Source organism: Cibotium barometz, chromosome 33 (genome assembly GCF_041138505.1).
Source record: "Cibotium barometz isolate CiBa-2024 chromosome 33, ASM4113850v1, whole genome shotgun sequence".
Lineage (NCBI taxonomy): Eukaryota > Viridiplantae > Streptophyta > Polypodiopsida > Cyatheales > Cibotiaceae > Cibotium > Cibotium barometz.
The window spans coordinates 46,146,434-46,218,522 of NC_141078.1; the positions used below are offsets into that span (position 1 = coordinate 46,146,434).

Here is a 72,089-nt window from a genome sequence, read left to right on the forward strand (position 1 = left end):
CAATGCAATTGGAACACATACTCCACAAATTGCTTTGCAACCATAGATGTCGTGTACTTAACCTTTGCAGGGATGAAATGTGTCACCTTTGTCAATCTATTCCCACAACTACATAATACAAGTTGTCCCATCCCTTCTTTGTGTGAGGAAGTCCCTATAAAATCCATAGTAATGTGAGTCCGAGAATAGGCAAGGGATGAAGTACAACCCCAGGCTTATGTGTTGGATCCTAAATAACTTATATACAAATGACTAGTTTTTACACTAAACCCACCGAACTTGTAAGTGAAACGGGCCTCTATTACTAGTATTAAGCAACTATGTACACTGAGTCCGTAGACTTTTCCTATTCGACGTTAAACGCATGGTAAAGCCACTTTATATGTCCCAACGTACAAATAAGTGCGCATTCACACGGGTAAAATGACAAAGAGCCTTATTGTAGATCAACCGAGTGAAACAATGTTAACCCACAAAGTAGTGAACATATATGAAAACATCAATGATTGTTTTTAATTGTTTATATGCTTGATGAGGCATGTTTGCTTTTGAAAAAAATCATCCCACCCTTGTACCAAGAATTGTTTCCTTGATTTCTTTCAAGTGTTTCAAGTAGTCGATATCACGTATCTCTTTTTGAAACTTCAAAATTTCATTTTAAGAGTTCAAGAGCGTGTACTGTAATCTCTCTACTAGAGTCATGGAAACACAAAAAAAAGAAACTCCAATCCCTCACTTGACAGCCAAGCTTTAGAATGACTGACTACCAGCATCTCATAGCACACCCAGCAACCACTATCTGCATCTAGGGCTACACTACCAAACGACCCATACCACACCCAAGAGGGTTCAACAATCCACTATACATCCAGACCAAACACTTTTGGCTCAACGAAAGTTACGCGCACCCACTCACTAATATATACCCCATGCGTTATTAATATCCCTGCTTTTTAAGGGATTACTAACTCCCTCCACAATGACCAACTGCTTATGCCTTGCATGACCCATAGAGTATTACCTATAAACCCTGGCCAATACATGCTAACAAGGATGTAACAGAAAGCTGAAGAAAAATAAGCTTGTTGAGTATGGTCACCAAAAATGGGTGTTCGAGGTGGAGAATACAAAGGCTTTTAAAAGAGGAGACAGCAATTGCCTTGACCCAATAGTTCTAGGAGGATGTAAAGCAAGAGAAAAGGGTTCTCATTGGTGTAAAAATAGATTTACTGTACAGACTGATATAAAAGAATACAGTACTTTCAACACCTGGCCAAAGATGAAACAAGTTTTCGAGCACGACCTTGAAACACAAAACATCCAACTGTTTCGTGTTGATAAGAACAAAAAATGAGTATTTCCTTAAAAAAAGCAAGTTCGCATTCATGCTGCGAACTGAAGAGCATATAACAGTGCAGAAACCTTGTCACTCACTTCAAGAGTGACTGCATACATTAGCAAGCCATGGCAGAAGCTCTTTGTGGACAAGCTCAGGCCTGTCATCATGTGGGCAATGACCCACATCTTGCAACATGCTCAACTGGACATTAGGTTGAGAGGCAGGAAGGCCACGAAAGAACTTTCCCACAGGACCATCAATTGGGGTAAAGGGGTCTTTGTCTCCCCACAACACCAGAACAGGAACAGAGATCCTAGAGAACAATTCTATTGGGGATGGCCCTGGAGGCCCCGTGATGACCGAAACAAAGGCATCCAGCGCTCCCGGGTCCTGTGCAGGTCTTGCAATCACCTACGAGAGAAAAAGAAAAAAGAGTCAGTTCTATAGATGAGAGCTACTCATAAACTAGGTGGGTGGTTCACAAACGTTTTGGCAAATGAGTCAAAGTACCTCAATAAGCTCATCATCCACTGCTTCTTTGTTGCAATACACAGACTGCAGCACATTTCTCAGGTTTTCCCTGTAAACATTAAGGACAAGTGATGGTTTGCATTCAGTTTGCAAGCTCCCCTCTCACCAGAAGCAATCAAGGGTAAACAAGAAACGACCTTGACTGAAAGCGCTGAAACAGCCTTGATGCAATCTGTTGTTGGAGGAGCAGAAAATCTATCAACCACAGAAAAGGAAGGAAGAGCCTAATACGCCAATCATCCACCACCGCCTTATTATTCATCCCTCCTGAGCAGTTCAACAGAACCATGCCTTGAACCAACCCTCGTGGAGCTTCTGCTAAACGAATGGAAGGTTGAATCAGACTTCAACCATCCTTCCTGGAGAAAAAATTTGTGTGAAATCCTCTCAGATGCTTGAAATGGTAAGGAAATGCTGGAACAGCACAGCCAATGAATTTTGGGAGAGTAGAAAAGACATCAGATAAAAAGCTTTCCTGCTGCCACAATAGTGCATGCCTAACTAAGTACAGCAATGAGTTCAACAAGGCATTAAATAAAGAACTTTCCTGCTGCCACAATAGTACATGCCAAACTCCCAATAGAATTGCCTATCAGAACAGTCCGCTCGCCAATCACTTCCCTTATGAAGTCCAATAGCATCTATCAAGCATGAACAGAGGCAACATTCACAAGATTGACAAAAATTGTTATCTTTTAGAAGGGAAAAAAGCATCTTACCTCAGCCCATGTCTCCATTGTGTATTTAAACTTGGGAGGCTTTTCTGAAGCACCAAGCCCAAGCAAGTCGATAGCGTAAACTCTATTGCTCTCCGCTAGAATTCCAATATTTCTGGAGACGGTCAATACTTAAATTAAAAAATGATTCCTCATATTCCAGCCAATGAGAAACAGAAAAAAACAAATATGTGCTTGCATCTCAACTTTCAAGTATATTGTCTCCTATATGATAGACTAAGCTAAGCCCTCAACTACATCCACATGGTTATCTACACCAAAAAAAAAAGGTAAAGTCATCGGATGCAGTTAGTTGCACATGACAAGTTCTATCCCTTAGTGTATAAAATTGGATCACAAACTCAATAATAAGTCTTTCATGGAGACATAACTACGTATGCTATATACCATCATAAGACCAGATGAATCTGAACTTACAAATAATTTTAAAAGAAAGAAAAGAATCACTAAAAACATGCACAATCAAAAATAGGAAAGCTTAATATAGACACCCAAGAAGAAATCATAATAACAACTTGCAAAACTAGACAAATACATAACTAAATCACACACACCCGCATACACACACACACACACACAAATTCTTTATTGAACCACAACAAAAGAATTTCCAACAAACAAGCTAAACAAATTTTGAATGACTAATTAGCAACGACAAAACAAACTTTAAATGACTAATTCACTAAAACAAAACAAGGAAAGACAAGAATACAAAAAAGTGCGTACTTTACCTCAAAGATTGTCCAATCATGAAGTATAAGATCATCAACTCCATCATGCATAGCAAGGACTAGGTCCTACGACATCCCTACTCACATCATCAGCGCCCAAGAGTAGGTGCAGGTTTACATATAAAAAAATTTGTCCTAACCAAGAGGACACAATTTTTATATAGAGACCAATGAGATGACTTCTCCGGAGGTGAAGGGCAGACTCAGTCATTATGAAGGCTAGCACTTGCAACTAGACTAGCAAAACAATCACTTCCCTATTAAAGCAATGATTAAGCAAGACTAGAACGAATGATAAGTAACAAACTAAGAGATAAAATGATCTAGATAGAAAATGGGCTTTTAACCTCCCCATTTTTTGAAACTTATTACTTATAATCTTAAACATTCCAAAAGCCGAAACCTCAAAGATATATTTACTTTAATTCAAAAAACAACGAGCTTTGCTTAAAACGTTCTTAAAGCAATAATACTTTTGCATAAGCAAATTGGTGAGTTGAAAAACTTGAGTAATAAAAGCAAACTTGTTTGAACAAATACGAGAGAATTTGAATAACTGGGAAGAGAACACCATATTTAGTTATTTTAGAAATGTTAGAAGTGAAGTGAGGCATTCTTATGATATTTAAGTTAAAATACTTGGGTTGTAAACGTTTATCATATATATCCACATCTACACCAACACAAGATTGAGAAATCTTGAGGTCCAAAAAAGAACAATGGTCATTATTTGCAATGCAATTAAGTTCACAAAACTCTTTGGGATAAATTCCTCCAGCTAGAGAGGTAGGGTTCAAATACATAAAGTCTTGGAAATCAGGAATATTGGGAAAAAAAAAAGATCATCAACAAAACATCTCACTTGATAAAGTTTGTGAAGGAAGATAGGACGTGTATCAACTGAAACTAGGGGTTCCATAAAATCAAATTCATATCTAAAAAGATAAAAGTTGACAAGAAAAACGGCAAAGTTAGTACCCATAGGAATACCAATGGTTTGTTTAAATAAGGAATCGCCTAAGGTTATATAGAGGTTATCTAGGAGAAAACCTAACCAAGACATAATATCATCTTGGTCTACAATCTTAGTATATCTTTTTTTATTCTTGGCTATGTCTTGGTTTTTGTTTTTCAACCAACAAAAAAACAAAATGAAGAGCTGATTTTTTTTATCAACAAAGCTTTGTATCTATTGTGCTCTAGTTCGTAATAAAAGACTTGACAAAACAGAGATTTAATTCTACCACGCAAATCGTTTAAGTCCAATTTAGTATACAGAGTACACATGCTAGCTAATAAGGCAAAGCCTTCTTCCAAATCCATGTGTGAATCAATTATCAAGACTAGGTTATTTTCTCTTCAAAAAGGAGCCAAGCTTGACCATGTGCCAGTCCATTCACAAATATTTTGCACAATCAAAGCTAGTCTCTAACACACCACAATCAAGTTTAGAGCCATCCACAAAAGTGTAGAAGAATCTACCACCTCAAATACAAAAGAGTTTCAATCACACAAACCTTTCAAATAAAGACGAGAGAGCCTCAATCACACTGGTCCTAAATAGAAAAGGGCACTATGACTACGTTCTTGAAAAAAAATTGCAATCTAACAGTCGAGTAGCAGAAGACTAATCTTGTCATTATAGTAACAATATTCACTGAGAACGTTTAAGATAGCAATAAACACCACGCCCACAAGTTTTGTGCTTGAGATAAGTAAAAAGATCCTCATTAGGTTTCCCCTTGCTGGCATGAACCATGGGTAGAAAAAGTTATCAGCTGTGATTGCTGGTGAAATTTCACTATACAGACTGGAGACAAAAGCAACTTTAGCTACTGCTGACAGCTGCTCAAAATGAACTGAGCATGCATATACAGGCTGATAGGTCTCCTGCAGAAGTAGAGGCCAAGAAAGTCTTGGCCTCTACTTTATCCAGGGTTTTGCTGGCTCCCTAGCTGCTGGCGTCTCCAAAAGTGGGGCAAGCAACTCCCTAGGGTAGGTTGGTAGGTGAGCGGCTGTGCCTGAGATTTGAAAAATTTCTCCAACTCCTACCAAGCTCAAAAGGCCCTACCTCAGTTTAAACTATTTCTTGATACTTCAACTTTCTTTGTGCTGGTCCGGCTAAGCGGTCAGGCCATCCATACATGCTCTGCTCTATTTTGTCTCTTGCCCCTGGTCCTCAGCCACCTTTCCATGTGAGCAACCTTTGAAATCTAATATATGCCCATTGTTCTCTCATTGCCATCTTTCCTCCCTTTTAGCAGGGCCTGTTTATCTTCACTTGTCCCAGCAAAGATGAGTAAGTAGTGCAATTACTTTGGCAAGTTAGCTAAAGAGAAGAGAAAAGAAAGTAGTGCAATTACTTTGGCATGTTAACTAAAGAGAAGAGAAAAGAGAGAATTCAGCAGACACAGCATTGGGTCCCAAAACCCACTGGCCTTTTGGTGTATTTGCTTATTATGAAGTTATAATAGGTACGATGTAGATGTTAATCCTTGAGTCTTGACCTCCCCGTTTAGCTGAGCACAGAACTGTGTACCAATACTGAACAATCAGCTGGAACTTGCTTCTCCAAACGGGTCTTTTCCGGAACAACTTTTTACTAAGCAGCACTCTGGAATACCCTGTAGGCTGTGACGCAAGGTCTGCAACAGAATGCTTGATTGAGCTCATCTACCTTCAAGAAAAGTGTTGATTGTCTTGGATTGATGCCATGTTGGAAGCTCCTTATGATGCTTTGCTGACCTGTCCCTGATTTGGGCAACATGTGTGAAGCTCCCTCCATAAGATCACCAATACACAAGCTAGATACAAGGTTAGAATACATAGAAGGGTGCATGCAAACTCACCTTCCAACCGTACATTCCATCCCGGACTCTCCCCCGAGGCAGGGGCTAAGGTCCCATTCCCCATAGGCCAAGCCAGTCGGCCTTGGCGTCCCATACCACTAGAGCCTGTCCTAAGGGACCCTCGGCAAGACCACCTATGGAATGCCAAGTCCATGGCAGGAGTAAGACTACTCTAGCCCAGGCACAAACAAATAGATATTAGGGTTTAATCACTAGGTTCACAAGAGTGATTAGCAAGAAGGAGCATGAGATGAACTCAAAGACTAGGCATGCTTAATCATTATGCAAATGGTCCTTTTATAGGAGAGACCCCCCTTTACGAGGTGCATACATATGCTGCCGCCACACATGCCACATGTCAAGGCATGATGAGAGATGTCACCTTTACACATCATTGCTTCCATAAGATCCTTCTAAGGGGTTGTTCCCACACATGAATGAACCTACACACTAGCAGCTGTTCACACAAACCTGCTTATTTAAAGCTAAGTTTACACACACTAGACTGCTAGTTTACACAACCACCTAGCACTGGTTTATTCCCACATTAATCACTACTAATATTTACCATTCTTGCCAGAGTGAAAATGTGGCTAGAAAGCCCAGTCATCATTGATTAGGTTTGCTTTTTCTTCTGGCTGCTGCTTTTTGTTGTCAAAGGTAGAAGTGGTAGAGTTTGCAAAGTCTTCATCCACTTTCTACTTTGTAAGTCTCTTCCTACACTCTTCATTGTAGTGCCTTGGCTTGTGTAGTAATGACACTTTCCTTTCTTCTTCTTGGTGTCACCCTGTGACGACTCCACTTTGCCTTTGTTCATAGATAAGAAGGCTAGGTTTCATAGATAAGAAGGCTAGGTTGCATCAACCCTCAATCTATTCTTCCTTGTCTGCTCCTCATGGAAAAGTAATCCAACCAACTCAAAGGATATAGGATTGCCTCCTCCTCTCATAGAGAGATTTAGAGAAGTATGTGAACTTTAATAGGACTCAAGTAAGGAATTAAGAATGGTGGTGACCGATTTCCTGGGATCAACTACCTCATCTATATTCGTTTTAGGTATGTGTCCTGCTTCCACATCAGGTACATGTCATGTGCTTCATTACAGGACTGAAACATGGTCTTGAGAACCACGCAAGAAGCTGCAAGATTGAACAAGAGGTATGATGGACTGCTTGACTGAGAAAGTGATCATGGACATTGCCTCGGCATCACGAGAACCCCACCTACGTTGTTCTTCCGTAGGAGGACCCTTTGCAACCAGAGCAACTCTTCTGGTCCCACCTACCATGGATACTGCTACCAAGGAAGGACAAGGCATTGAAAATCTCCCATAACCCTTGGCTATCAACAAGCTTTTCATCATAAAGCCCCACAATGAATAATTAGATCCATCAAGTCTATCCTCAATGGTCATATATCCAAAAATATCCCATCTCTCTTCACAATGCTGGATTTCTCAAAGCAAACTATGTGCACTCAAAACAAAAAATTCCCCATGTGCAAGCACATGGACATGCTCATCCCAGAGCTCATCCCTGAAGGGCAATAGATAAAACATAGGAATTAGGGCTTGCGCAAGGCGTTTTTGCTGTTGGCCGACAGCAGTTGGCCAACATAAGAGTTGTCCCAAGTGCCTATAAAAAGGCTCAGCCAAGCATTCATTCACTCATTCACTCCTGTAGGGATTGGATCCATAGCATAGGACTCTTTAGAGTCAAGATCACCTTTTATGGGCAGCCTTGGGCTTGCCAAGATATGTACCCTTTTTGTACAATATGAGAATATACTGAAAACACGGCTAGCTCTCTCTTCAAATGAAGGTGCACAGTCGAAGGAGAGTAACGCAGCATGTGTCAAGACCCCCCAAAGCTGGTTGGTGTCAGGCAAACTCAAGGGGAGCATTTCATGAGAGTTGGTACCCATTTGGGGCTGCTCGAGAGGCTCTTATGAAGTACTCCAAGGGATGAGATTCATCCAAGGGTTGGAGCCAAGGATGCCTGGGCCCAGTCTTCAAGAAGAAGGGATTCATGTTTGTGTTCAAGGATAGGGCAAGAAGGAAAGGGGACAACATGGAACAGATGCACAAATCTGCATCATATTTGGAGTGGCAAGGTTTTCAGTGAAAAGGTTGCCCTTCTGTTAGCGTTTTGCACCTATGTGTTCCTAGAAAGGTGTTTAGGGCTGAAAGAAGACACAGAGCTTCCGCGCATGTGACAAAAAGAGAACCCTTGATGCACCCTATATGCTTGTAAGAAAATATTGAATGATGCACTATACACAAGACATAGGGATTTGTCAGGATTTAGGATGCGATTGAAGAAGTATACCAGGAACAAGATGTATACTTGAGTGAGCAAAACTAGGCTCTGAGAAACATGCACAAGAGCAAGAGTGCCTAGAGTGTGCACTTGTATTGGAGTGCCTATGGATGCCTAAAGATATCTCTGAGAGAGAACCCCAAAACAAGAAACCAGCCACTGATGACAACTGATTGCGATGGCGAAGTGGAGCTGTAGAGAATGGAAGAGTGAGCAGCTCTAACGACCAGGAGGACCAAACTCGGGCTGCCAACTCTAGACGTGAAGTGGCAGAGGCGAGTAGCCCGATCTAGCGAAGCTAATAACGAGGTCAGCCATTTGTGAGCAGAAAGAGGCTAAGCACCAGCGGGGAAACTTGGGAGCTAGGTGGCAGAGGTCTACACTGCAGTGGAGCCACTGGGGAGTTGGGCAGCGGTGGAGCTCTATCCAGTAGCTCTGCCCAGAATGGCCGACAACCGACTTTGGACTAGCAGGCGGTGCAGGGGGGCGTTGGGCTGGCGACGAGTAGCGTTGGGCTTTGGGCTGGTAGCAACCGGCGGGAGTGGCTCTAGGTTGGCAGTGCGTGGCTTTGGGGCAGCAACGGAGATGAGGTAGAGGACAAGTTGTATGCGTGTGCGCAAAGAAAACTCTGATACCATAGATATTAGGGTTTAATCACTACGTTCACAAGAGTGATTAGCGAGAGGGGACACGTGAAACCAGCCTTCAGAAAACTTGACAGGCCGTGAACACACTTAATCACGCTTTAACCACTTTATGAACTCGAATAAATTTGGAAGAATAGAAAAATATTTAAATGGAGCTAGAGTGCTCCTGCACAAGAGACCAATTGGCCCCAAAGCGTGGCGCCCCCGCAGGTATTTATTTATACTTCAAAGTCGGCGTAGCCCTTGTACAACTCCTGAGAAGATTCCTGCTTGATCCACGGGGAGGAGTTCTCCTTCAAACTTTCACCCAGGATGTGTGTTGTTGAATACAAGGGCCTTGGTCTCTTATTCATACAAATTTGGGGAAAAGTATAGCTTTTCCTCCCTTCGAAAAATCTACTAGAGGGGCTTTTACCCAAAAGCCATCGAGTAGCTTTTCTTTTTTCTTTTTTCTTTTTCTTTTTTTTTTAAAAAAATAAAAAATAAAAAAAATACATGCGCTTTTGTCCGGCGCTTTCGCTCTTGCTTTTCGCTGCTCGGCACTTTCATTCTTGCGCATGTTTTGCTGCCGCCGGCTGCGCTGCTGCTGGCTGCCCACGCTATCCATGCTGCGCTGCTCACGCTGCCCATGCTGCACTGCTGCTGGTGGCTGCCCACGCTTCGCTGCTGGTGGTGGCTGCCCACGCTGGCCAAGTGCCATCGCCTGCATCCGTCCATAGCGCCTGCATCAGAAGCTGGCCAAGTGCCATCGCCTGCACCTGTCCATAACGCGTGCATCAGCCACGTGTCAACTACTCATTGGGCTTTCCCACAAGGTATCTCAGTTGCTTCTCCTGCATCAAGGTAAGAGAAACACACATATACATGCATATGTACATACAAATGATATGTCCTGCCAACTGAAACAGAACATCTGAATACCATAAATCAAGAGCATCGTCGTCATAATGCATATTAAACGAAAGTCTAGAATAGGCGTCCCCATTCTCTGAAGATATTCGTATATCCATGAATCAAAACCATGTGACTAGTACACACATATCATAGGAGACCCATAGGCAAATATATTGTCAGGTCAGTATCTCAAGTGTGCTGATAAGAACACCAAGCGACTTCCAGATCTCATCCAAATGAACTCTGTGACAAAGGAGCGGAGTCACCCCCCTCTTGAGTAACAGGTAATACTCCAGAATCCATAGCTGAACCAATTGAAGCACTTTGTAAGGTAGGCTCCAAACCAAAAGCCTCGAGGTAAAGTTGTAGTATCCTCGGTGAATCTGCCGAGTCACCCTCCTCCATCCACTTCGAATCTATAGGTGAATAGTTCACAAACTTCACCAGATATCGACATGAAACTTTCCCTCTGACTTTTCTTTCTTTATGTGCCAAAATTTGTTCTAGTTGAAGAATCTCATCAAGTTCTTCTACCGCTGGTTGTGGCTCATCAACCTACTCTATGGGCACCGCACCTCTGAAAGGTCTAAGAAGACTCACATGGAATGCATTATGAATCTTCCAAAGATCCGGTAACTGAAGACGATAGGAAACATCACTTATCTTCTCAACCACCTGAAAAGACCCATAGTACCGCATACTCAATTTAGGATATAAGCTCTGTTTACCCTTCATTTTCCTGAGTCTAGCCTTCTCAAATCTCAAGAGCACCCAATCACCCAAATCAAAAACCAATGATCGACGGTGAAGGTTTGCTGCTTTTCGCTGTTTCTCGAGTCCTTTGAAGAGCCACCTTGACCTTCTTGTAAGCCTCATCCATATTCTCCACAAAACAATCTGCCTCGAAGATCTTATCTTTTGTATGTAGGATTGGAGGTACTTTCTTCCCGCCTTCCACAATCTCGAAAGGTGCTTTACCTATCGAAGTGTGAATAGTGTTGTTGTAAGCAAACTCCACCAAAGGAAGATACTTTTCACATTGTTCCTTATGATCCGAAACATAACACTTTAGAAGATCCAATACAACAGAGTCGGCAATTTCCGATTGCCCATCTGTTTGTGAATGAAAAGATGATGAGAACTTCAATGAAGTCTTCATATTCTCGAACAATGCTCTCCAAAATAAACTCGTCATTCGTGGATCTCGGTCACTGACAATAGATGTGGACATCCCATGGTATTTGAAGATATTCGTCAAGAATATTCTCACCATTTGCTCTGCATTAATCTTCTTCCTGACTAGAATGAAATGAGCTTGTTTGCTGAAACGATCTATAATAGTCCAGATGCCATCATTCCCACTCTTTGTCCTAGGAAGGTCGAAGATAATATCCATAGCAATACTCTCCCACGGTCTATCTGGAATAGGCAAAGGATCAAGTAACCCAGGTGTCTTTTGACGGTCGTACTTCACCTTCTGACAAATGATACAATCATGAACAAAAGTATCAACATCCCTGCGCATAGTAGGCCAATAAAAAAATGCCTCCAAAGCCTTCATCACTGTAGCCTCAATACCACGATGGCCTGTATAAGGCGGAGCATGGCATTCTATCAAAACCTTCTGCCTCAGCTGAGATGTGACACACAATTTGTCATGCATCATCAGGAATCCTTCCTTGAGAGAATAATGATCAACTCGCTCTCCTTTGGTCAAACGATCAAAAATCCGCTCAAAATCAAAGTCATTAGCGTACTGTTCTCGCATATCATCAAGTTCATGATGAAAGATAATGGAGACGGCGGCCACATGTGGTTTCCTAGACAAGGCATCCGCTACCACATTCTTTTTGCCATCTACATGAACAATCTGAAAGTGAAACATGGACAAAAAGTTTGCCCATCTCATATGCTTCTCTGAGAGCTTCGTTTGTGTAAGGAAATATCAAAGGGTCTGATGATCACTCTGAACAATGAAATCGGCCCCAAGAAGGTAATGCTTCCAAGTAGAAAGAGCATGAATAATCGCAAGAAGCTCCTTCTCATATACTTGTAGATTCCTTTCTGCTGGTGACAGAGTTCTACTCTCATAAGCAATGACATGTCCCTCCTGCACAAGAACAGCTCCAATGCTATTCCTGCATGCATCACACTGTACCACAAAAGGTTTATGAAGATCTAGTAAAACCAAAACTGGACCACTGGTTAGCTTTTCCTTAAGCTTGTTGAAAACTTCCACTTCTTTTACTGTCCATCGGAATTTTACATCTTTCTTGGTCAGGTGATGTAAAGGTGAAGCAATCTCTGCAAAGAATCGGATAAACCTCCTTTAATACGAACAAAGTCCTAAGAAACTTCTCACATCATGTATGGTCTGCAAATCCGGCCAATTCTTTATCGCTTCGACTTTTGCTGGATCCAGCCTGACTGTTGGGTTTTATGCTGTGTATGCACCCACAGGAGTGCTAGTGATCATCAGTAGGTTACTGGGGCACTTTTTACTTCAGTTAGTGGAGGTTTTTTCCCCCAGTTTAGTTCATTTTCACTTATATGCAGTTTATAAGTGTTTTGGTCCACCCGGCACATTTATGGCCGGTCATGTGAACACTTATCCTTTAGGGGTCACTATCATGTGGCTTGTACTTCACATTTTTCATTGATTGAGATATCAACATCAGTCGTGTTCACTCCCTGCTGGTTTTCTATGCTTGTTTTCTTTCTGTAAACCCTAACCCTAACCCTGATTAGGTCTTCAATTGGTATCAGAGCAATTGAAGTTTTGCCCTAGCCCATTGCTGTACACTGCCTGCGCTCAGCTCTACCCGTACATCAAACGTACAATTGGTTTTTGGTTGCTGCTGCCGTACAGCACCCGTACCTTCTGCCCGTACTTCTGAGCACCGTACAACTGTGCGCCTGCTGTCCGTACTCCCATTGTGCGCCGCCTTCAGCTTCAGCCGAGCGCACTAGCTGCCCGTACAACAGTCGCACGTCGCCTTCAATAAAGTACAAAACAGGCGTCGCCTACATTTACACACGTGTACTAGCCAATGTGCGCCTACGCCTTCAGCGCCAATAGTACTACAAGTCGCCGCCTGCTGGTATTCGTCTACAAGTCGACACTTGCTGCCCGTAAACGTGCATCCGTACCAGGCGACTGAACCAGGCGACTGTACCTGACGTGTCTTCATAAACCTGCTCGCCCGACTGTACCTGACGTGTACCTGCTGTGTATCTGGTCGTCCTGCTCCGTACAGTCTCCTGTACACACCTGCGCAGACAGCCGTACAACCGTCAGTACAAGCGACCAGCAGCATCTGGTGTTCCGTACTTGTTCTGTACCAGTCAACAATACCTGCAGTGCATTCGACTCCAAATTCACCTCCTGTTCCGTACTGTACCTGTTCGCCCAGTTTTAGCACTGCTTCCGTACAGTACCAGTCGACTGTACCTGCACAGTACAGTCAACAGTACTTGCTCTTTGGTGGACTGTACCTGCTAAGTACAACAATCAACTCATATTTCAGCTGGTAAGCATTACAGGCTTTGAGTTTTGGGCACTCTTATTTTTCTTTGTGAAAAATATACAGGCACAACAGGCAGAGTTTCTAGCAAGAAAATATACAGATTTTTGCGAAGTTTGGGTGCAGCAAATTTGGGCATTTTTGGGGCATTTTGGCATTGTGTACGCCATTTGCTGCCCTACTCAGTCATTGGTGCATTAAGCTGCACATTCAGAGGATTGAGAGTGCAGGCAGATTTGGGTAAACTGTATTCAGTGGAGTACAGTTGTTATCAGGGTTTTTTGCTTTTGGGTTTTTTGGTAAACAGGTACAACATTGTGCGTAAAGCATAATGGCAAATCAGCAGCAAAGTGATGTATTCACATATTTGTCTAAGGAAGACAAATTGGATGGCACGAACTACTCCTTATGGAGTTTTATGCTGAAGAATGTGCTTGTGGCAAAAGGTCTTTGGGATTTTGTTAGTGGTGATGAACCACGTCCAGGTCCATTGGCTCCAGAGACTCCTCCTCAAGGGGGTGCTCGTGGACGAGGACAACAGGTACAGGCTCCAGGACAGCCATTGCCTGTTCAGAGAACAAATGCTCAAAAGACATGGGATGCCAGGGATGCACAAGCATTGTCACTCATTGCATTGTCAGTTCAGAGGTCCATTATACCTCATATTCGGTCAGCTGGCTCTTCACAGAATGCATGGGTGACTTTGGAGCAAATGTATGCTGCTCGTAATGAGGCTAGGATCTCATTTTTGAAAAGAGAGCTGGAAAATCAGAAAATGAATGAAGGAGATGATATGTCTAGCCACTTGAACAAGCTGCAGGATTTGAGAGAGCAACTCATCAATGTGGATGAGATTATTCCTGAGACACAGCTTGTGTCCACCATCTTGCACTCTTTGCCAAGATCTTACTTGGCTTTCCATACCTCTTTGAACCTCAGCATGAGGAATGCTGTTGAACCCCTCAAGTATCAGGAACTTGTTGCTCTCTTATTACAAGAGGAGCAAATGAGAAAGAATATGAATATGAACACAAATGCTGAACAAGCATTTACTACAGGTCAAAAGGGGAAAGGGAAATCTCAACCAAAGAGTGCAAATCAAAATTCAGGTGATGGTGGTTCTTCACAGGATACCAAGAAAAGTAATGGACAGCCCAAGAAGAAGGGCAAATGTCATTACTGTAAAAAGCCAGGTCACTACATCACGGAATGTAGGAAGAGGATTGCCAAAGAGAAGGCAAAAGAAGCTGGGATGTCTGTTAATGATGCTCCTAAAGCTCCTCCCGAGACTGCTTCTTTTGTTGAGGACAGGGATTACTGTTTCTATACATGCAGCTATGATGCCTCTTGGTCTTCACAGGCACTCAGTATGACAGAGCATGCATGTACTTGGTATTTTGATAGTGGTGCCTCAAAGCATATCACATCTCGCAGGGATTTGTTTAGTCATGTTGGCCCTGCCCCTGTTGGCAAAACTGTTCAGTGTGCCAACAATGCTTCATATCCAGTGTGTGGCATTGGGGAGATTCAGCTTACAGCCATTGATGGCTCCATTCTCCGCCTTACAGATGCCTTATATGTACCAGGGATAAAGAAGAATTTGTTGTCCATTTCTTCTTTAGCACATTGTGGAATGCAAGTCCACTTTGATGATGATAAATGCATGGTCAGAGACAAAGCAAATGCCTTGACCTTGATGCTTACTGGTACATTATGTCATGGACTTTATGAGTTGGATGCATTTCAGCCAGTGGATCAGTCTGCTTATCATGCATTCACTCTTACTCCAGCTATGGTTGATGCGGAGTTATGGCATGCTCGCATGGGGCATGTAAATTTTGGTAGTCTTATGCTTATGCAGCGACATAATATGTTTACAGATCTACCTCTCATGGAGAAGCCTCCAGATCACATTTGTGAAGGATGTATTTTGGGAAAAATGCACAGGTTTTCCTTCCCACGTGATCAGGCTCTAAGAGCAACTGCAAAGTTGCAACTTATACACAGTGATCTTTGTGGTCCCATGCAGACGAAGTCATTAGGTGGTTGCTTTTATTTTGCAACATTTATTGATGACTTCTCACGTATATGCTGGGTCTATCCTTTGACACAGAAATCACAGGTATATGATGCATTTTTGGCCTTTGTGGCACTTGCTGAGACAGAGTCTGGATGCAAGGTGAAGACTCTCCGTTCTGACCGAGGGGGGGAATATATGTCACATGTGCTGAATTCTTTTCTTGGGAGTAGAGGTATAAAACATCAGTATACTACTCCTTACACTCCACAGCAGAATGGAGTTGCAGAAAGGAAAAATCGGTCACTCATGGAGATGGCCAGATGTATGCTAAAGGCAAAAAGACTACCACATATCTTTTGGGTGGAAGCAGTAATGTGTGCTTGTCATATTTTGAATCGATGTCCCACAAAGGCATTGGTTTCTATTACTCCTTTTGAGGCTTGGCATGGCCGCAAGCCTTCTGTATCGCATTTTCGTATCTTTGGGTGCCTTGCATATGCACACATACCCAAAGAGTTGAGGAGGAAGCTTGATGATAAAGCCACAAAATGCATTTTTGTTGGGTATAGCCGTGAGAGCAAGGGCTACAGGTTATATGACCCACTATCCAGGAAGATATTTATCAGCCGGGATGTGATTTTTGATGAAAAATCAGAATTATCCATGGCTGGTTATGAGGCAAATCAGGCTGAAAATGATGTATTTGAAGGTCTTCTACCCATGGAGTTTCATTCCACAGTTGGTGATCCAACTCATGAGGGTAATGGACAGCCAGCAAATGATGTAGGTGGTGCAGAAATTCAGCAGCCAAATGAGCCAGGAGCTGAACCAAATATGGGACAGCAGGCACCACAGGTCAGACATATACCTAGATGGTATTTGAGGACACTACAGGACAGCCATTTAGAGGGTCCTCTTGCTGGTCGTACTCGTAGGGAGACAAGGACCAATGAGCATGCACACATCATGGATTTGAATCTGGTTATGGCAGCCAGTTTACAGGATGATGATGAGCCTGATTCGTTTGTGGATGCACGAGATAATGTGCATTGGAACAAAGCCATGCAGGATGAGATTGATTCTATCAAAAAGAATCAAACATGGGATTTGGTTGATCTGCCCAAAGGCAAGAAAGCCATTGGTACTAAATGGGTCTACAAGTTGAAAAGACATTCAGATGGATCCATTGACAGGTACAAAGCCCGTCTAGTTGCAAAGGGCTATGCACAGAAGAAGGGCATTGATTATGAGGAGACATTTGCTCCTACATCCCGTATGTCGACACTTCGGTGTGTCATTGCATTGGCTGCACATCGTGGTTGGGTTGTTCACCAGTTGGACATAAAGACTGCATTCCTACATGGGGACCTCGAGGAGGAAGTTTATGTATTTCAGCCCATGGGATTTGCAGCACATGGTCATGAGGGGAAAGTATGCAGGCTGAAAAAGGCCTTGTATGGTTTGAAACAAGCTCCACGAGCTTGGTATGCAAAAATAGATGCTTTTCTACTCACTCAGGGATTTGTGAACAGTCCATCAGAGGCCACTTTGTATGTGAAGAAAGAAGAGACAGATCTGCTGGTCATCAGTCTTTATGTGGATGATCTCTTGCTCATGGGATCAAATGATGACAAAATTGCAGCATTTAAAGAGATACTGCAACAGACATTTGACATGTCTGACTTGGGCCTTGTACATTACTATTTGGGCATACAGTTTGTGCAGGATAACAGAGGCATTGGGTTATTGCAATCACGTTATGTTGCTAAACTTCTGGAAAAGTTTAAATTTCAGGATTGCAAGCCTATTAGTACTCCTATGGAGCCTGGGATGAAACTGTCACTACAAGATGACAGTGTTTCCTTTGATGCCACTACATATGCTCAGGCTGTTGGGTGCCTCATATACTTGTGTAATACAAGGCCAGATATTCAGTATGCAGTCTCTCAGTTGAGCAGATTCATGCACAGCCCACGGTTGTCACATTGGCAAGCTGTGAAGCGTGTATTCCGTTATTTGCAGGGTACCTTGTCTCTTGGGTTGCTTTATCCTGAGGGAGGTGACATGCAGTTACATGCTTACAGTGATTCAGATTGGGCTGGTGATTTTGATACCAGACATTCCACTAGTGGGAATTGTTTCTTTCTTGGCGCTTCATGCATTTCTTGGCTAAGCAAGAAACAGACCACAGTGGCCACTTCATCTTGTGAGGCAGAGTACAGAGCAGCCTACACTACTACTGTTGAGTGTGTTTGGCTGCGTCGTCTTATGACTGATATGGATATTTCAGTGGAGGAGCCTACACCTATCTATACTGATAGTCAGAGTGCCATTGCTGTGGCCAGGAATCCTGTGTTTCATGCTCGCACGAAACACATTGAGATTCACTATCATTTTGTTCGGGAGAGACTCCAGGCAGGAGATATCAGTCTGATCTACTGTCCTACAGATCAGAATGTGGCAGACATCTTCACCAAAGCATTACCACGTCCGAAATTTGAAGCATTCCGCAATGCTTTGAATTTGTTTCCTTTTGGTGGATGATGTACAGTGATCACATATCACTCCAGGGGGGTTTGTTGGGTTTTATGCTGTGTATGCACCCACAGGAGTGCTAGTGATCATCAGTAGGTTACTGGGGCACTTTTTACTTCAGTTAGTGGAGGTTTTTTCCCCCAGTTTAGTTCATTTTCACTTATATGCAGTTTATAAGTGTTTTGGTCCACCCGGCACATTTATGGCCGGTCATGTGAACACTTATCCTTTAGGGGTCACTATCATGTGGCTTGTACTTCACATTTTTCATTGATTGAGATATCAACATCAGTCGTGTTCACTCCCTGCTGGTTTTCTATGCTTGTTTTCTTTCTGTAAACCCTAACCCTAACCCTGATTAGGTCTTCACTGACGCCATCCTTAGACACTATGTGCCCAAGAAAGTGAATCTCCTGCATGAAGAATTCACTCTTCTTTCCGTTGACAACCAACCTATGCTTTCTGAGTTCCTCAAAGACTCTAGTCAAATGCTCCCGATGCTCCTTCTCTGAGTGAGAAAATACAATCATATCATCAAAGAAAGTGCCCACAAAAGCACGGTGGGGTCAAAAAATTCGATCCATCATCCTGTTAAAAGTCACTGGGGCATTCGTAAGACCAAAAGGCATGACCAAAAACTCATAGAGTCCAAAAGTTGTCCTGAAAGCTGTCTTGTGCACGTCTTCTGGCCTGATGCGAATTTGATGATATCCACTCTTCAGATTAATTCAACTGAAGTAAGCTGCTCCCTGTAACCGATCCAAAATATCATCGATTCGAGGTATAAGGAATCTGTTCTTGATGGTAATCTTGTTTAGTGCTCCGTAATCAATGCACATCTGCCAAGAACCATCTTTCTTTTGTACCAAAAGCACTTGTGAACAATAGGGTGAAGAACTTGGCTGAATCAACCCTTTGTCCAATAGATCACGCACTTGGCTCATAATCTCTTCTTGTTGGGCTGCACTCACCCTATAGGGTGGCTTATTCGGTGGTGAACTTCCAGGAATCAAATCAATCCCATGATACTCAGGCCTGGCAGGCGGTAATTCCCCTGGCAAAGCCTCTGAAAAACAATCTTGAAAACCTTTGAGAAAATCCAATCTTTCCTTATCCAACTCAGATAAGTTAAAATCCGTGGTATCCTGATTCTCTTTAACAAACAATAAGTGAATAGAAAGATGTTTCTTTATTAGACGAGAAATGGCCGAGGCCGATACAACAGGAATAGATTCCCCTTTAAGCTTATTAGTGAGAGAGATTTTCATGTTGAAAGTATCTACCACCGCTTTAACCTTATGGCACCAAGGCATACCCAACAAAACATCACAACCCTCCAAAGGCATAATGAAGAAGTTATCCTCTCTGTCCGTGTAAGTCTGCACACTGAGACGCAGTTTCCCAATGATTGGTGTAACCTCAACCAAATGTCCAAGACAAGCCAAAGCAGCCTCATGTAATACACCCATCTCCTCTGGTTTGATGCCCAACTTTGCTGCAAGCTCGGGGGTGATGAAGTTTGCACGAGCCCCAGGATCAAAAAAGATCAAAACCTCCTGATCTCAAAGTCTTCCCCATGCTCTACATAACTCTAAAGATGCATCCCCTTGCTTCATCCCTATCAAGTCACGTACTAGTCCAGCAGACGGTTTCTGTTTCTTTGCTTTAGACTCTTCCTGTGAATCATCTGCGTTTTTAGGTGCTCTCTTCGGACACCTATAATACCGATGCCCTGCTTCTCCACAGGAGAAACATTTGTTGCCAGCTATAAGCTCTTTCCTTTCTTCATCTGTCCTTTGAGGTAAGGGCTGAAATTTTCTCTTCTTGGATTGCCCCTTCTCTCGTGGTTCAGTGTTCTTGGTCTCTTTCAACTCCTTTGATGCTTTCTTGGAGAAGAGACGTTGATCCTTGAATCTTGACATCTGACCAGTAAGCATGGCATATCCAGTCTGAGCATTTTCTATCACCTGAGTCATATTAATGACCTTTGTTTTGATGAAATAATCTCGAAGCTCCTTGGGTAACCCACAGCAATAAGTCTCTATCTGCTCAACCAATGACACGGGCCTAAAGGATGTGACCGGTGGCAGAGCATCCCAAAATTTCTTGTTATATTCTTCCAGATTATTACAATCTCTGGAATCCAATCGATGCCAAGCTGTTATAACATCCACTTCAAAAGTCGGTGTCAACCATAAGGAAGAGAAGATTTGCTTGAACTCCACCCAAGTGCTAGGTGCTATCCCTTGATGAAGAAGTGTCGACCACCATTGAAGAGCATTACCCTTGAGGAAAGAAGCTACCTTTCGTACCTTAGATGCCTCTGTGAAATTACCACCAGAAAATGCCGCATCAAATTGTTGAATGAAGTTGAGAGCCTTCAAACGGTCCTTTGCACGACTAAAAGTATCAAACTTTACTGCAGCACCACTCTCTTTATAATCTTTTGGCTTCTTGCCTTGAACAAGATTATTATAGGGATGTGGTTTGAGAAAAGAATTGCCCACAGCATTAGATCCCATGCCCATCATACCACCTCCCATACCAGGCATACCAAAAGCACTTCCACCACCACCACCATAAGTTCCATACATACCTCCTAGCATACCTCCATGCATACCTGGTTGTATACCATAGCTCCCAGTCATGTCCATGTTGGGTACACCCGTCATGGAATGAAAAACAGAGCCTCCACCAAAGTAACCAGGATGAGAAGTATTGAAAGGGTTTCCAAGGTGGGGGAAAAGAGGAAGAAAAATCAGGGTATGGCTGAAAATTTGGGTGGATGGGAGTCGAATGTTAAGGCTTAACTTTCTTCTCAAACCCCTGCCTCCGTGGTTTGGAATCACTTTGAAGTTTCGTGGAAAACGTGAGTCCTTCGCGAGTTCCATTAATTCCTCCATCAAACTCTGCATCTTTGCTTCATAGGTGGCATCATCATCTTCAGGTTCTGGCATATCGGAAGGTATTTCTTGCTCACTTTCCTCGTCTTCATCAAAGTAGTAGTCATCCTCTTCCGAAGATAAATCCTTCATCTCTGCACTAGTTCCGGCCATAAGATTAAATGTGTTGACCATAGGCTCGCCCTCTTGAAAAAGTTGACGATGTAATCCCGGCAATGGAACCTTGAAACCGGCCTTCAGAAAACTTGACGGGCGGTGAACACAATCACACTTTAATCACTTTATAAACTGGAATAAATTTGTAAGAAAAGAAAAATATTTAAATGGAGCTAGAGTGCTCCTGCACAAGAGACCAATTGGCCCCAAAGCGTGGCGCCCCCGCAGGTATTTATTTATACTTCAAAGTCGGCGTAGCCCTTGTACAACTCCTGAGAAGATTCCTCCTTGATCCACGGGGAGGAGTTCTCCTTCAAACTTTCACCCAAGATGTGTGTTGTTGAATACAAGGGCCTTGGCCTCTTATTTATACAAATTTGGGGAAAAGTATAGCTTTTCCTCCCTTGGAAAAATCTACTAGAGGGGCTTTTACCCAAAAGCCATCGAGTAGCTTTTCTTTTTTCTTTTTTCTTTTTCTTTTTTTTAAAAAAATAAAAAATAAAAAAAATACATGCGCTTTTGTCCGGCGCTTTTGCTCTTGCTTGTCGCTGCTCGGCACTTTCATTCTTGCGCATGTTTTGCTGCCGCCGGCTGCGCTGCTGCTGGCTGCCCACGCTATCCATGCTGCTGGCTGCCCACGCTGTCCATGCTACGCTGCCCACGCTGCCCACGCTGCGCTGCTGGTGGTGGCTGCCCATGCTAGCCAAGTGCCATCGCCTGCACCCGTCCATAGCGCCTGCATAAGCTCGCCAAGTGCCATCGCCTGCACCCGTCCATAACGCCTGCATCAGCCAGCCACGTGTCAACTACTCATTGGGCTTTCCCACAAGGTATCTCAATTGCTTCTCCTGCATCAAGGTAAAAGAAACACACATATACATGCATATGTACATACAAATGAGCATGAACAAACACGTACTCATACACACACCAAACATGTATCTGCATCCACACACGTGTACAAACTTACACACATGCATTTACTGGATTAATCATGATTAGTGAATGCTTAAACATGCTTAAGACAAAGAGGTAAAATACTCAGTCCTGTAACAGACACGAGATGAACTCAAAGGCTAGGCATGCTTATGCAGATGCAAGTGGTCCTTTTATAGAAGAGACCCCACTTTACGAGGTGCATACATATGCTGCCACCGAGCATGCCACATGTCAAGGCATGATGCCAAGTGTCCCTAAGAGGTGTCACCTTTACACATCATTGCTTACATAAGATCCTTCTAAGGGATTCTTCCACATAAAAGAACCTACACACTAGTGGCTGCTCACACACACACACCAGAGCTGCTTTATTTAAAGCTAAGCTTACACACTAGAGTGCTAGTTTACACAACCACCTAGCACTGGTTTATTCCCACATTAATCAATATTGATATTTAACACAGACCAATTGTTAAGTATGACAATCTATCAACACAATAAACTATAAGTCACTTATATAGTGACTACTGCCGCTACAAATAACCATCCAGTGTCGTGAAATTCGGTAACTATGGAAGGATCTTGGGCCAAAGGCCAGTTGAAAAAAAATATATATATCCAGTGTCATAAATAGCCAGTAGCCATGGATTATCGATAATAATATATCCTAGCCACCTATAACCTTCCTAAACCCTTTCGCCTAATCTCAGGGCTCCCCAACCCTGCCCAGATTAGGACCTAATTCCAAGGATTAGTGTTAGGTACATAGCATACTTCCCCTCCTAAGACCTTTCCTCTTTAGGAAACAAAGTCAGGAAATCTCCGCTCTAAACTAGTAACTGTCTTCCAAGTCCAATTCTCCATCACCATGTCTTTCCACTTGATCTTCTACTCAAGGATCAACTTATTCCTAAGCTTAAATCCAATATAAGCTCTAGCTCATGTGGAACAAAGAACGAGTCCTCAACCTCTACTAGCTCCTAAGGTGTAACAACGTTATCCTCAGCTTCCAGTTTCTCCTTGAGTCTACTCACATGACAAACTAGATAAACCTTTACTTTAGGAGACAATTCTAACATATAATGTCACATGCACACCCAGTTGGTGTACATGTGGCATGGCATTGTTGGCATTCATGAGCATTAAGCAAGCATAGTAAGCATTAAGCAAGCATTAAGAAAGCATATTAGGCAGCCAAGCAGGAATTTAGGGTAGCACCCATGCAAGGGCTTGGACCCGTCAACAGCAGGAGAGCAAGTTGGAATCAGATGTCCCAGTCGGCAGCTTGTCCAACAGGCTGACAGCACTAGGCACGGCCCGACCAGCAGCAGATTCACATATAAAAGCAAGGCATATCATTCAGTCCATGCAGATCTCTCTCTTTTGGGTGGTCTCCTGCCCAAGACCCCAGGAGGTGTGGAGTTCAGCGTTCAAAAATCCAGAAATCAGCATTCAGAAATCATCTAGTCAAAGTCATCATCATCATAGATCTTTCCATATCTCAGTTGTAACCATCTCATTTAATATAGTTGCATTGCATTTGCATTGAAACTATTCCCTGCTTTTTAAGTACTTCTAAGTGCAGTTTAGTTAAGGCTAAGGTTGTGTTACAACGGTCATTTAACCCTCCCATGTCACATTGGTATCAGAGCGTTACAGGGTAACCAGCCTTAGTTCCTGTTCATTCCTTAATTCATTCAGTAAACCATCATGACAGTCGCTTCCGCTCAATTAAATCCAGTTCTCAAGATCTTGCAGGCCATCCTTAGGGTTTTTCCTTTAGGGATGCATTAGTAACCCATTCATTTGCATTCTTGCATAGCATATAGGGTCGCACATGGCTTGCATCAATATAGTAGTCATCCTAGCAGTCCAGTATAGATAGTCAGTCTAAGCATCTTGCATCTACAAGGCATACAAGATTTACCCACGAGTTTTCTCGAGAAGAATGGCATCCACCATCAAAGGAGTAAGTGGAGTTTTGGGCTTCAACTGGCATCAAAAGGGGATTTTCTTCCACATAAGAAGGCGGAAGTGGCTCCAACATTGCCTCAGGAGGTACACATTTCCATGAACGACAGAGATGGTGTGAAAGGATTCCATAGGGTTAAGGCTAAGGTTGTGTTACAACAGTTGTTTATGTCACAATCCTCTAGAGATCTGTGCCATGCGGAAGGATTTCTTGGAGCATGTTGGATTCACTCATGTAAAAGTTGGTAACTTTAATGAGTGATTAGAGTTGGTGACTCTAAGTCAGTAAGAAGAGTTGGTGACTCTGACTACTGTATGCAAGACATGGAATGGCCGAACTCAGAGGCTATTCCTGAAGGGCAACAAGATAAAGATAGGTTAGAACCAAACTATGGAGCTTAGGTGGCTGATTTGGCAAAAGGAGTTAACTAGTGGAGGACATGGTGAGCTGTCGGCCAGCGCTTGGTGACCTGGATGACCTATCGGCTGCAGCTAAATGTTGGATTATATGTCCTGGACCTAGCCGACCAGCAGTCGGCCAGTCCACGTGTTCTCTCCCAAGCCTATAAAAGGCACCAAGGCTCATTATTGTGACTCATTCAGCCTTGCTGGCTGGGTCATAGAACTAGGCATCGATTAGGTATTTTCACCTTTTCATTGAAGGCAGCCAAGGGCTGCAAATCTGATGTACCTTTTTGTACTATATAATAAACTGAATACTCAGCTATCTCTCTCTCTCATCTCTTTCTTCTGTTTGCCTTTTTGCATCAGCATGTTCCAGTATGTGTTTAGGGCTGAAAGAAGACCCCAGAGCTTCCGCATGTAACATTGATATCAAAGCCTTCTTCAAGTGTGAAGATTCTACCAGAAAAACCAGAAAAAAAAGAAAGTAAAAAATTTCTCGTTCGTGTGGTTGGTTTCTAGACTCCAATGGAACACCCCCTTTTGGTGTGACTCCTGTCCCTCGAAGGACGGTTGGTTTTCAGCCTCCGGAAATCTCCCACACAGTGGATGGTTAGATTGCGCTCTAGAAAGGAAGTGCATTTTCCTACGATGGCAAGCTACGACAACGAGAGAGAATGACAACCTTGGGACCAAAGTGCACCACGTAGTCCATCTAGGACTTCAGGCATGAGTGTCACAGAGATGTTCCAACAGATGATGCGAGCAATCGTAGAACAAGGTACCAAATTGGAAGAGCAGAAGGCGTAGATCTTGGCCCTAGAAGAGCACACCCGTTCTCCAGGTCCTCTTTTTCCGTCTCCTCCTCCCTCTCCTTCCGTTTCCCAAATTCCAAATTCTCCACAAAATGGCCCTTTTGAAGGGTCACGACCGCAGTCAAGTTCTATGCTCGAGGTGCACATGCGTGCATTGGAGATTCGATGTCACATGCACCCTACACTGGGGTACACAGTGACACACTGGCATGATCATCAGTGCAGCATTTGTATAGAAATAGAACCTTTTCTAGGATTATTTGTCGTACGCCGTGACCCCATTGTGAGCCCTTAGTCCAAGGACTAGGTGCTTCTTTTGTCATACAAAAGAACACACTTCTAGGGAGTGCCCTAAGAAGACTACCACTCCACAGACAACCACCCCAACCTCCACGGCTTCAATGGTGAGCGCAGCTCCCACACAGACCCCAGCAATTCTTCCTAGTTCTTCAAATCCCAATGCTTTGGTTGGTACAATCGTTAGCCGGGAGCTTGAAGATAAGCACTTCCGAGAATTACCAGGTACTCCATGACAAGTTCCAAAAGATTTTTCTTCGAGACAATCTCCCTCCCTAGCTCCCCCGTCCAGACCAGAGGACCACAAAATAGACCTCCTCCCAAGCTCGGATCCCCAAAGCAAGTTTACATACCGCCTTTCCAAGACAATGGAATCAGAGTTGTGGACCGTCAACTCTGAGAACTGTTGCAATCTGGCTTCATACATCCCAGTGTGTCGCCATTTGCAGCTCCGATCCTGTTCGTCAAGAAGAAGGATAGGTCTTCTCGATTGTGTGTCGATTATCGTGCACTCAATAAGCTGACTATCAAGAGTAAGTTTCCAATGCCTCAAATAGATTACATTCTCGACGAGAGGCTGAATGAGACCAAGATATTCTCGAAACTAGACTTAAAGGGTGGGTACTACCAAGTGAGGATTGTTCAGGGAAACATCCCCAAGACAGCCTTCCGTACAAAACAGGCCCACTATGAATTTGTTGTCGTGCCTTTTGGCTTGACGAACGCCCCAACCACATTCAGCCGCATGATGATGCGTGTGTTGAAGGACTTAATACGAAAGTGTGTATTCATATTTCTGGATAACATACTAGTATTTTCAGCTACCGTTGAGCAGCATGACATTGATGTGGAGAAAGTCTTGAAGTTGTTGGAAAGTAACAAGCTCTACGTCAATGAGAAGAAGTTGGAATTTTATTTGTTGGAGGTTCACTACCTTGGATACATTATCAGTATTGAGGGCATCCGACTTGATCCGGCCAAGGTGGCTGAGATTGTCAATTGGTAAGTACCACAAACTGCGTTTGACATCAAATCCTTTGTGGATATATGCCAGGCATACACCACCATGTTGGGTGTTGGACTCACACACTCACACACACAAACCTGCACATTAGGGTTAGGTGCAAGGTAGAGAAGCTCACACACAGAAATGAGAGAGAGAGAGAGAGAGAGCCAAAAGTGTGGTATCCACAAAATGCAAGTCAACCCTTGCATGTGTGCCACATCCATATAATATAGAAGTACAAAATATTATATGTTAGAGTGTCCTTTCACACTTGATGTCCAAGGGGAAAAACCACATGGAAAAAAGTGCCCTTGGTTAAGCCCTGTTCACACATAGCACTACCATAAGTGAGCATATGCCTACAAATCCCCCCTGTAGAGTGGAAGTGTGAACCTGTACAAGGTAGCAGATCACTCTCTGGATGAGAGTAAGCCCAAAGCTTTGCGGAAAGCTTCAAACTTTTCTCGAGGTAAAGCTTTTGTGAATAGATCTGCAACATTATCCTGTGTAGGGCAATAAGATAAACTGATCTCCCCTGCATGTAGCCTCTCTCTGACATAGTGATAATGAATCTCTATGTGCTTGGTACGTGCATGAAATACTGGATTTCGTGCCACGGCCATAGCACTCTGGCTATCAGTGACAATGGTGGTTGGTGTTTGCTGACACTCACGAAGATCAGCCAATAGTCTCCCCATACACAATCTACTGTAGCTGTAAAGACTGCCCTGTACTCAGCCTCACAAGTAGATGTAGCAACAGTGGGTTGCTTTTTACTCAACCAAGATATTCATGAACTGCCAAGAAAAAAACAATTCCCACTGGTGGATTGCCTGGTATCATAATCACCAGCCTAATCTGAATCACTGTATGCATAAAGCTGCAAGCTGCCCCCCCTGGGATAGAACAAACCAAGATCCAGGGTACCCTTAAGATAGCGAAAAATGCGTTTGACTGCTTGCCAATGCTTTGTGCCTGGGCTGTGCATGAATTTGCTCAACAAAGACACTCCAAAAGATATGTCTAGCCTCGTGTTACACAAGTAAATGAGGCATCCCACTGCCTGGCTGTAAATGCCGGCCTCAAAAGGCTCTCCAATATCATGCATAGTAAGCCGTACACCAGGTTCTACCGGAGTAGAAATGGGCTTACATTCATCCATGTGAAACCTTTTTAGCAAACTTTTTATGTACTTAGTTTGCTGCATAACAATGCCATCATCTGTATGCATAAACTGTATGCCGAGATAGTAGTGTAAAGGCCCCAAATCTGACATATCAAATTCAGCTTTCAAATCAGCTTTGAAATCTGAAATTTGTGCTTTGCTTGTACCTGTAATGAGCACGTCATCTACATACAAGATGACTATGAGAATATTGTTGGAAGAGAATGACTCAAACACAAGAGCTTGCAGCCAAGGAAGTGCAGAGGAGATAGAGAAGAGTGAGAGAGAGAGACAACTCACACAATGCTCAAGAATATCTTGATGTCTTGATGAGGCTCAAGGGAGACCTCGTATTTATAGTGATACAAGGGTAAAGTTAGGGTTAGGTCTAATATGGGCGGGCGCCCAACTTATGGAGCGCCCGGCGGATCAAATACAAAGAATGCCGTTACAAGGCCCAAATGGGGGCCAAATGTACAAGTAAATATATGGCCGCGAAGCTCTCGAAAAGAGCTACGCGATGATCAAGGTCCGGAGGCGAAACTGGGACTTTATACCCAACAACCTCCCACTTAAAGGGCCAGTGAAGCTCCTCTAAGTGAAGCTATGTAACTCCCACCCGCTGTAGACACATATCAAGCTGTGCTTTTGGCAAACTTTTGGTGAGAGCATCTACAGGGTTCTCATGAGTGCCAATCTTGACCAAACTGACCAAACCATCATCTAGCACCTGCCTGATGAAGTGGTACCGTACATCAATGTGTTTGGTACGAGCATGAAACATGGCATTCTTAGCCAGGTATATGGCACTCTGGCTATCACAACCAAGGACCGGAGCCCTCTCTGGCAATCCAAACTCTGTGACAAGGCGTGCTAACCAAATGGCCTCCTTAGAAGCCTCTGTGACGGAGATGTACTCGGCCTCAGTAGTAGAAAGTGCTACTATCCTCTGGAGTCTAGAGCACCAAGAAACAGCACCACCTGCAAGAGTATAGATGTACCCACTAGTAGACTTGCGAGTATCAGAATCACCTGCCATGTCTGAATCACAATAACCCTGCACCTCAAGTGGACCTTTACCATACATAAGGCATTTCTTCTGTGTCCCCTTCAAGTACCTCAAAATAGACTTTATAGCATCCCAATGTGCTTTGCCCGGGTTGGACATAAAACGACTGACTACTCCCACTGAATGAGCAATGTCTGGCCGTGTAGCAACCATAGCATACATAAGAGATCCACAAGCAGAAGCATAAGGGATCCCACGCATAGTACTGGCTACATCATCATCTTTTGGGCAATCATCCTTGGATAGTTTAACATAGGGCTGCAATGGAGCACCCAAAGGCTTAGAATCAGCCATGTTAAATCTATCAAGGACTTTCTGGATATACTTCTCCTGCGAGAGGAAAAGCAACTTCTGTGCTCTGTCCCGTCTAATCCGAAGACCCAAAATATGTTCAGCTGAACCCAAGTCCTTCATAGCAAAAGCTGACTTCAGCTGGTCCTTAAGAGCTTCCAAAACGCTCTTATTCTTCCCGGCAAGAAGCATGTCATCAACATACAGCACAAGTATCACTGGGCTGCCATCTGCATCAGTTTTAGTATACAAGCAATGATCTGCATGGCTACGATTAAACTTCTGGTTAAGCATGAAAGCATCAAACTTTTTGTACCACTGCCTCGGGGCTTGTTTCAGCCCATAGAGACTACGCTTCAGCCTACAAACCAGATGTTCTTTGCCAGGAATGACAAAGCCTTCAGGCTGCTTCATATACAGCTCTTCATCTAAATCACCATGTAAGAAAGCTGTCTTTACATCCATCTGATACAGTTCTAAATCCAAAACAGTAGTGAGAGCAAACAAAACACGAAGGGTGGTCATTTTGACCACAGGAGAGAAGACCTCCTGAAAATCAATCCCTTCCTTCTGAGCATAGCCCTTAGCAACAAGGCGGGCTTTATACTTAGGCTGGCCGTCAACTGTCTTGACTTTGTACACCCACTTGTTAGGAATAGCCTTCCTTCCTTTGGGCAACTCAACCAAGTCCCAAGTGTCATTTGCATGTAGAGACTTAATCTCCTCCTGCATAGCATGCTCCCACTTGTTTCGGAGTTCACAAGACTTAGCCTCTTTGAAAGTAAGAGGCTCACCCTCATCTGTAAGCAAAACATGTTGCAAAGAGGGATCAAAACGCTGAGGTTCCCTCCGAAAACGAGTAGACCTCCGTACCCAATGATCATTGGCTGGTTGGGGGTCAATATCGGGAGGAATCATAATTTCAGCATCAAAAGGCTGCGGGTTTTCACGAACAGCCTGATTTTCAGCATATAGGGGTTGCTGCCCTACACCTCCAGGAGCATGAAGCGGCTGTCCAACCTCTTCTGGCTCAAATATCACGGACTCATTATGTTCAGCCCTTTGTGAAGCATCCTGGGGCTCATTTTCAGCATCAATGGGTGGCTGCCCTTGCTGAAATTTGACCTTTTTCTGATCACCATGAGAGGCACAAACATTACGGAGCAGCTTTGCCTCATAAAATACAACATCCCGGCTGCGAACCACTTTGTTGGTTGATGGCAACCACACACGGTAGCCCATCTCACCTTCATCACCGTAGCCAACGAAGGTGCCCTTCTCGAACTTAGCATCAAGCTTGTTCCGGTCTTCCTTGCGGATATGCACATATGCATCACAACCAAAGATGCGTAAGTGGTCATATGAGGACGGTTTGCCAGACCAAACCTCCTCAGGGATTCCACCTTTCAAAGCTGTGTGTGGAGATCGATTGCAAACATGAACTGCAGTTTTCAAGGCTTCTCCCCAAAAATCCTGAGAGAGATTAGTTGTGGACAGCATGCATCGAACTCTTTCACACAGTGTACGATTATACCTTTCAGCCACACCATTTGAAGAGGGGCTATAAGGGGGTGTAAGTTCCCTCTTAATGCCATTATCATCACAAAATTTCTGAAATTTAGTACTAACAAACTCACCCCCATTGTCAGTGCGTAAGCATTTAATCTTCACTCCAGTTTGAGTATGAACAAATGCATAAAACTTTTGAAATGCAACAAAAGCATCATCCTTAGATTTCAACAAAGTGATCCATACTTTTCGTGAGTGATCATCCACAAAAGACACAAAGTACTTTGAACCACCTTTAGATTTAATGGGCATGCTGCATACGTCAGAGTGGACCAAGTCCAACTTTTCAGCCGTGCGAGAGGCACGAGAGGAGTAAGAACTCCTATTCTGTTTCCCATACAAGCAATCATTACAAAAATCAAGCTTGCTTCCTTTTGCATCAAACTTGTTCAAGGAGGACAAAATGGAGAGACCCTTTTGGCTCATGTGGCCAAGTCTCTTATGCCAAAGCTCCATGTGGGAGCGTACCTCTGCAAAAGCAATAAACTTACCAGACAAAGCCTGACCATGAAGGCTATATAATGTTCCTTTCTTGCATCCTTTTGTAATCAGCCTTGTGCCTTTGGTCAATTTCCATGTGCCATTTCCAAATATGGCCGTGTATCCCAAGGCATCAAGCTGGCCCACAGACAGGAGACTGGTTTTCAAACCAGGCACATACCTCACATTTGGCAGCACAAACTCACTACCATCCTGCAAAGTCAAATTCACGGTGCCCATGCCTTCAATATTGCAAGCATGATCATTCCCCAAGAACACCTTTCCTCGGGAGCCTGCAGTGAAAGTTGCAAAACACTCCTTGATAGGAGTTACATGAAAAGAGGCACCCGTGTCAATAATCCAAGTCTGTGAAAGCACATCAGATTCATACATCAAGGCATGAATAACATCTGGTTCTGAGACATGCAAGTTATGAACATCAAGAGCATTAGCAGAAAAAACACATAGCACATCATCTGAGTCAGACAGTTCCTCTATGACAACACCAGAGGCCACATTGGCCTTGCTCTTGTCCTTTTCGAACTCTTCTGCTTTGCTGGAATTACTCTCTTTTTCCTTCTTTTTGTCATTTGAATGACTGGATTTCTTCTTCCGGTCTTGCTCCATCTTGTAAAACTTGCAATCTGGCTTCTTGTGGCCTTTACGACCACACTGGTAGCATGTAACATCAGACTGCTGGCCCTTGCTCTTGCTTCTACCCTTTGAATTGGTAGTAGTATTTCCCCGCTTGGTCGTCCTCCCTCGTGAGACATTTGCAGAACCGCTAGTCTCTGAGGTCTTCCTCCGGATATCTTCATTGAGAATAGCACCCCTGACTCCATCAAAAGTTAGGTTGGGATTTGTCCCAAGTGACACCACAAGTGTCTCCCAAGAGTCAGGCAAAGTAGTGAGCAAAAAAATAGCTTTCAACTTATCATCAAAAGCAGGCAATCCAGAATCCTGCATCTGATTAAGCACCCCTGTGAAAGCAGTAATATGCTCTACTGCATTCTTAGAATCATCAAGTTGCATATTCATGAGTTTCCTGATGAGATGTACCTGGTTCACTGGCGTGGTGATCTCATAGGTGCTTCTCAGCTTCTCCCAGACGGCATAGGCTGTTGTCAGCCCTTTGAGGTCAACAAGAACCTCATCAGCAACAGCCATCTGGAGATAGGCAACGGCCTTTCTGTTCAGGACTCCCCATTCATCATCTGTCATAGCAGCGGGTTTGAACTGCTCAAGTGCAGTATCACATTCCCGCAGATAGAGGATATTCTGAATCCTCACCTTCCAAAGATCAAACCCAGTGCCTGCAAACTTCTTAATCTCTAGTAGACCCTTAAGATCACTTGTAGACGCCATGACTTATCAAACTGACACTTCAGAAAGTAAGCAATAGCAAGATGTTATGTACCAGATACGGGTTGACAGTAGGATGCTCGTAGATTGATGAAACAACTTCAAGTGAAGAAGACGGCGGAAGAGAATCACCGGATGTCGATGTAAACCCGAGGGGCAGCCGGAGATACTGCAAAAGAGGACCGGGGCAGCTCTATTTTTGATGCTGAAGAGAATCCGGGGGAGTATGTTGCTGTCTTTGGGGCTGCTCGTAGTTCCTGGCTGCTGGAGGCAGCGTTGGCTGCTGCTAGTGGCCGTGGGGCTGCTGGCTGCAGCCCGGGCTGCTTGCTGGTGGCCGTGGGGCTGCTGGCTGCAGCCCTAGATTCTGCTGGTGGCCGTGGGGCTGCTGGCAGCAGCGTTGGCTGCTGCTGATGGCAGCCGTACAGGAGGCAGCCGTACAGCAGGAGAAAAACAGCAAACGCTGATTGCAGCAGCACAGCAGCAGAAACGCAGCAAAGGGGGCAGCAGGGTAGAGGAAAACGCAGCAGAAGGGCAGCGTAGAGTGGAGCAGAAAACGCAGGAGAGGGGAAGAGCAAGAAAAACGCAAAACAGGCTCCTGCGTTTAAAAAAAACAGAGCAGAACTCTAAAAGAAAAAAAAACGCACCAAATTGATGATAGAAGGGAGGTGTTTGACGCGAAAAACGCAGACAATCCCGTAGTCAAGTGGTGGAAGACACCTCTAACTCCATAGCTTCTGCATACAGCTTCCCTCCATAGCTCTGATACCAGTTGTTGGAAGAGAATGACTCAAACACAAGAGCTTGCAGCCAAGGAAGTGCAGAGGAGATAGAGAAGAGTGAGAGAGAGAGAGAACTCACACAATGCTCAAGAATATCTTGATGTCTTGATGAGGCTCAAGGGAGACCTCGTATTTATAGTGATACAAGGGTAAAGTTAGGGTTAGGTCTAATATGGACGGGCGCCCAACTTATGGGGCGCCCGGCGGACCAAATACAAAGAATGCCGTTACAAGGCCCAAATGGGGGCCAAATGTACAAGTAAATATATGGCCGCGAAGCTCTCGAAAAGAGCTACGCGATGATCAAGGTCCGGAGGCGAAACTGGGACTTTATACCCAACAAATATCAGCATCGGTTTTCTTCACATACAATGTGCTTTCAGCTGGACTATTCTCATAACCTTGGCTGGTTAGATGAGCATGTATCTTATCATACCAAGCTCTTGGAGCTTGCTTTAACCCATACAATGCTTTGTGCAACCTGCATACTTTATGTTCCTCACCAGGAACTACAAAACCAATGGGCTGATTTACATATACTTTCTCCTGTAAATCCCCATTTAAGAATGCAGTTTTGATATCCAATTGATGCACTTTCCATCCTTTATGGGCAGCCAATGCAATCACTGATCTTATTGTGGTCATTCTCGAAGTAGGAGCAAAAGTCTCTTCATAATCTATTCCCTTTTTCTGGGAGTAGCCTTTAGCCACAAGTCTTGCTTTGTACCTGTCAATAGTACCATCAGACTTTCTTTTGACTTTGTACACCCACTTTGTTCCAATTACATGCTTGCCTTTAGGCAATTCCACAAGATCCCATGTATTGTTCTTCATGATAGAAGAAATTTCAGCTTGCATAGCTTGCAACCAATGCTCATTCTCATGTGCTTCTTCATAAGAAGAAGGCTCTTCTGAATCAAAGAGACCACCCATTGCGAATGCAGACTCCCCACGATGTACATTCAAAGCATGGCTGGAACTAGCCCTTGTTCTACCTGTGAGTGGAGCTGCAAGTTTGCTTTCTTGCAAAGTTTTCAGCAACCATCTTGGCACTGACTTGGCTGTGTCTATGGCTGTTTGCTCTTCCCTGACAAGATCTTCCACTTCTTCCATAGAAGGGGGCTGAATGGCTGGCTGGTCCACATGTTCTACATGTGGATTTTCTTGTGTAGGGGCTGGCTGATCTGAATCCCCCCTAATTGCAATGGGTAAAAGTCCATCAAACATGTCCTGTAAGCCTGTATCATTGCTTTTATACAAGCTGTACATGGGCTGTACTAAATTTTCAGCAAATACCACATCTCTACTCACAAAAATCCTTCGTGTAGTTGGATTATAAAGACGGTATCCTTTGCTCTCATTGCTGTAGCCCACAAAAATGCATTTAATTGCTTTGTCATCTAGCTTTGTTCGGAGTTGTTCTGCCACATGTGCATATGCCAAACATCCAAATGTACGCATATAATCACTGTTGGCTTTCGGCTATACCAAGCCTCAAATGGTGTTATGGTTTTCAAAGCTTTTGTTGGACACCTGTTCAACACATGAGTTGCACACATTATAGCTTCCATCCAAAATTTGTGAGGCAACTTTTGTGCTTTCACCATGCATCTTGCCATCTCCATGAGAGATCTATTTTTCCTTTCAGCTACACCATTCTGTTGCGGTGTATAAGGCACAGTACATTGGTGTTTGATGTCCTTTTGAAGCATATAATCCTTGAATGCATTTGACATGTATTTTCCACCTCTATCTGAGCGGAGTGTTTGGACTTTACATGCACACATATTTTCAGCCATTGCTACAAAGTGTCGAAAGCATGTAAACACATCTGCTTTCGCTTTCAAAGGGTAAGCCCAAGCAAACCTGGAGTAGTCATCAATGAATGTGACAAAGTAAAGATGCCCCCCTATGGATGGTGTCCGCATTGGACCACATACATCAATGAATGTGACAAAGTAAAGATGCCCCCCTATGGATGGTGTCCGCATTGGACCACATACATCACTATGTATGAGCTGTAATTTACTTTTAGCTCTAACAGCTCCATCTTTGGGGAATGGTTTCCGTTGCATCTTTCCCAAAATACACCCCTCACATACATGTCTTGGCAAAGACTCAAGAGGCGGCATATTATCAACCATATGATGCTTCTGCAAAAGCATCAAACTCTGAAAATTTACATGCCCAAAACGAGCATGCCATAGCTCTGCATCATGCATAGCAGGAGTGTGGGCAGCCACTGTATTTACATCATAAGTGCGCTTGTCATAGCTGTCCAGCTTATACAAGCCTTTGTATCGTGTTCCAGAAGTGACTATTTCATAACCCTTTGATGGGTCTTTCACCAAACACTTCCCATCTTCAAATTCAACCTTTAAACCTTGGTCGTTTATGGCTGAGACGGAGAGCAAATTTTTCTTTATTCCTGGAACATACAATACATTTTTCATACATATATTGGCACCATTGGCTGCAATAAGTATGACATTACCAATTCCCTTTACTGGATATGTGGTATGATCTGCACATGATACAGTGCGGCCATTTGAAGCATAAACCAAGTGCTGAAGCCTGAAATACATCTTTGCATGAAGTGATGTGGCTCGAAGCACCACTATCAAAATACCATGATGCATTCTGTCTGTCAGATGCAATGCAAGACATATCAGTGTCTGAAGCACTTGGTGTGTCACTAGTGCATGTGACCAAAAAAGTGTACTCTTCTTGGATTACATTAGCTGATTGCTGTGCTTTGTCATCCGAAGAGTCTGCTACTGCATTGCCTGCTTCTTTCTTTTTCTCTTTTGCAATCCGCTTCCTACATTCACTGATGTAGTGTCCAAGCTTATGGCAATAGTGACATTTTTGGGCTTGTTTGCATCCCCTTTGTCAGACTTTTCACCACTAGAAGAGGGTTGTCCATGACCAGCCTTGCAAGACTGTTGTCCCCCATGCTTAAAGCTCTTTGCTTTACCCTTATCCTTGGCTGTAAATGCCTTTTCTCCACCACGGTTGCTCGATAAGTTTGCTCTTCCTGCAAGAGTAAACACACGAGCTCTTCAAAAGTGACGGGATCACCACCTCCTCTCATTGAGAGGTTGAGAGAGGTGTGAAAGCCCAAGTAGGAAGGCGGTAAAGAATGAAGAGTGTTGGTGACCATCTGTCTGTCTGAGATAACCTCATCAATGTTGAGCAATTGTTCCTGCAAATCTGTCACTTTGGTGAGATGATCTGCCATAGAGTCACCCTCATCCATAGAAAGAAGATCCAATTGCCTCTTCAAGTAGGCAACTCTTGCCTCGTTGCGTACCTGATACATTGCTTCCAATGTGTGCCATGCAAGCTTCGATGTCTTGCATGAACGAATGTGCGGAATAATAGTCCTTTTCACTAAAAGGGCTATCAATGACATGGCCTGTGCATCTCTAGAGTCCCATCTCTTCTGCTCTTGTGTGGGAGCAGGATCTACATCAGGAGCTCTTTGAGCACCTCCCCTTTGAGGCGTGGCTGGCTGTATGGTAAGTGGGCGTGTGTCATCACCACACACGATGCCCCAAAGCCCTTTGGCTACCAGCAAATTACGGATCATAAAACTCCAGAGGGAGTAGTTAGATCCATCCAGCTTGTCCTCCTGGGTGAGCACACCAAATACATCTGTAGCATTCTGTGCCATGTCAACAAAGTATAACTGCAAGCAAACCAAGCACCAATGTGCACTGCCAGGCAACCAAATGTCCTGTGCAAATGTATGCCTGCAAACCAAAGCAAGTGTAAACCTGCACCAAATTGTCCAATTACACTCAATGTGTATACATACGCGACAAATCGCAACTGTAATGCCCAATTACATGCTCCAATCAGAAAACCCCTAATTTTTATGCACTCCAATTGCTTCAATGTGCATCTAATTGGCCAATTTTCACAAAAGCCCCAAATTTATGCAAGTGAAAGAGGTTCAATTTGCCAATTTTGACCTCAATTTTGAAAACCCCCAAATTTTTGCAAATGAGAGAGGTTCAATTTGCTGATTTTGACCTCAATTTCGAAAACCCCCAAATTGCAGGCAAAGCAAAATGCCCAATTTTTTCAATTTGTCCTCAAATTGGTAAATTCCTCAAATTGCACCTGTAATTTTCCTGTGAATTTGACTTGCACAGAAGTGTCTGCTAAATCTGCATATGACCTACACTGGAATGGCTGCAAAATATTGTATTTGTGTTTGACCCAAAATGTGCACAGAGAAATACCTTCCCGCAAGGGCAGCAGGCTTGGAGCAGACAGTCGAATAGATGGTGCCAGCAGGCTGGCCAAGTCGTTGCAGTCGGAGAACACACGGAGCTGCAGGCTGGTGTATGCACGTGGCAGTTGGCGGAGGCGTGCAGAGCTGCAGATGTCGTGAGATCTGCAGATGTCGTGAGATCTGCAGATGTCGAGGAGGCCTGCAGAGCGTGGGTTTGAGCAAACGTCGGACCAACCAGAGGCGTGCGTGCTCTAATACCAAATGTTGGGTAGGCGAGCAGGCGTGCTGGTGGCGGGCAGGTGAGCAAGCGGAAGCGGCAGCCGTGGGCCAGCACGGGGAGCGCTGGGCGCAAACAGACGGTGGCTGGAGTCGTCGGTGAAGGCAATGTTGGGTGTCGGCGGAGCAGCAGAGGAACGACGTGGGCGGCGGTTCGAGACGGAGCACAGTCGGCCTGAACAGAGACGCCGGACGGCAGGAGCGACGGAGTCGTCAGCCGGCGGCTGCTGTGACGGAGCGCAGGGCGGCGTCTGGAACGGAGGCGGCGGACGGGAGCAGACGGCGACTGGAACGGAGACGCCGGACGTGACGCTGGCCGGAAGGGAGCACTAGCCGGGACGGAGCGTTGCTGGGCGCGCCGCCGTTGTGGGTAGTAGAGCCGCTGGGAGGGCTGGGCGGCGGTGGTGGGCTCCCCATAGTGCCGCCCGTTTCTGGCGACCGGACGGCGGAGCAGCGACGGAAGCCACGGACGGACGTCGACGGAAAAACACAGCGTCGACGGAAAAACGCAGGCGACGGACGGAACGCCTGTTTTCGACGGAATTTCGCAGGGCTTCTTCCGGCTGCAGTTTTCCAAGGCCAGCTCCCAGCTCCCAGCTCTGATACCAAATGTTGGGTGTTGGACTCACACACTCACACACACAAACCTGCACATTAGGGTTAGGTGCAAGGTAGAGAAGCTCACACAGAGAAATGAGAGAGAGAGAGAGAGAGAGAGAGAGAGCCAAAAGTGTGGTATCCACAAAATGCAAGTCAACCCTTGCATGTGTGCCACATCCATATAATATAGAAGTACAAAATATTATATGTTAGAGTGTCCTTTCACACTTAATGTCCAAGGGAAAAAACCACATGGAAAAAAGTGCCCTTGGTTAAGCCCTGTTCACACATAGCACTACCATAAGTGAGCATATGCCTACACACCACCCACATAAACAAGTTTTCTGACTTCTTGGCGGATCTCACCGATATGCTAAAGGGTGTCAAGACTAGAAGGTAGCGGATTCGAATGACTCCACGAGCGTTGGAGGCATTCAAGAGCCTCAAGGTGACTTTGTCAAAAGCGCCTTGTCTAGCGCTTGCCCCGTAGGACGAGCCATTCCAGGTGATCACCGATACGAGTAATATCACCATTGAAGGTGTATTACAACAGAATGGCCATCTAGTAGCTTACATGTCTCATAAGTTACTGCCCGCAGAAAAGAATTACTCGGTCTACGATCGAGAACTCCTAGCCATCATTCAAGCCTTGAAACATTGGAAACATTTCCTGTATGGCCGTGAATTTGAGGTTCGCACTGACCATCAAGAATTATGTTGGATTCATACGATGCCAAGTGCATACTGGAGTGACCGACAGCACTGTTGGAGCCAAATCTTCCAGCAATTTGTTGGTATGATTGAGTACCTTCCAGGAAAGGCCAACCCACTGGCCGATGGTTTGAGCAAGAAGGAACAAGTGACTTTGATTCAAACCGCTAGACTCGACCTCGCTGGTACGAGACTAGATGACATGAAGCACGTGTACACGGATTCCGAGGAATTCGGTACACAGTGGAAATAGGCATTGGATGCCACAGGACCATGCCACTTTTTGATACGCGATGGTTGGCTTTTCTACAAAGGCCAACTTTGTGTCATGAAGTCATTCAGGGTAGCTCTTCTCCATGATATCCATGATGCCATCTCACTGGTGGTCATCAAGACATGAATTTGACTCTGAAGAAGTTAGAACAGCAATATTATTGGCCAAGAATGAGGCGCCATGTGTTTGCACATGTGCAACAATGTGACATTTGTCAGAAAGTAAAAGCTCCTCGTAGGAAGAAGATAGGGTTGTTACAACCTTTACCGATTCCCGAAGGACCATTCCAAGATATATCCATGGATTTTTTCACGAATCTGCCTCCCAATCCGGGTAAGCGAAATACTCAGTACTTGACTATTGTTGATAGATTTAGCAAATTTATTATGCTCATGTCTTGCAGGGCCAATGTGATTGCCGAGATGTTGCCCATTTGTTCATTCGACATTAATACCCAATTGGCAGGATCCCTAGAGTATGAAATGTGTGAAACGTTTACAAAATGTTTCAACCTGGACAGAGGTATGAAATGAGCTACTACGGTCCAGGGTACTATGAAATCTAGAGGAGATTTCACTATCTCTCTAGGGAAGGATTTAGCCCACTATCTAGGATAATTGATTTTCCTGGTCAGCCTTGCTTGGGGTTTTATTGATGGAGCTCCACAGAAACAAAGACTCTCTCCTCTGAGGAACACAACCCAGTTTCAAGACACCTCACAGCTGTCAATGGCGAGCTTCTTGCAGGTAACACAGTGGGGCAGCACCAAATGATGACCTCAAGACACTGGAGCCCAAGGACCCCACAGGAGGACCAGACACCACACCAGGCTGATACACCAGCCATCACAACTCCACCAGCTGCAGTGCACCCAACGCCCATGGCAGCCTGCCATGCCACAACTTCAGATCTGGGAGATTTTTAAAAACGCAGGGATGCTCCTCCACATGCAGTGGAAATGGCAAAGCCTCTTGGCAGTCATAGATTCAGCTATTCTGAATATTCTGGATGGATGAGGAAGATGCCCCCTCCCCTCTACCACTACTATCCCACACCGGTTTGAGCCTACCTTGTATCTTGTACTCCTACCCCGCCTTATATGTTGGACTAACAGATGTATCCGCATGATCACTATGATGTGATGACATAGATAGATAGCTAGTCCTTTTTAATCTTTTTCAGGACTCAGAATTTCATGGATTTATAGTACTAATTTTGGTGTCATCAACACACTGGCTAATATGTTGATACAATGCTCTCTCTCTCTCTCTCTCTCTCTCTCTCTCTCTCTCTCCCCTTCTTGACCACCAGCATCTCAAATGCGCTAAGATGGTATTTAAGGCCCTGGAGGGGCTCTCATGCACTCAGCACTGGCAGGGGTAGCCCACTTGCTTGAGTTGTTTTAGATGTAGACACCCCGAGCAGCTTCTGAATGGTTGAAACTAGGCAGCCAGTCGGTGGTGGGAACTGCCCTGCCCTATCGTAGCTTGAAAAAAGGTGAAACACTTGAAAAATACACTCTTGAGAGGGCGCTTGGTCGTGTTGTCCATTTTAACAGGCAACCAGGATAGCAAGTACCTGCGCCAATGGCCCACAGAGGCACCGAACCCGTGGACGAGGAGAAGGGAAGGTCCATTCCCTTGAACGGCGTAGTTGATCCTGTAACCCCGCCAGGTCCACCACCTGCAGCTGGCGTAGATGGCAGCAAGCTCCGGTGAAATGTTAGGCATGCTTGCATCCACATTGTCATCAGCAGCCGCAGGAGCAGCCTGCACATCCAGCAGTCCTTGGAGTACACTGCTTGCAGATGCCTCTGGCACCGACGAGGGATCCTTCGACAGCAAGGCCGAAGCAGCCGCTTCTGTCCCTCCTGTTCCTTCGTCTTCTTCTGATTCTCTCTCGCTTGTAGCTCGCATGACCACGAGCCGTTTCTGCTGCCTGCAACTGCGCTCTGTTATTCTGCCGACTGCTTTCTTCGGCTGGCTCTGAGAACCCCATCTGGAGAACGTGGGATGATCAAAGGAAGTGGCAGGATAGAGAGAGTAGACGGTTGCCATGGCATCCCAATCGGACGTTATCCGCGTTGCTGTGTGTCCCTGCTCTCGACACCAACTCAATCAAAATAAGGAAAACTCATTAAATCAACCAATTTGTATTACTAAACTGTAAATATAAGACTGCTTCTAATACCCTTGGCCAGTTTCCTTTAATTTTAGCCCATAAAGATGTGCTTATCTAACATTGTAGCATTATCTTAAATTAATTAGCATTCTCAATCTATCTAAATAGGATAGATATAGATGTGCTTACACCTATACATGTGGCCTATCATACACTACCCACCCTTCAAGCGGTTGAATTTCAATTTGCCATTGTTTCCAACCATAACCATATGCTTACACATTGGCTCGTTCTCTTTCCTTTGTGGGCCCTCTCAGTGAACGAGGCTAAGTTCCACCCTCCTCCCAATTCTTGGGCATGAAATGATTAATTATTTAAAAAAATTTGCGAAGGAGGGTACTGAAATTGCATGCCATCACTTTCCAATATGGAAGTGGGTAGATTCAAACATTGTACCTCCCTTTTGGGAGAGGCAAGGACACTAATGTTAGGATAAACCCCAGAGGCAAGCATTAAATGATTGTTCAGTAGTACTTTCTAGCTCCCTCACCATTGTTGGTTTGTAAATTAACAAGCCCAAGCTTCTTCACCGCCATATGTGTAAAACACCCAAAGTGAAGAATAAAGGTCATAAGCAATTTAACATATCCACCTAGAGCCTAAAATTTAGCGGCCAGTTACAAAAAAAAAAATTTGTAACGTGGTTACTTATATGGGCCAAAGGCCATGGCACATGAATGATGGGGTGTAAACATAGGGCCAAAGGCCAAGGCCACAAGGGTGGACATTAACTATGAGCCTAATGATTCATCAACCACTTTACTAATGATTCATCAACCACTTTACGAAATCAAAGATTACTCATCTTCTTGCTTCATCAAGCTTCACTGGTGTCTTTCTCCCATATGAGATTGTGTGTACTCCATGTTAATGAGTAGTTTTCTTTTCTCTATAGATTCCACTCTTGTATTTATATCAGAGCTTAGTCTTTGATCCTCTCTCAACCTATGCTTCAATTTTCTTTTCTTTGCTCAATTTTTTTTCCCAAGAAGAAGATGGCTTTCTGCAGCTCTTCTCACCAGAAAGCCATATTCTTCTCACCATGCACAACATCTTGCAACTTTGCAATGTTGCCAAGCTGCATTTCTTTGAGGAGATAAATTTTGGGAATGGCTGTATTAGGAAACCCTTCACTTTGTTGCTCTAGGAAGATCATTTAAAGAAGGCAAGAGAGGAAGGCGTTGACGGTTTTGAGGTTCTGTGTATACTACGAAATTATCTTACATGTCAGACCAATGCATCGAGATCAGTCATGTTTTGATTGGCAATGGCATCACCCTTTTGTAGAAGAGTTAAGTGAAGCACCGCATTAGTTATGGCAACATAGCCGTATTATTACACTTGTTTGAAATTCTTTTCACAGCGATAGGCTAGCTTAAGAGACGACTATAGCCGGCAATGGTCAAATATAGCCAACGTTGGTGCATGTCGTACCAACTCAATAGCCTAGATTTTATGCATGTTGTCTCTTCCTTTGGAATGGGATGGCTTAACTTTTCGATATTTTCCCATGAGATGGCAGAAATGCAATGTTTTTCTTTATGGTGCCAATTGCTCATAAACCAAGATCAACATCAGTAAGGTTTGAATCAGGCCATTGACTGCACCATTGAAGGCATTAGGGGTTTCTTGATCAAGATTTGAAGATTCGTCTTCCATTTGTTGTTGCAAACCCTAACTATGGTTGAGTTTTTCACCTTTCTTGATCATTTTTTAAACCTTCTTAATCATTCTCAAAACCTTCTTAAGATTTTGGATTAGATGCATCAAGATTGTGCATAAGTTCAAGATTTAACAAGGGGTTCAAGGTTTTATCACATAAAAGAGACTTGGATGCATTTGGAGAAATTTTGATTATCTTGCAACCCCCCTGGTAAGAGGAACATGAGGTTTTCTAATAAAGATGGCAAAGTTTGAAGCTATTAGTGATGGTAAATTTTGATGCTATTGGCAATGGTGATCCCAATGATGGTGTAAAGGGATATCATAAGCATGAGTTTATACACATAATGTAAGTGACTTAACTCTATCTTTTTGAAGCAACATTTCATTATAATCTCCACTCCAAAATAGAATTTAATATGTGGAAGAGGAGTACCCATGGCTAGAGGAGTAAGAGGGAGCTATGGGGAAGTGCTTTCATGAATCTTCCTTGCTATGAGTCCCTTGGAAAAGTGGTAAAGAGGTGAGCTGGAGAGGAGGCAGTGAAAGTAGTCACACGGCATCGACCTTGTTCTTCATTGGTCACTTGGCAACATTGCTCACTTAGCAAATGAATTGATGCAATTGACTGGCAATGATGGGACACATGTATGATGCATACATTGGTATTGGTACACTCTTAAATAAGTAAATTTGCTAGGGTAATCACTTGATGTGGTGGTAGATTGAATTTTGCATTCATTTTGTGTAAGAGACGAAAAATGACATGTGTGCGCTTCTCTCCTCCCAGCCAATATAGCCCATGAGTTTCTATAAATGGAAGTCCCCTAGAGCATGTTCTTACCTCCCAATCAAGCAAAAGGTAGAAGTGCTCTCTTAGCTCCCATTCCCGCACTCCTTGGCTAACCCCCGAGCTACGGACCTTGGCCCACTAGGCCCTTGCCCGTGCACACACTAGTAATGTCCGATCTAGGCCTAAGTGCCTCGGACTAAATTAATATATATGTCTAACATTCTCTCCCCCTTCTAAGATCGTCGTCCTCGATGATCAGCTGTGGGAAATGTTTACGAATCAGAGCTTCTGATTCCCAAGTAGCATCGGTTAAAGGAAGACCTTTCCAGGCAACTAGAAACTCTCGGAGAACGCGATTACATAACCGCTTCTCTCTGCGATCTAGTATCTTGTCTGGACCATGGTCTACAGAGTCATTTTCCTGCAAAGAAATAATACCATCAATTAGATTATCATCCTTAGATATATATCTCTTGAGTTTACTAACATGAAACACCGGATGAACACGACAGCCTGGTGGAAGTTCCAACCGGTAAGCTACGTCACTAAGCTTCTCCATAATGGTCCAAGGTCCACAAAATCTAGGCGAAAGCTTAGGACACTTTCCAGTAAATAAAGATGTAGAGTTTAATGGTACTTGAAGAAAAACTTTTTCTCCCTTTTCAAAAGATCGAGGAGATCTTTTCTTATCAGCATAAAACTTAGCTCTTTCAGCTGCTTGCTGAAGCTTAGTTTTAGCCAATACTAGAGTATCTTGCATTCTTGAAGAAAAACTTTTTCTCCCTTTTCAAAAGATCGAGGAGATCTTTTCTTATCAGCATAAAACTTAGCTCTTTCAGCTGCTTACTGAAGCTTAGTTTTAGCCAATACTAGAGTATCTTGCATTCTTGCCAAAAATTCTGCCGCACTAGGACATTTCTGTGGTGTGCCTATAGTACCAGGAGTTAAGGGAGACATACCATAATTCATCTCAAAAGGAGACATACCGGTCACCTTATGAGGTCTATTATTATATGCAAACTCTAGCAAGGGTAAGTATGAATCCCAATCTGTCTGGCTATCAGATACATAAGCACGTAACATGTCCTCGAGTACTTGGTTGACTCTTTCCGTCTGACCATCTGTCTCGGGGTGGTCACCACTACTCATATTGAGAGTAACATTCAACTTTGCAAAAATATGTCTCCAGAAATGTCCACAAAAACGCACATCTCTGTCTGAGACAATAGACAAAGGTAATCCATGTAATCTAAATACATTCTGGATAAACAAATCTGCAACCTGTGGAGCTTCCACGGTGTCCTTGGTTGCTATAAAATGAGCCATCTTGCTCACGCGGTCAACTACCACCAAAATGGTATTTTTTTGTCTTTGAGTTCGTGGCAATCCCGTGATAAAATCCATGGATATGCTTTGCCAGTTAGATTCTGGAATTTGTAAGGGATGGAGTAACCCTGGGCTCTTTACTCTTTCTGCCTTTATTGCTTAGCATTGAAAGCATTGTTGGACATACTTGTGGACATCTCTAAATAGATGTGGCCACCAAAATGCCCGTCTAACAAGTTGAACTGTTTTATCTTGACCAGGATGCCCAGCATAGGGACTATCATGGTTCTCTTGCAAAACTTTTGTTCTTAGTTCCCGTGCACAAGGAACATATATCTTTGCTTTCCGCTTTAGCCATCCGTTCTCAACTGAGAAATTGGCATACGGACTTGATGAAGGTCTTAGTGAAGAAGTAGACGAAGCTAAGTCCTCACTAGTATCCATACTAGACTCGAGTCTGGACCTTACTGTCTGTGCATAAAGGTCCTCCAACTGTGCTTCCTTGATTTCTTGAAGCAATGAGTTTTCTAAAATTGTAAAACTCATATTATACATAATTCTAGATAATGCGTCAGCGACTACATTATCTCGACCTTTACGATACAGAATTTCCATATGAAATTCTTGCATCAACTCAGCCCATCTACCTTGACTTCCTCGTAGATCAGGTTGACTGCAAAAATACTAAAGTGTATGATGATCTGTATACACTTTAAACTTAGCACCATAAAGATAGTGCCGCCAAATTCTGAGAGCATGTATAATAGCATACAATTCTTGCTCATGGACTGGCCAATTCTGTTGAGTTGGCGAAAGCTTCTTGCTTTCAAAGGCCACTGGCCTACCATCTTGGCTTAACACTGCGCCAACAACCACACCGCTGGCGTCAGTTTCTAAGACAAAAGGCTTTTCTAGGTCGACCACTTTTAAAACTGGAGCTGTTGAAACTGCTTGTTTCATTGTATCAAAACTTTCTTGTTGCGTAGATGTCCACACATAGGACACCTGTTCTTGCAACAAATCTGTCACATAGGAGCTGCTATTATGGAATAGAGCTCTATAAATCTACGATAAAAACCACTTAATCCCAAGAAGGATCTAAGTGCAGTGATATTTTCTGGGACTGGCCATTACAATATCACGGAAACTTTCTTGGGATCCATTCTAATCCCATCTACAGAAACTATATGACCTAGATATTCAATCTCAGTCATACACAAAAAAGTCTTTTCCTTGTTGGCAAACAAACTTGTGTCACGCAACGCTTGAAAAACAGAAATTAAATGTGATTCATGTTCTATGATGTTCTTGCTATAAACTAGCACATCATCAATGAAATCTACCACAAATTTACCCATGAATGGTCTTAAAATATCATTCATTAACATCATAAAAGTAGCTGGAGCATTAGTCAAACCAAATGGCATTACTAAATACTCATACTGACCAAACCTGGTTCTAAAAGCTGTTTTATATACATCTTCTTCTCTTACTCTTATCTGGTGGTAACCACTTTTCAAATCTATTTTACTAAAAATAGTAGCACCACCAAGAGCATCTAAGAGATCATTGATCCTAGGCATAGGATAACGATGCTTGACAGTAATTTTATTGAGTGCTCTGTAATCTACGCACATCCTAAAAGAACCATCCTTTTTCTTTACAAGTAAAACAGGCGAGGCAAAAGGTGAAAAACTCGAACGAATCAGGCCTTTACTAAGGTATTCGTCCACCACCTTCCTAACCTCGTTCTCCTCCTTGAGACTCATGCGATATGGTGGTCTAGCAACTGGATTAGCTCCTGGAATGAGCTCAATCCTATGCTCCACATTCCTGCGAGGAGGTAAACCAACAGGTAACTCAGTTTTAAATACATCTTCGAATTCAGCTTTTATCTTATTAGAAAGATTTAAAGCTGAGGTGATAAAACTGCCACCAACTGTCGAATCCATCCTTGGATTTGATTTAGAAATATTTACAATATAACAAAAGTAAATATACTTACAATCTAACTTGAGCATCTTGGTAGCCTTTAATAGTTTCGCTTCTGGGAAATCGGGTTCCCCGCGAATCAAAAGGCGTCTGCCGCTATGCTCAAACTGGATGACGTGGGAAGAAAAGTCTATCGTTGGCTTCTTCCATGCATGCCATTGCTTGCCGAGAACTAGATCGAATCTCGCACGCCGTGTAATTTCAAAGTCCAATCTGTCCTCGTAGGACTGGATCTGGAATGGGAGTCCTCTGACTTGACGATCCCACACTTCTGTGCCCTTGCCGTCAGCTAGCTCCACTGTGTAGCTGTACTCTGAAGGCTGCGTTTGGAGCTTTAGCTTCTTGAAAAGCCTTGAGCTAATTACATTATGAGTAGAGCCAGTATCAAAGAGGATCTTGACTGGCGTTGCTTGCACAGTCCCCTTCAATACTTTTTACAATAAGCAATGGATAATCATTTCCTTGTAGTAATTTTTTTTTTCTAAAAACAAGAACTCTCTATTAGTTACCAAGAAAAAAAGCCTCGAAAGGCTAGACAAAAACTTGCCTCCGTGTACGGAGCGAGGACCAAAGAACATAAAAGGGGGGGAAGGGTGTACTTCTCCTGTGGCTAGCTGCTCTATGAGGAGAAAGCTATCTTGTACAGGGGGTGGGGGAGGGAATAACTATATAGGTGGTCTGTAATGCCAAGTGGGCTCACCACCACTATTTGTTAGGTCGCCAAAGCCTCATTAAGTGTTCCTGACGCTTTCGCATACAGTCAGAACCACCATGAAGCTTCCCCCACTGGCCATAGAGGGTATGAATGATGTCAAGCCAGATGCTCTTGATGAACTCTGCAGGTGGAGTGTGGGTGCCTTCGATGGCTTCGTTGAATTGAGCTCTCTGGCATATATGTCGAGGCTGAGTTTGTCTCTACCCTACATCCCAATAAGGCCTCTTTCTTGAGCCAATGGGGGAAGCTATATGAATGCACGCCAATATCCAAGGGACCTAGCCAGTCCCGTGCTTAACACTCCCTAGGATACATGAGGTTGAGCATGTGGCCACTAGGTAAACGGATCAGGGCGTCCAAATCAAGGACTGTCGAAGATGCTCCTTGGAGGCTATTGGAATTGATTATTGGAGTGCCGGCCTTAGGTGATCCCAAGCTCGTAATAGGCTGGGGCTGCAAATTTGTCCTCAAAGATGGACTAAAGTTGTGGGCCCACATCTTCTTGAAAATCCATCTAGCCAAGGCCCCCCCAAGGTCGGTGTCTGGGCTAAAAACCTAGCCAAGAGGAAATCCTTCCACGGGTCATCGCCTAGATAAAATCCTCTAACAATCAACTTGCCCAATAGGGCACAACTTTGAATGATTGGGTTGATGATGCCTAGGCCCCCTCTGTGGCACGGTTGTATGGTTACTCTCCACCCTAGAAGGCCCCCATCACTGCTCGGGCACATAAAATTATACATCAACCTTTGAACCTCACTAATGAAGGCTCAGGAGAAGGACCAGTAAGAAGTAATATACCACATGGTGGCAAGAAGAACCTAGTTCGCCCCACCACCACTCGGCTGGCTAGGGAATGTCTCGTGGAACTCCAGTATAGAAGCTTCTTTTGCATGCTCATAAGAAGAGGGGTTAGCTGCTACTTTGGGGAAACATCAATGCCCACTTGGCATCCAAGATAATGGACTGGAGTGCCCTCGGGATCCACTAGAAAGCCTTAACTGGACGCTAAGTCGAGGCAGGTGGAGAGCCAATCCAAAAACCACACGACTTGTGCCAGTTGATTTGCACTCCTGATGTGCGACAGAAGATCTCAATTCCCTTTGCAAATCTTTGAAGATTCCCCACATCTCTAGATCAGTATGCTGCTGTGTCATCTACGAACTCTGAGTCAAGCAACTCCTCTTGAGTATGGATGGAGAGATGCAATCCCTGGAGCCTAGTCTCCTGAGCTGAGAGAAAATTGCTCATAGCCTCGGTACAAATAGAAAGAGGTAGAGTGCTAGAGGGCAGCCTTGCCGAACCGAGCGAGAGGAAAAATTTGTCGACTCTGGTTCCGTGAATGAGAACCTGATTGTGAGAGGCCAAATAAAGTCCGAAAACACCACGGATCAACTCCTTCGAAAACCCCATCCGGTACATCGTGCCCTCCAACCCCAATCAACTCTATCATATGCTTTCTCGAAATCTAGGAGCACAATGAGATCTTGTTGCTGCAACTTGGCCAAAGCTGTTGCCTCCCAAAAAGTGAAGATGTTGTTTAGAATTCTCCAATCCTGAACAAAACTTGTCTATCATGAATCGAATCAAGAGAAAAGGGCTAAAGTCTTCGGTTGATGGCCCTGGACAAAATCTTGTAGGAGGTCCCAAGGAGGGTGATGGATCTCCACCATCGAATCTCCAATCTATCACCACCCTCCTTAGGAATAATGTGAATCAGACCCTTCGAAAGCGTCTCTGGCATGGCGCTTGTGGTCATAATCTCATTGAAGGTTGCTCGAAGCTGCCTTCCATGAGATCCCAATGGACGAAGAAAAAAGGAAACACAAAGCGCATCCACTCTCGAGCATTTTCTTCTAGGAGATCTGTCAAGGCCTCTACCAGCTCCTCAACTGTGAAGGGAGCCAGTAGGAGAGTCCAAAGAGCGGGCGAGACCACTTCTCTTGTGTGCTGCTAGACCTTGTCTCTCGCATGCACCACCTGATAGGATAATGGGGCCTCACATTGGGAGGGGGTCAGAAATGATAAATCCATCTTGGCCTCGTAGCCTGCGAATTCCTCTCTCTGCCTGTGGGGGGGATCGCAATCTCAAACAAATCCCCAAACCGGAGAAAGTAGTGCCTGCCAAGATACCAATCATGCCGCCATGACCACAAGCCCACTCATCCACATAGAATATATCAAGTCGAGAAATATTGGGACCGGTGCTCCTCCTGTTAGACCTCGAGAAGCATAGACTCCCGAGGCTGTGTCCAAACTCTGGGCAAGTGGCAAGGGTCATGTCCCCTAAGTGCCGGAAACAATTCCTCCCAATCACAGTACTCTAAGCCAAAAATTGTATCCGTGCCTCGTACGAATCTACTCTCTATTGACTCTAACATGTTAAAGTCTCCACCCATGCACCAAAAGTCAGCATGTGGAAGGGACTAGTGAACTACTATACTGTAGAAGGTGGCTTTGCCAATGGTGGCATTCGGAGCATATACATTTAGAAAGCCCACAAAATCCTCCGCCAATTTTAATGGTAACCCATTGGGCCCGACTAGTGTCAATGATGCCTGAGCCAACTACTGTTGGCAAGAGGAGCTGCTCATCCTCACTGACAGAAATACAAACTCCCCTTGCATCCTAAAGGGGCCAAAAGAGGGAGACCAAAAAGTGTGACTCCTACTTGGTGAAATCCTCCTGCACAGCGAGATGGGTACGCCCCTTGGAAAGATGGTGCTCCTGGAGGAAGAGAATATCAATGGGTTCCCCACCTGCTACTCTATGGAGCTCTCCTCTAAGGACGCCATGCCACATATCTAATTTCTATGGGAACTATTAGAATCGCCCTCCACTCGAAGAGTCTTGGGCGTGGGTTTCGACGGGGAGTAATCACAATCAACCCTAGGGTAAAGGCGCACCAGCAGGTGGGCGTAGATCCTATCCGCCATGCGATGCTACTCTGTTCGAGCTCGAGAGTTAGCATAATCTGAGCTCCACCTATTGCAATATAGGTATTGGTAGGAGGGGGGAAGGGGTACTACTATTGAGATGATATGAAGGAACACAAAAAGAAGCACCTTTAAGCAGGAGGAGACCACCTCCCCTTCTTGACCTATGTGACCTTAGCCTCCCAGCTCCATTTGAGCCAAAGGCCAAAGATGGGTAAGCATGTCAGTGATGCGCAGATCTTGAAGATGATGAGAGAAAACTTAACTTCCTATCCCTGGTGGATATGCGCAGATCTTGAAGATGATGAGAGAAAACTTAACTTCCTATCCCTGGATATGGCAGTAGACACTAACTCCGAGTCCCAATCCATCCCCAGGGGGCTGCACTCAAGGGGAAAGAGAAGATGATCGTGCTACTCTCTAGCATGGATGGCCTGGAGGAGTGATGAAACACCACATAAATTCAAATGGGAGATCCATCGTCTCCTCGAAAATATGAGCTCCTTTAATACAGGGAGACATCGGAAGAAACTATAATCCATTGGCTGCCCCAAGATCCTACCTAGCGACTCTGCAAGAGAGCCCTCACCTGCAGAGAGGCGACGATGGTCATCTCTACCAACTCCGAGAAGCGATGAATCAAGTGGCAGACTGAACTTACCGATTGCCTTTGCTCCATTTCTGGCATGACCGAAGGAGGGCGACAGGAATGCTCAGGAAAGGCAGAGGAAGGGATAGAGCTAGATCCAAAAGAGACGGGGCAGGGGGGAGTTGCTGTGCGGGGAGAGTCAGAGACGAGGGTTGGGGATGAAGATGGGGGGAAAGGCAGAGGTGGACAAGGAAGCTGTGAAGAGGGAGAGGGAAGAAGAATGGAGGAATCCTTCTTAGAGGAAGGGTGCGAGGAAAGGCCCGCCACCACAAAGGCTTGGAGGGGCCAATGGGGCCTCACTCGAATTTGGGAACCTTAAGAGGAATCTTTGTGGGGCAATGACCTCGGGCGGCGCGGGGGGGGGTGAGTTCCTCGCTTTGGGGGGGGGATCACCTTGGGTGGTTTGGTGAAATAATGGGTGGTTTGGTGAAATAAGTGATATGGTTCTTTGACAAAACCATATCATCATGTGCTCTGCCAGCCTAGCATGCTCGATGATAGCTTAGCTCTGGAGGTCAGCTGCTGTTGGCAGCTCTGTCGTGGGCCAACAATTCCCATTCTCCAACATCAGTGTTGGTCGCCGTTAGATCCTAGTGCTTTCTTGGCCTAAGGGCGAGCTTTTGTCCTAGCCCCCAGAAGAGGATCTGAGCTGGGACCAAGGGGGACCATTGCACCATCTCCTGGACTGTCAATGAGGACAAGCTCAAGCGAGATGCCCCATTTGCTTGCATATGAAGCATTGTCTTGGGAGGCTAGAGAGTACTCAACTCTCTGCACAATGGGGGCTCCCCAGAGACAAGGAAGAGATATAATGTGTGGCAATTTCTTTGGAGAGCCTATGCAAATGCAAAGGGATGGAATCCCAACTGCGCTTGAGAAAGAATTAAAGTGATAGTGGGGGGGATTCCATCACTCTCCCCCAATAGCGCCACCTATTTCCACGAAGAGGAAGGTATTCCTTCCGAAGGCCTGGGAAGTAGACTATCACAAGAGAGCCTAAAAAGCTGGCCAAGGAGTTGGATGTTGGGTCGAAGTTGTGTTGCCACCTCATAAATAATAAAGGCCTGGGCCGTACACAGTGTGATGAGGCTCAGCTGCATTACTCTATTTGACACCATGAGCGAGTCAAACTCAACTTGCTAACAAAAGTGCCCCAAAACATGAATATCAGTAATCTTTCCTGGCATGCCACAAGGAGGCTACCTTGTGAATATCAGTAATCTTTCCTGGTGCACCAAGGAGGCTAGCCTATAAAAGATCCCTGAGATTTCGTGCGTTGGGGGGTTACCAACAATCTTGCACACTAGGCCTCTAAGGATGCGACTGTCAAGGTGAGGAGCTAGAGGTCCACTTCTAGAAAGGAAATACAAGGGACGTCAGCCTCGGTTGTCGGGGAGGATGAAGGAGTGGCTCCCATGGAGTCCTCCTGGGGTTCAAGATCAGAAGATGCCAAAACTTGCCATGGATATAAAACCCCATGAGTAATAAACACCTGGATGGGGAGATAGAAGAAAGGATAAGCGGGATGAGCACATCACAAGGGGAGGTAGGGGGAAACAGCAAAAAGAGGAAGGTGGTGGAGGCTATGGAGAGGAGGAGGGCGGAGAGGCATAAAGGAGTGCTCGATGCCCAGAAAAGTGGAGAAGGTTGGAGGTGGTGAGGAGGAGGCGGGGGTGGGTGGGCGGCAAAGAGGAAGGTTGAGGGGGACGAGGGAAACACACACAGGCAGATTGAGAAGGGGTGAAGCGAGAATGCAATGCAAGGAGGCAAGGGTGTGAGGGAATGAGAAGGCAGAGGGGGAGAGGTCAAGCATGAGAGCGTATTAGGGCGGGGGGGTGAGGTGGGAGGCAGGCAAGGGGAGGGGGGAATGTCGTCGACAATGAAGGGAGGGGTTGCACATAGGAGAGGGGGAGGCGAGGCCCACGCGTAGGCCTGGAAGGCGACAGTGAAGGGGGGCACTTGTAGGTACGCATACGTGGGGAACTCCAACTCTCACACTAATCGACTCCTTTTGCATACACAAAAGCTTTAATTCCATCTTTGCAATAATTTACTTTTGAGCTCTCCTTCTTCCCTCTTCTTGCTTACTTCTATGCTTTTGAATCTTGCTTGCTTTATAGATGCATGCTAGATAGGTTTGATTGTAGGTCTTCTTCTTGCAATAGCTTCTTCTTCTTGCAATAGCTTCTTCTTCTCCCCCCGCCTTTGTGTGAGAGAATCATCACGAAGAACTATCTCTTCTTGCCTCCATCTAGGCATTGAGAGCTCTCCCTTCACCTTTTTGGCAAGGAGCATTCCAGTGTGAACAGAGTATTGGAAAGTTATATATTATAGCTCTAAGGCAAAACCTAATGACACATGTTTAGAAAGTCTAAGGTAAGCTCTTGACATGAACATATTTTGGTGCCGCTACCAGCCTAGGGCTTAGCTCCATTTTTTCGTGCATTCCAAGCTATTGGGATTGCCCAATATTGCTTGGTGTTGATTAGGAGATCACACTCCCAAAAACATACAGTTTTGGGGCATTAGATATGTTTGTTTGTATGTTTAATTTCCATGACTTTATTCCCGTGAATGTTTGTATGTTTAATTTCCATGACTTTATTCCCGTGAAGGTCAAGAAAAGAAATGGTTCCATTGTGAGACAATGAATGTTAGCTTGATTCTTATGGAGCCAATCCATTCCAAGGATTCCATCATAGATTCCCAAGGGTAGGACTCTGAACTAGCAATTTGTAATGTTCTCATCTAGACTAAACTGAATAGGGTCTATCTCAAGGTGTGTAAAAAGAATCTTTCCACTGGCCAATTCCACTTGTATAGGTTTCCCTGATTTTTGATTTAAGACTAACTTATGTAGACATCTTGGGGAAATAAAAGAATGAGTACTGCCTAAACAAATCAAACGCTTGAATTTATTACCCTGGTACTTTGCTGGAGTTTGGAGGACTGAGAATTGACGATTTTGCCCTTGATGCTCAATTGCGGCATAGAACTGTCCTTTTTCTTCCTCCACTTCCTCAGCTATAGTGATGGCTCTAGCTGCTGCTGCAGTCTAAGTGGAACTCTCTCTCTTTGGTTTCTCCAATTCTAGGAGGGAGTTCGAAGACTACTTTGCATGGAGGCTATAGGCTACGCTGGAACTCTTCTAGGGTTGCCCTGATTTTGGCGCGGGGGGACCTTGATTGGACTGATACGAAGGAGTCCATCTCTGAACTCTGGGACCCTGGCTTCCTTGGCCCATAGAAGGAGATGGGCAATCCTTGAGCTGGTACCCAATCCCCTGACATCCGAAACACCTGTTCTTACGTCGAAGCTCTTCCCTCTGCATTCTTGAAAGAGCCAAAGTTCCTGAGAAAGAGCTTCGAGGAAAAGGTCTTCCTTCATTCCTAAAACTTCCTGTCTCCAGATTCTAGTTGGGAACTTGGTGTCTCTTTGGAGGCGGAAGGTTGGAAGAACTTCTCGGTGTTTGGAATCTCTTGAAGAATGAGGGAGATGGCTTTGGTGGGACTTTAACAATAAAGGCTTTGGTGAAGTCCTTTGCCATCCTTACAGCTTCAGCCATGGAAACTGGCTTGGCATTCTTGACCAGGGTGTCTAAAGTTTCGTTCATTCCCTGAATGAACCTGGCCATGAGTTGCTCTCCATCTAGCGATGGTGAGTACTTGAGGAGAAGAGCAAACACCAAAAGTGATATTCTTTCATAGATTTGTATCCCAGGTTTAACTCTAAGAATTCATTCATCTTGGTTTCTAAAAATCCGGGGGACAAAATCTCTTCCTTAGATAGGCTTTGATATCATTCTAGGACTGGGTGTTCCTATCTAGCTGGTTGGTGTCGCAATGGTTTCTCCATGCCACCCTGGCTATTTCCAAAATCTTCAGCCTTGCAAGAGCCATTTTTCTCCTCTCGTTGTATCTGGTGACATCAAAATATTCCTCCATGGCCTTGACCCACTTCTCCACAGCCTCGGCCCCAAGTTCTCCCCTTCACCCTTGAAGAGACCAGGCTGAGTTCTGTGAAGGGCCTTGCGAACATCGGGGTCTAGCTCTTCCTCATTTGTGAGAGGATCTGACTGTCGGCCACGGTTTGCGCGCCTCATGATTCTACCAAAAACGATACATTATTAAACTTTTATTTGATTTCGTCAACGAGATCCTAAGACTTAAGAGGTTCGAAAAATAATTTCTTAAACAAGATAGTCGATCTTATTGGAGAACTATGACATATGTCTGAGGAATAGATCTTGCTTCTTCAATTCGTCATATAATAAACAATCACTTATATAACAGGGAATTTTTCCAGAAAGTCAAAACCTTCGGGGAAAATTCATAAGACGGCGATACTGGGCTACAGACATGCCTCGATACAAATGTTCCCTCATTGCGAAAGGAGTTACTATCTTACTACTTGGGATAAAACATCTAAGAAGTCTATAGATATGGCAGGAAAGTCTATAATCTCGAGGCATGGGGTGATATAGAATAACACCATGAATCACTTTTAACCTCAACAGGACCATGGCCAACGAGATATTCTCCCTCAGCATCATGTGCTGGTTGGAAGAGGCGTGGACATATTGCCCTGCGTGCCACTTGTGCTGTCGTCTCTCCACTGGGTCCGGGAAATATAAATCCTCGAAATGGTTTGCGAGTCTAGCTCAGCTCGTTTGAGTCGTTAGTGGAAGAGATGATATGCTCGAAGGCAAAAGCAGTCATATCCTATGACTGGGTGAGATCGGGAATACTAGATAAGCATGGAACTTCCATTTATCAAAACTAAATTCTTTGATTAAAAATCTTCATTAATGAAGCTTAAGGAATGAAAATACAATACGTAAATGCTCTTTCTGAGTTTTTATTATAAATTTTTTGATAATTTATTTTTTCCTTATTAGCTTTTCACAAAGCTCTGATACCAGTTGTGAGACCCTCGCCCCCTCCGAGGGTGTCGACACTGTGGAAGCAGCGTTAGCCTCTCGCGCGGGGCAGGGATCCACACTCGAGGCCTCGCCCATGGATGTCCGGACAAGAGACCAGCCAATGGTTCTTCCGAAACCGAACCCGAAAAAACTCCCCTCACCCGAAAGGCACGGGCGATTCCACCAGGAAAATCATCTATGGGAGAATTGATCTAACGAGTCAAAGTCTTGGTTAATCAAATTGATCCGACTGAACTTGAAAGTCACATGGTCAGATCAAGGAAGAGACTTGCACTTGGTCCATAGAATCACCGCTTGCAAAAGTTGCACTCAGTTCTTTGGGCATATAGAACAGCCTATGAAACATGTGTGGGCACAACCCCATTTGAGCTTGCTTTTGGGCTAGATACAATTCTTCCCATTGAATTTCTTGTACCTACTCTACGAGTTGCTAAACAATTGGACTGGACTGGTCATGAGCTTTCTCAACGCATTGATGAATTGGAAAAGCTTGATGAGACCCGCTTATTGGCGGTAATGGGGATGTATGCCGAGAAGAGGAGACAAAAGCAATGGTATGATCGAAATGTAACAACTGACCGATTCAAAAAAGGGAACCTTGTGCTCTTGTACACACTTAAGAAGCATAAGCAAAAGCTCAAGAAACGTGGCCTAGGACCGTTTGTGATTAATGAGCTTACTCTTAGTGGTGCAGTGCGTTTAGAGACACTAGAAGGTGAGAAAATGCCTAACTTCATTAATGGAAGTCGTCTCAAGAAATTCAATGAACCATTAACTGAAGTCATGCTTCAACAATGCATGCTGTCCACACACGAAAAGAAGCACATGACCTACTTAAACATCAGGCTCAAGAAGAGGCTAAAGCTAGAGTTGCAAAAGCCAAGGAGCGTCGTAAGGCTTCTGTGTTGGCCTTACATAGTTGGCTACTGATGAACAATATGTCGATCCTTTAAATATTCACGTGTGTCTTCATCTTCATGAGATTACCTACTTTGTCTCTACCTTAATTGACTCTGGTGTAGATTATAATGTTCTCTCATTTGACACGTGGATTGCCTTGGGACAACTAACACTTGTGGACATTCCTATTGACTTACAAAGCTTCTCAGGTGAAGATAACCCTATAGAGGAAAAATGTGTCATTATGATGTCCATTCAAGATCACCAGATGTCAGTTCCCTTTTATGTGGCTAGTAAGTCCAAGGCAGTGGTAGAGGTTGTTCTTGGTCGATCATGGTTAAGTGCTACCAATTGTTCATTAGATTGGAAGAATAGACAATACAAATTATAAATTGATTTTGATTGCATCTTGGGATCTACTGCTCCACGAGTTTTATCATGTCAAAAGGGTGGTAGTTCTACCTTACACAACCCACTTTCAACATCTGCTCTTCAAGCTCCAAGACAAATGATGTGGATAATCGATGAGTCCTCAAGTGAGGGCCATGGCTGGCATGTTCCAACTACTCTAGTCACTACTCAAAGAAGGCCAGGCAAGAAGGAATCGTCAATTTGGCTACCCAAAGATGCGTACAAACTTGTACCATCTAGCCTAGTTGCTAAACCTCCTAAAAAGAATATCCTTTCCAAGACTAAGCCTCAAATTGTTACTCATTGGGTCCCAAAGCATGTTCTTAAAGCACAAGGCTATTATGAGGGTGCAACAACACTTTGGCTTCCCAAATGCCATGGTTTGCTAGAGCCAGAAGAGTGTATCAATAAGATTCCAAAAGCCACTCTTGGTTTTTCATATCAGTGGGTGCAAAGAAAATCAACACAACCTCTTCAAGATAGGATAGGTGGTTGTGATACCTACAAATCTCCTTGTGTTGACATTCCCCAAACATGTATTGAATCACCACTTGTCCCAACTTCTCCTTGTTACACACTTCCACCATCAACTTGTGTACCTAAGACAAATCCAACTTTACATGAGTCTCCTTTGAGCATAGATTCTAGCACTTCACTACCTAAATCCTCTTTTCTTGCTTAAATTCCTCGACAATTGCTATCCTTTCCACCTCTTAAAAAGGACATACACAAAACCAAAGGTAAGACATTAATACTACAATTGAAGCTCTTTGGTAGATCAGTGTTTGAATAGTCTCACTTTTACTAATGTGGATCCTTATGCCTTTACAGGATTGTGTCCTTTTTGAGATGATCTTATCTACATTGTTTTTGATAGGGATTGTAATGATGGATATGAGTGTATAAAGTTTGAAGTTTTTAAATTTCATTGTTCTATGCCCAGATACCTCCTGATGAATACTTGGCGAGATACATGTCCACCATGCATTGACCCTGACAGTACTGAACCTGAACATCGCGGGGGTTATAGTGCTCCTCCTTTTCAAACTCATTCTAGGTACTTTTATGCTCCCTTAGGTAAAATTTGCTGTGGGCATCACTTTGTCACTTTATTCTATCAACAACATCACCCATTTCCACATTGTCAAGAGGTTGCACGGCTCGTATTAGGAGAAGCTTCACACATTTGTTGGCTATGCCGCTCTTACTTTCGCCGATATGGCACGGGCTTAATGAAACAAATTGTGGGAATTACACCCCAATGCCAGAACCTTCTTGATGTGAGTACCAGACCGAGGACCAAATCAACGTAGATTACATGAGGAAGTTCAAGCACAACAATGGAGGGATACATGCATAAATGACTTGCAACAACCTATCTTGCAAACCCTCCTTCCCCCAGCCTCAACATGTCAATTTTGGATCACTATGAGTACCTATATTGAGCAATTCCAAAATCGAAATTGTCTGCTTAACCTTCGCATAGAACCAATGCCATATTTTAGCGAGGAAGCACTCCTTCCTCTACCACCTTCTCCAGAGGCCGGCTTTTGTATAGGGTTGTCCTTGCATCCTGAAGTGATTGATACCATCTTTCCAGCAGAAGTGGACACGGCCAGTGCAAGGGTAAGCTCATTAACTCCACAATAAGATCGACAAGCCAGGGTAGTTTTCTCCCACTGGGTTTTTCCCCTCGGCTATATTCGGTGATTGGCACCAATAACAAATTTTATTCTTTTCTTTTCTTTTCTTGTTTGTTAATAAGATATTTTGCAGAGATCTCAGCTAAACGAGAGCATACAAACACGTCCCAATAGTCCACCTACCATGCAAACAAATTAGGAAGGGGGGAGACATGCAATGCCTACAAAGAGCAAAGGGAAGCATTCCGCACATCAATGGGCACTACAACAGGTGTATTCAAATCATAATCTTTTGTTCTTTATGTGCTTTTCACTTTTGCATATATTGTTTGCATGTTCACACACAGTTGGCTGGTTTAAGTTTTAAATTAGTTGTTACTATGAGGTGAGTGATTTCTAGATTCTTAGAGGACTTAGTAGGAGGTATTTCTATTTGAAGACGGTGTAAGATATATTCCAACGGAGTATGCCAAGTTCTTATGCTCTCAAAGTATATTAGTTATCCCTAGTGGTAGCTACTTCTTAGGTATGAGTAGGTGCTACGATTAATAAATTTTTTTACGAAAATCATGCCCTAAAAAATATATACAAGTGAATTGAGACATGACGTGTATACAGCCATGTGGAATGCTTGGTAGGACCTTGGGTTGTCTTAGAACCTTGGGGCCGATGCCTTGGTTTCCATGGGGTGAACACTGACGTCTAAAAGATTAAGAAGAAGACCTTCAAGGACTCTATCGCCTTGATAGATGATGCTGGTAGGACTCTGGGGTACATTATGGGCCCTCGAGACCGATGCCCTCATCTTCATGGGGTACTCCTTATGTCAAAAAGAAAGAAAAGGGTCTGTCGCCCTTGAGATACTTAGCAGCCTTTAGATTCTCTTGGCGGAGGTCTCTTGGCCATTGCTTGGGTCTCATTGGGATGGAACCTTCCTCTTTATCATCTTTTACACACACACACACCAAAAATAAAAAAAATAAAAAAAAAATAAAAGAAAAAAAAGAAAGAAAGAAAAAAAGGTCCAATCACCATTGCTCATATTTAGGAGTAGGGTTGCCACTTAGGAATAACTTAAATACTTGGAGGACATTGAGACTGCGGTCATAACTTGCGGTGTACAAGCACACTTGCCTTTGCATAGCACTATCTACCACTTAGTCTCACTTTGACTAGTCTTTACTCACTTCTTTTAGCACTCTTTAAAACTCTAATCGGCCTCACTTACATGGTCACGTGTGAGATTGTCATTGCTGGTTTTTTTCAATAAAAGGCTTTACTTGTCTTCCATTGTTTTTTTGTAGCTTTTGTTTCTACCGCGCCCCCGAGGACGTGCGCGATTTAGGAAGGGGGGATGTTCCACGGGAACACTCACGGGAACACGGATTATGGAAGGAGGCCGGAAGCAATTAATGCGAGAGAGCGGGATTGTAGCCATGGGAACATAAAGACGCACATAATTTTTTCATATTTTTGTGCCCAAGTGCAATGTAAATCGTTTTAGGCCAATGTGGGTTCTAAATGAGAGTTCTAAGTGTATTAAGCAAGGCTCACTTATGGGGTTGTCCGCCCATGTGTGAAAGAGGCCTAGGGTTAGGGTTAGTGACATCTCTACAAAAGAGAGGACGTTTTTGGCCATTCTCATAAGCTATTGAGTGAAGCTCTTGAGCTCTCAAGCTATGGCAACTCTCAAACTCTCTCTCTATTGTACTCTAATGAGCATCAAGCTCCAATGAGTATAGCTCCACTTCATTCTCTTAATCTGTTTTAGCATCATTGAAGTAGATTAATCTATGATTAGTTGAATGCTTCTTTCTTTCTCTTGTGTATGCTGCATGCTTGTAGTGTGTGTGTGTATAGTCTCCATTGATGCAAGCTCTTGCCCACTTCATTGGCAATGAGTTATTCATGGATAGACTCTCTCTATGAGCTTGTGGGTTTGTGAATGTTACATTCTATGCTTGCTTAAGCTTGTGGGTTAGTAGATGCACGCTTATAGGTTTGCAGGTATTAGGGAAAGCTAAGATTTAATCAATGTTTGAATGAGATTAAGAGATTGCCATGCATTGCTTGTTCTCTTGATTAGTGTAGTGGGTTTAAGGGATTGAGAGATTGATTGAGGTGCTAAATGGTTGAATCGTCAAGTGGTGGTTTGTGTATGTGAGCTCTCCCTCATGGGATAAGCCTTCATGCACTAATCGGGTCGAGTCCTCGGATTGACATTGTGTTTCTTAACACATTTGTTGATCGCTAGTACTCTATGAGCACTATATTGCACGGTAGAGAGAACCGCTCTATGAGCACTATATTGCACGATAGAGAGAACCGCTCTACAAAAATCCACAAAAAAAGAGAGAAAAATAGAAAATAGAACAGTACTTTATGGTGGCAGAAGCGTGCGAGATGAATAGGGAGATTTGTTTTTGATTCTCTTCTCCAGCATGTCTCTATCATGAGATTTTAGACCATCTTTGAGCGTAAGAGTCTGTTTGAAACTTCCCGCTCGCGACAATCCAATTTCCTTTATTCTCAGACTTTTGAGGGACTATTCCATCTTCGAGAAGCATCTCTCCTTGCCATAGCTTTGCTGTAATTTGCTCTCTTCAACATTTCACCTGTTGTGGATATCTTTTTGTTCTTTCTTTTAAGTCGATCTGCATTACTTAGAATGTTAGATTAATTGAAATCTAACATCATACTATCTTTTTTTTGTGTTGGTTTCTATTAGGGGTGTGTTAGATTCCTAGCCTGAGATGGCACCCAGAAACAATGGACGCAGCATTAGAAAACGTTCGGTGGGTTTAGATGGTGACTCTGTTGATGTACGAAACATATCTTTGCCACGAAGGCCTATCACACAGATTTCAAGCATAGAGGTTTCCAATATTGTAACAGCAAATGCTAGTTGGAAAATGTTTGAAGTGGGAAAAGGAGCTTGGGTACTAATGCAACCCAAGAGGATCAAGAAGAAGAGCAAAAAGCAACAATCAACGAGTACTTTCCTGACATCCTGGAAAGGTAGAGTAAAAGGTTTTAGAGTGAAAGAAGGCAGAAGATGTGTAAAAGAGATTCTAGTGCAGCATGTTTATATACATCCGAGAACTTCAATTGCAAGAATATCCAGCTTATCTTCCACATCATAGACCAAATTGTAAACACATAATATAACTTAAATTATTTTCAAGGCACAATTGTTTCTCTCTTTATAACTAAGATGATCTTTCTGAATGTTTTAGATCTATATCCTTCATCATACGAGGAGTGGCAACCAGTGGAATGCATTTTAGGATTCTTCAATGTCGTACATGGTGCGATAGGAGAGCTACAGTACAAAGGTAGATTTGTAAGAGACTTGGCTAAAGCGGGTATTTTTTTCTATGATCACTTCTACCAGCTATTGGACCATGCTCATTCTTATGGCATATTGCAAAGGCAAGATTTTTTGGAATGGAATATAATAGACTGGCCTGTTCTTGATGGAAGTATAATAGAGGAATATAGAGCCAAACTATATGCAGAAGTACAACATTCATTGAAACTAAATATTGCAACAAGAATAGTCAAAATCACAGTCTTTATGCCTGCCAATGTTTTCATAGATATTTTTCAAGAAGAATATTCAATCAGAGTTTGTAAGACAATGTTTTCTTTTAAAGCAAAAGGTTGTGATGACATTCCAAATTTTTTGGATGATGGTTGGGATAAAATTATGGCCAACACTATGTATTGTGAGGTTGTCCATGACACAATCAATCTCAAGTACATGTTTGCCTCCCAGAATTTTATTTTCTCATTTTACTATAAACGAAGTAGGATGATAGGTACACAACTAGTACCAATGGAACAAGATGAGAGCTCTACATATCAAGAAAATGATATTATTGATATAGATGTTGTCGAGAATGGCATTTTAATAGCATCCATCACACTTGGAAGATACTACACACTCTCGATTACGGAATGACATTATAAACGAGACTGAAGGGAGTGTCTGCATGGGATTTTCATTCATTTTAAACAACAAAAAGGTAAACTGAGTTTCCTAAAGTACTCATTCAAGATTGGCAAAATTGTTTTATCAAAATTTCAATTCAAAAAATGTAGACATCTCATTTTCAAACTGTGATTTTGTTTCAGATACTGCAAAGAAGAGAAAGCAAGATACAATGCGGAGATATTGCAAGCAGAATAATTCAGATAGTTCAATCATCTTGAACTCAAGTACAATAGACAATTCATATATACTTTAGCAGACAGTAAAAGCATTATAGAATTCTTAACATTTTCAAGCCAAGAAGTGATCCATTGAGAAAAAGTAATTGCATTTATCTTTGCATTTACTGTTGTTGTTCTCAGATGTACAGAGGAGGGTATATCTACAGATGTACAAATTATCCTATATTTGGGTTTCTAGCTCACTGGCTTTGGTCCAAAGACCCAGATAAAGGCTCCTTGTCGATATGGCTCTCCCTCGGGTTCTCTTTTTGCTCCTCAATTACATCCGAAGACTTCATATTTCGTGGGAGAGGCTCATCTTCCATTTTCATCTCCTCAGGTACTTTGGAAGGCTGCTCCTGAACTTTCTGGAACCCATCAAGAATGTTATCATTTAGATTGAATGATTTCAAATCATCTTTCTGCTCAGTAATCACTTCTACATCAATATTGGAAGGGGATATTGGCTGGTTTAGAATTGGAGGAGATGCAAGAATAGGAGAAGCAAGTCCTAGCAACCTCAAAATTGTATTGGCTCTGAAACTATAGACATAGTCAGAGCCAAAACTATCTTCTTGCATCTGCAATAAAGAAAATATTATTTTCAGAAACTGACTGCATTTATGTTAAAAAATTTGATGATTGTAAATCTTTTGACTTACAAACTCAGGCTGCTTCTCTCCAAAGTAGGAGTCCAACATGTATTTAGCTGCTATAAGTAATCTCCATCCACAAGTATATGGGTCTTTTTGTTGTGGTGTCTGTTAATAAATTATGAGAATATCAATAAAGATAAACAGTTCTCTATACAAAAGATAAAATAAGATTGGTGTTCTTCCACAAACCTGCAGTGCAATTGGTTTAATCAGGTTGAGTAAATTTGTATTTAGAGGACATAAGCCCAGGGCATCAAAAATTCTTTTCAAGCCACTACAATACCAAAGGAAATGTGAGAACTATCAAATTTCTTTGATATTAGTATCCTCCATACCCCAAAGTTTCATGAGAATACATCAAGGATAAGACTTATAGGCCTAGCTCCTGGTGGGTACCCTGAAGAGAGTTAAATGTATAACATCTCTTTTGTTCAAGGTCAATGGAAGCAAAACTCCAATGAGAGCTACAAAAAGAAGAATAATATAAGGACTAGAATGATAAAGTAACCAAAAAAGCAAAGTACTGTGTAATCTGAAATCTATGTGTACTTACTTGGAGTGGTATGGTAGGAAGATGACATCAACGTGACTTTAAAATTACAGTAATTGAACCATTTTACAATGTCTGCACTGCTCTCTGTGTGATCTCTGAGCTTGAAAGAGATTCCTGGATCAGTGATGAAGATCCTGTGCATAACCCCAGGATGCAATTTGCTCTTGAACATGCTGCACAAGGAAAGACTCAAAGACTCAGTTTGAGATTGAAAAGGATTGATAGAAAAATTAATCTTGGAAAACACGTACTAGAGAGTAGCCAGGATGAGAGTATATGTCAGGCACAACTTCCTTTGGGAAAGAGCTTCTATACAGTCTCTCGTGAGCCTGAACTCCAAATCAGCCATATCAAAATTAGTGGTCTCTAATTTTATTTTAATTTTGGGCCCCAATTCCAGAAGCCTCTCCTTTATCTTCAACTCCTTAACAAGTGTTTCTGACTCTAGGTCCGAAGATGAATCCTTTACTTGTTGTTTCATTGAATCCTCATAGGCTGACTTCCCTCTAGTCTCATAGTTGTGTGTGACCTCTTCTATCTTCACCTCATCCTTAGATTGCTTCCTGCTTGGTGGACCTATTAATAAGATGTCTCTCATCTTAATATCATCCCAGTCTTCTGCATTCAGAAGTTTTATCATATCTGTACCTTACTCTCACTAACGTGTTAATATCCTTTTTCATTATTGTCACCCTATGTGCATGGGCAGCAACTAGCATGGTATCCTGGAAGAACTCTATGAGAAAATCCTCTGCTGCCTCCTGTAGGGTGAGAAGGCCTGTCCTACACCACCTGAAACCGACACCCCAATTATCACATACTTGCCTCACAAGTCTCTGGAAAGGAGCCATGGGCATTGCGAAACCTACAGCCTTTTGTGCCTTCCTGATCTCCCTGAGAACATTTGCTCCCTGATTGATTCTCTTCTTCTGGCTTATCTGGAGCATGTGCATGGGCTTGCCCTTCTTGGAGGACTTGGACGTCCCCTTTGAAGGACTTTGACCTCCAGCTAATTGCCAGGTTAGGCCCACTTCCCCTTTCTCCTTGCAGTAGCCTTTGTTCTTGCCATCAGAACTGAACGAGTAGTAAGCAAAATATTTAGTTAACTTCAAAGATGACATCCATAAGGTAACCTTCCACTCATAAATAGGTACAATAATAGGAACTATCATTGAACAGAAAATGGATGAGGAGAACAGGGAATTCAATATGTCATTAGGGAATAGACCTTATCCACAAGATTAAAGCATGTCAAAGGAAGAGTTTTGCCAGAAAACGCGATTCCGAAACATTTGATGGAAAATAAGTTCATATCACGTTTTCCCACTAAAACATTTGTACTATCTAATAACAAATTATTCCTGTATATCTATGGTGATGTATTATGATAGAATAGCCTAAATTGTAATTTCGCAATAAAACACAATTTTCAAGGTTCTCCAAGCAGACCCATGGAAATCGCATTTCCCGACAAAATCTATACGACTTCATTTTCTGAAAAAAATTTTTAGACTTGTCTATTCATCGAATATACATAAGGAATAAAATAACAGGGTTTTAGTTCTGCAAGGATTATACCCTCTCTGCTGCTGCAATCCTTTCAGAATGCTCTGCACTTGACTTCGGTTGAGTTGGGCTATGATGATGGTATCTTTCAATCGGAGAAGGAGATGCTGAATGCTATCCTTCATTCGGAGAACGCCTTCTCTGTGGAGGAGATGTTGTACTGAGCAGACATGTGAGGAGGGCAAGTATACTAGCACATTGTATACTTTATGCCTCGAAATTCACGCCCACGTGGCACGTGCCACCATAAATGTGACACGTGTGATCAACGGTACTTGCCACGTGCATCACGATGATGTGTCCTCGATTTCTGTGCAGTTTCTTTTTTCGTGTCCTTTTGCATTCTCCTCCACATCTACCATCTACTGACCAATTTCACCATCCCCTGCACTCAATCAACCATCTGCAAGCGTTAGCCTCACAGACAATCTGCTACAACCCACACAAGTTATCTACTACAACCCTAAACCACACCTTTTCTAGGTCAGCTCTGCAACTACCCTAAACCACACCTTTTCACAGCCTTCATACACTTTTGTGAGGAGGGAATGGACAGAGGAAAAAGAGGTACATTTCTAATTGATCTCCATTTTTATTCTGTAATGTAAGCATCTGAAACTGAACTTTATGTTCCAATATCGAAAGGTTGTTTTGATGGAAAACGCGATTAGGATGGTTTTGCTTTAGTTGGGCATAATATCACGTTTTCTAGCAGATACCACACTAATATGCTGGTATAATTGTTCTAAGGCATTCAAAGAATTTTCGCACTGAAACGCAATTTCAATGTTCTCTCTGCAAAGGCATGTCAAAATCGCGTTTTCCAACCAAAATATTATGTTATGTTCTGATCATGTGCATGTACAGTTTTGGATAATGCTCCTGTCAAGAGAACATTGGACTTGTCAAAATACTCTATCAAAGATGAAGAAAGTCCAGGTGAGAAATATTTGAATTTACTCCTCTGGTGAGAAAATTAGAATTATTTTTTATTTCTGCTATTGCATTTTGCATTACAGCTAAGAAGTCGAGTACCAGTAGCAAAGGAGTAATCAAATCTGGTGAGCCAAGGAAGCTTTTGGATGAGCAAAAGTCACCAGACCTACAGCTATTTGAGTTTCTCCAAAAGGCCAATGCCCAAAAGGAGTATCCAACATTCCACAAGATGTTCAACACTCCTTTCAAATTGACTGACATTGTGGTTCAGCACAAGCAATTTTTGGAGGAACAGTTTGAGGTGTTTAGACAGATGACAGCTGAAGGAAGGATTGTGAATAAGGATGAAGCTTTTGTGCATATCAAGGACTTATGCCAAAGTGATAAGCTGCGGTATCAATTGAACAGGAGATTTGATGTTCTACCTTGCTGCTTCAAGGGTATCTGCAATCTCCACAAGAGGGGCTGTAGGATATTGGAGGAGAGCTTTGCATTTGCCATTTATTTACATTATGTTGAGTTTGGTGTTTCTGAAAAGTCTACTCAACAACATGACTTGGAAGAGTATGAGGAAAAGGAGGAGGAGATGGCAAGTGAGCAAAGTGAAGAACTTCAAGATGAGGAGCAAATCATTAATCTAGAGGAGGAGAAGTCTACTATTGCAGCACTTGATCTTATATCTCTGAAATCAGAGACTTTAAGAGATGCAGTTACAGTGGATAAAATTGAGATTGATAGTTCCAGTTATGCTGTTCCCATCCTTCCATCATTCAAGATAGAAGGTAGAGAATATGTTTTCCTAAACGACATATTATGCATTTTCAATCTAAGAGAGGACTATGCACTTGGCCTCATAGCTCAATCATGCAAGATGGACAAGGAGGTAATGATAGATGATGATCCCTTGCTGGACCTAAAAGACAAGTTCAATCCTACATTGGAACTTTCTACATGTTTTAAGGAGGCAATTTTCAAGAGGTGGATGATGAAGTCTTTAAAGAGGTACAAGCTTGTATGAATCTCATTGGAAGCTCAGCTCTGGCACATCATTCTGAGCAGACATCAGAACATGGTATCTCATTGTGGAAAGAGAACTTGCTTGAGCAGGATGAGAATATGAAGGTAATGGCATCCTATTTGTGTACTTTTGTGATATTTCAATCCTGTTTTTGAGTTCTAGTGACCATTTAGGTAATCTGACAACATTGTCTACATGCAGTTAGATATTGAAGATGAAACCTTCCTCTTGAGGTCCAAAGGAAGCAGAGTTGCTGGCTTGGGTAAACTGTCAAGTCTTTCCCATTTCCTTGCAGACTTATGTACTGCCAAATTGTTAATATACCATGGGACAATGAGCAACAATGGGGAAACAATAATTCTTTTTTTCAAGTGTATGTCAGAGGCCCTGGGTGGCGATTCCCTTGCATGGTCTGCAGACAAAGTGATATTGATAGAGAAGAGGTCTGCCTTACATATTTTTGGTTATTGTTCCGGAAAATAGTGCTCTAGAGTAGGATATTTTTTGTTATTATTCCGGAAAATAGTGCTCTAGAGTAGGATATTTTTTATCATATACTGCCTATGCGCTCGCTGCTGGTGTAAAAAATCCTCTCGGTCTCGAGCCTTATGGCAAGCACAAACTTATATGGAACCGAGAGCCAGCACTATTGCGATCACCAAAGAAATTGGAGGAAGGAGAAAGTTCTCGAGAACCAACCTCACCAGAACAAGGAAGATCTCAGAGCACTGTGGTGCCATTGAAGAAAAAGAAGTCTCCAAGTAAAGTGAAAGGGAGGGTTCCCATTGGTAGACCTTGGGAGAAACCCTAAGGTTATTAGCTATAAGATGATTGTCATTGTATATTTAGCATAGAACAACAATTTATTTCTGCTGTATCTTATGTATTCTATATTTTCTATGCGTCAAAATTTGAGAACTGTTTTCAAGTATGCGGTACACAATTTTTACACTTGTATTCTTCTGCATCTTCCACAAAAAGGAATTGTAAAAACACATTCTGTATTTCTATGCATCAAAATTTAAGAAGTGTTTTCAATTATGAGATTATGAGATACACAACATTTACACTTGTATTCTATCCACCCATTTGTGATCTACAAAGACCTTTGATTTTCTCCATTTAGCATGTCTCTCTGCTGAATTTGAACTCTCTAAAATTTTCTGTCTTCTCTGCTTCTGTCTTCTCTGCTTCTGAGCTACTTGAAAGGCTATCTTGACTTGAGATGCATTGACCTTTATCTTGGTTTTGATCTTTTGAAGTACGCCTCGATAAAACCATTGAAAAACTTCCTTTAAGCTGTTGTCTTTTTGTTTTCATCCAAAATGTTGTGTATGTCTAAAGAAAGCATTACGGGCCATGTAGTGTGATTTTTCCATTCCTTGTGTACACCAGATTGCAGGGCATCCATACTTTTTTACAAAGAATGGAAGATGGTTGTAGATAATATGTTGTTTGGACACAGAAAGAGTCTAGCATTAGAAAACATAGAAAATACAAATCATTTTGTTCTCAAAATTGAACAATTGGGTGGAAGTTAGTGTTGTCACCATGTAATGGGTTATGTTGCAAGTTGTCCATGCTTCCTTCATTGCCTTTCCGAAATTCTTAACCTCTTTCTGAAATGCCTGTTGATCATTTTTGTTCCAAGAAACTTTGTCACAATAAACAAATAGCTTGTCCAACGATTTTCACACCTCAGCCTTGACATCTCGTGCCATCCCATCTGCCTGATGATCTTTTACTGCATTGTGGACTTGCTTCCACACACTGTATTTTATTCTGGATACATATTGTGATTGTCTACCCCCTTTTCTTGTTGTATTTTGTGGACGTGATAAAAACCTTCGGGCCTTTACTCCACCAATGGATGGCTTGATAGGTACCTCTTTACCATTTGTAGATTTCTTTAGATCTTTTGTTATATGAACATCTCCACCATGTAGACCAATTTCTGATAATACCGCTTGCAATGATTGTATTGCCTCTTTTCTTTTCACCTCAGGCCAAAGTTTCCAGGCAAATCCAATATATAGAAAAACAAGTTTCTCAATAATTCTACACAATGCATGCAATGTGCAAATGTGAACATTGCATAATGGAATATCAAGAACTGCTTTAAAATTTGGATCTTCCTTGTCCCTATTGGGTGCTCTTGTCCACCATTTAAAATCCAAGACATGGGCTAGTTGTTTACAAATTACAATACAAGCAAGGAGATTTGGAGTTATCCCCTTTACTGATATTGTACATACACTTCAACATCTTAAGATCGCCTGCCATATGCCATTCTACTTGAAAATCACCTTTGCCTGGAACATGAAGATGACCCCCTAAAATTTGACTCCTTACAGTTGAGGGTATATCTGTCTGTTGAAAAACCCAGTTAAGTGTTTCATGGTCCTCTGTATTCACCTGCCATTACAATAGAATGATATATGGTAGAAGTTTATTAAAAAATATACATGTATATTCAACAAATACTAACACCAAAATAAGAAAATCCATACCTCAAATGATCCCAACCACCATACATGTTTTTCTGATTGAACGCTAAAGTACTTTGAACTGGTCTTTTTGAGAATATTGGATCAAGTGCTCGACTCATCAAGGTAATAGTCACTCTTTCTATCTTCTTTTCCTTTACAATTTCACATTCATCAAGCTTAACAACAAACTTTAAAACTCCTTTACATTCCTCAAGTGTGATGTTATAAAACTCCACCATTCTTCTCTGTAATTGTTGCAGCTCCACAAAAATATTATTCAAAGGATCATATACAGTCCTTCCTTTGGCCCCTTCATATACATTTTTGATATGTAAATATTGTCCAATGAAGTCATCTATTTCCTGATTTAGAAGACCTCTTTGGCGCCACACTGCTGCTGGGGTGGGTAACAATACACGTTTTATCCGATGAACTTTGAGAGTAGAAGAAACGATGTTAAAGATTGAAGCATATCCTTTTCTACTCACCCCACTCATATCCAGGGCTTCTTGAATTTTTTCAACATCAACTCTACTTTCTGATATAAACTTTTCAACAGCATCACGTTTCACCCTTTTGAACTTTTTTTCATCTATCAAGCTCTGCACGACAACTTTAGAGACTAAACCTTTCATTTGCTTCACTGGAACAAGATTGGAATTTTCATTTACTTCACCAAGCCTTAAAATTTCTCTACAACAAGAAAGAAACACATCTACAATTATACAATGAGACAATTATAACTCACCTTTAAAAGTTCATTGATTTACATTGAATTTTTTTGGAGTTTCTTCATTCGTTTAAACAATTTGGATGCTCATTAATGGAAGTTAACAATGAGATATCGTCATACCTTGCTTTTTGAATTCTGCGCTTACATCCTCTAGAGCCAGCCTTCAACTCTGCAATGTTCCGAATTTTTCTATTCCGTAGTCTCTCTCCTAATACAATGCCTTTTCTCCTCGCTTTCAGTAGCATTGCCTTTGTCTTTTTATGTTCTTCCTTCTAATTTTCTAGAAGTTGCTTCAATGCCACACACTCTATCTTATCTTGCCTTCTGTTTGCCTCCTCTC

The 72,089-nt window shown here is 43.2% G+C and overlaps 2 protein-coding genes across 2 annotated transcripts; both read right to left on the reverse strand.

Annotated features, from left to right (window-relative positions):
• Positions 1-1,338: 1,338 nt before the first annotated feature.
• LOC147619648 (uncharacterized) lies at positions 1,339-41,559 on the reverse strand. The gene is made up of 6 exons (XM_086773334.1): positions 41,012-41,559; positions 2,590-2,701; positions 2,418-2,511; positions 2,008-2,185; positions 1,850-1,919; positions 1,339-1,750 (listed from the first exon to the last, which is right to left on the reverse strand). Exons 1-6 carry the CDS (start codon positions 41,488-41,490, stop codon positions 1,436-1,438), a joined length of 1,248 nt encoding a protein of 415 aa, XP_086629460.1. The 5' UTR covers positions 41,491-41,559; the 3' UTR covers positions 1,339-1,435.
• A 2,724-nt stretch (positions 41,560-44,283) lies between these two features.
• On the reverse strand, positions 44,284-49,259 carry LOC147619649 (uncharacterized). The gene is made up of 5 exons (XM_086773473.1): positions 49,049-49,259; positions 46,889-47,817; positions 46,168-46,400; positions 45,630-46,068; positions 44,284-44,490 (listed from the first exon to the last, which is right to left on the reverse strand). Exons 1-5 carry the CDS (start codon positions 49,257-49,259, stop codon positions 44,284-44,286), a joined length of 2,019 nt encoding a protein of 672 aa, XP_086629599.1.
• Positions 49,260-72,089: the final 22,830 nt, after the last annotated feature.

Excerpts from the sequence above, each read along its gene's own strand:
- LOC147619648 (XM_086773334.1), bottom strand. The coding sequence starts at position 41,490 with ATGGCAACCGTCTACTCTCTCTATCCTGCCACTTCCTTTGATCATCCC. Across the intron at positions 2,186-2,417 it reads ATGTACTATTGTGGCAGCAG|AAGCTCCACGAGGGTTGGTT; the intron begins GAAAGTTCTTTA and ends TTCGTTTAGCAG. Across the intron at positions 1,920-2,007 it reads TTTCAGCGCTTTCAGTCAAG|GGAAAACCTGAGAAATGTGC; the intron begins GTCGTTTCTTGT and ends TAATGTTTACAG.
- LOC147619649 (XM_086773473.1), bottom strand. The coding sequence starts at position 49,259 with ATGACACAGCAGCATACTGATCTAGAGATGTGGGGAATCTTCAAAGAT. Across the intron at positions 46,069-46,167 it reads CCAGTCCATGAGCAAGAATT|TCAACCTGATCTACGAGGAA; the intron begins GTATGCTATTAT and ends GTATTTTTGCAG. Across the intron at positions 44,491-45,629 it reads AAGATAAAACAGTTCAACTT|GAAAATGACTCTGTAGACCA; the intron begins GTTAGACGGGCA and ends ATTTCTTTGCAG.